This window comes from Monodelphis domestica, chromosome X (genome assembly GCF_027887165.1).
Source record: "Monodelphis domestica isolate mMonDom1 chromosome X, mMonDom1.pri, whole genome shotgun sequence".
Taxonomy (NCBI): domain Eukaryota; kingdom Metazoa; phylum Chordata; class Mammalia; order Didelphimorphia; family Didelphidae; genus Monodelphis; species Monodelphis domestica.
This window is the reverse complement of record NC_077235.1, coordinates 71,687,945-71,759,059: the sequence shown is the minus strand read 5'-3', so window position 1 is coordinate 71,759,059 and position 71,115 is coordinate 71,687,945. Positions and strand designations below refer to the sequence as shown.

Genomic DNA, 71,115 nt, shown 5'->3' with positions numbered 1-71,115 from the left:
GGGGACTGATGAAAAGCAAAACACTGGTGTAGACGGCAATAGTGAAATAAGGAAGGGCAGGACTAGGAGAGGAAATAAAAATTATGGGGAATACACAGGTGTTAATCATAACTCTGAATGTGAATGAGATGAACTCACCCATAAAATGGAAGCAAATAGCAGAGTGGATCAGAAACCAAAATCCTACCATATGTTGTCTATAACAAACACACATGAGGCACGTAGACACACACAGGGTAAAGGTAAGAGGCTGGAACAAAATCTATTAGGTATCAACTGAGAAAAAGAAGGCAGGAGTCACAATTATGATATCTGACAAAGCCAAAGAAAAAATAGATCTAGTCAAAAGAGATAGGGGAGGTAATTACATCCTGATAAAAGGCAGTATAGACAATGAGGAAATATCAGGACTCAACATGTATGCGCCAAATGGCATAGCATCCAAATTTCTAAAGGAGAAACTAGTGGAGCTCAAGTATGCAATAGATAGTAAAACTATACTAGTGGGGGACCTGAACCTTCCTCTATCAGATCTAGATAAATCAAACCAAAAATAAATAAGAAAGAGGTAAGAGATGTGAATGAAATCTTAGACAAATTAGCGTTAATAGATGTATGGAGAAAAATAAACAAGCACAAAAAGGAATACACCTTCTTTTCAGCAGCTCATGGTACATTCACAAAGATAGACCATGAACTAGGGCATAAAATATGGCAAATAAATGCAACCTTTTCAGATCATAATACAATAAAAATTATAATGAGTAAGGGTACATGGAGAGGCAAATAAAAAATCAATTGGAAATTAGATAATACGATTCTCCAAAATTGGTTGAAGAACAAATCGTAGAAAGAATTACTAATTGAATTGATTAGAATGACAATGAGGAGACATCATGTCAAAATCTATGGGATGCAGTCAAAGCAGTACTGAGGGGGAAATTTATATCCCTGAGTGCATATATTAAGAAATCAAGAAGGGAAGAGGTCAATAAATTGGGCATGCAAATTAAAAAAAACTAGAGAGTGAACAAATTTAAAATACCCATATAAAAACTAAATTAGAAACCCTAAAAATTAAAGGCGAAATTAATAAAATTCAAAGTTAAAGAAATATTGAATTAATAAATAAGACTAGAAGCTGGAACTTTGAAAAAACAAATAAAATAGATAAAATACTGGTTAATCTAATAAAAAAGGAAAGAAGAAAACCAAATTAGCAGTACCAAAGATGAAAAGGGCAACCTCACCTCTAATGAAGAGGAAATTATGGTAATCATTATGAACTATTTTGCCCAATTATATGGAAATAAATATGGTAATCTAGGTGATATGGATGATTATTTACAAAAATATAAATTGTATAGATTAACAGAAGAAATAGACTATTTAAATAATCCCTTATCAGAAAAAGAAATTGAACATGCCATCAAAGAACTCCCTAAGAAAAAATTCCCCAGGGCAAGATGGATTAAAAAATGAATTCTATCAAACATTAAAGAACAACTAATACCAATACTATACAAACTATTTGACAAAACAAACAAAGAAGGAATTCTAGGGGGAAGCTGAGTAGCTCTGTGGATTGAGATACAGGCCTTGAGATGGAAGGTCTTAGGTTCAAATCTGGTCTCAGACATTTCCTAGTTATGTGACCCTGGGCAAGTCACTTGATCCCCATTGTCCAGTCCTTACCACTCTTCTGCCTTAGAACCAAGACTGAAGATATGGGTTTTTATTTAAATAAAATGAGTTCTACCAAATTCCTTTTATGCAACAAATATGATATTGATTCCAAAGCCAAACAGATCAAAAACAGAGAAAGAAAACTACAGACCAATCGCCTTAATGAACAAAGATGCAAAAATCTTAAAAAGAATACTAGGAAAAACACTCGAGCAAGTGATCACGAGGATTATTCACTATGATCAGGTGGGAATTATATCAGAAATGCAAACATAGTTTAATATTAGGAAAACTATCCATATGGTATTCCTAATGTGGAATCATCCTTGCATTCCTGGTATGAATCCCACCAGGTCATAGTGAATAACCCTCATGATCACTTGCTGGAGTCTTTTTGCTAGTATCCTATTTAAGATTTTTGCATCTATATTCATTAAAGAGATTGGTCTATAGTTTTCTTTCTTTGTTTTTGACCTGCTTGGCTTTGGAATCAGTACCATATTTGTGTCATGAAAAGCATTTGGTAGAACTCCTTTTATGCTTATTCTGTCAAATAGTTTGTATAATATTGGGATTAGTTATTCTTTGAATGTTTGATAGAATTCATTTGTGAATCCATCTGGACCAGGGGATTTTTTACTAGGGAGTTCTTTGATGGCTTGTTCAATTTCTTTTTCTGATATGGGGTTGTTTAGGTAAGCTATTTCTTCCTCTGTTAGTCTAGGCAATTTATATTTTTGTAAATATTCATCCATATGAACTAGATTGCATATTTATTGCCATATAATGGACATAATAATTTTAATGATTGCCTTAATTTCCTCTTCATTAATGGTGAGGTCTCCCTTTTCATCTTGGATACTGTCAATTTTGTTTTCTTCTTTCCTTGTTTATATTAGATTGACCAGTACTTTGTCTATTCTGTTTGTTTTTTCAAAGTGCCAGCTTCTAGTCTTATTTATTACTTCAATAGTTCTTTGACTTTCAATTTTATTAATTTCCCCTTTGATTTTTAGGATCTCTAATTTAGTCTTCATCTGAGGATTTTTAATTTGTTCTCTTTCAAGTTTTTTGATCTTCATGCCCAATTCATTGACCTCTGCTCTCTCTAATTTATTAAAATAGGAACTTAATGCGATAAATTTCCTCCTGAGTACTACTTTGGCAGTGTCCCATAGATTTTGAAAGGATATCTCATCATTGTCATTTTCTTCAAGGAAATTATTAATTGTTTCTATGATTTGTTCTTGAACTAACCAATTTTGGAGTATCATATTTTTTATTTCCAATTGATTTTTGATTTCCCTCTCCATGTACCCTTACTAATTATTATTTTCATTGCATTGTGATCTGAGAAGGTTGCATTTATTATTTCTGCTCTTTTGCACTCATTTGCAATATTTTTATGCCCTAGTACATGGTAAATCTTTGTGAATGTACCATGTGCTACTGAAAAGAAGGTGTATTCCTTTTTGACCCTATTTATTTTTCTCCACATATTTATTAACTCTCATTTTTCTAAGATTTCATTCACTTCTCTTACCTCTTTATTATTTATTTTTTGGTTTGATTTATTTGGTTCTGATAGAGGAAGGTTCAGGTTCCCCACTAGTATAGTTTTACTATCTATTGCATACTTGAGCTCCACTAGTTTAGAAATTTGGATGCTATTCCATTTGGTGCATACATGTTTAGTACTGATATTTCCTCATTGTCTATAATGCCTTTTATCAGGATGTAATTACCTTCCCTATCTCTTTTGATGAGATCTGTTTTTACTTTGGTTTTATCAGATATCATGATTAGTTTGTGACTGGTAAGGAAGGGTTTTCAGAGGTCTGAACTTTTGCTCTCTCTACAACATGATCTTGACTCTGCCTTTCAAAAGTATGGCCATTTAATAAAATAGAATTCCAAGAATTTGGAAAGATAAGACTGGACCTGAACAGAAATTTGATGCCCAAGAACAGAACTCAAGGGAATCATGAGAAGGTAATTAAAAAAGGGGGGGAACAAAAGAAAATCATAAACAAACTTTTCTTAAGGGTCCCAATAAGTTAAAATTATATGTATCCCTACAAGAAAAGATGATATTGATAACTCTTAAAAATTGTTATCATCACCTGGATAGCTAGAAGAATTATACTTAGAGGGAACAGTGACAAATTGTATAGGTTGAAATGCCAAGACATAAATATGTGTATAGATATATTTATGCATAAACATATATGTGTGTGTGTATATATATATGTATATGCAACTAGAGTTTAAAAAAAGGTTAATACTCTTTAAAGAATACTGGGAAAATAAACAAAATGGGACAAGTTTATATGTCACAAAGAAGCTCATGGTGGGAGGGGAGAGAGCCTCAATATACTGGAAGGGTAAAGAGGTTGGAGATAGGAAATACTCAATTCTTATGTGCATTGAAATTGACTCAAAGAGGGAAGAACAATCAAATACATTGGAGCAGAAAATTGATTTGCACCCTATAGGGAAGAAGAAGGGTAACAAATGGACTCTTGGGGGGAACAATATGAGGGAGGGAGAGGGTGGGGGGTAGTTCTCCTGGTGTAGAAGGAAATAATGAAAGAAGAAAGGTCAGGACTAGGAGTGCAAATCAAAATGCTGGTAAATACACAGCTGGTAATCATAACTCTGAATGTGAATGGAATGAACTCACCCATAAAATGCAAGTGAATAGCAGAGTGGATTAGAAACCAAAACCCTACCATATGCTGTCTACAAGAAACACACAAAAAGAAGGTAGACACACATACGGTAAAAGTAAGAGGATGGAGCCAAACCTATTGGGCATTAATGGATAAAAAGAAGGCAGGAGTCTAATCATGATATCTGATAAAGCCCAAGTAAAAACAGATCTCGTCAAAAGAGACAGGGAAGGTAATTACATCCTGATAAAAGGCAGTATAGACAATGAGGAAATATCAGGACTCAACATGTATGCACCAAATGGAATAGCATCCAAATTTCTAAACTAGTGGAGCTCAAGTATGCAATAGATAGTAAAACTATACTAGTGGGGAACCTGAACCTTCCTCTATCAGAACCAAATAAATCAAACCAAAAAATAAATAATAAAGAGGTAAGAGAAGTGAATGAAATCTTAGAAAAATGAGAGTTAATAAATATGTGGAGAAAAATAAATAGGGTCAAAAAGGAATACACCTTCTTTTCAGTAGCACATGGTACATTCACAAAGATTGACCATGTACTAGGGCATAAAAATATTGCAAATGAGTGCAAAAGAGCAGAAATAATAAATGCAACCTTCTCAGATCACAATGCAATGAAAATAATAATTAGTAAGGGTACATGGAGAGGGAAATCAAAAATCAATTGGAAATTAAACAATATGATACTCCAAAATTGGTTAGTTCAAGAACAAATCATAGAAACAATTAATAATTTCCTTGAGGAAAATGACAATGATGAGACATCCTTTCAAAATCTATGGGATACAGCCAAGCAGTACTTGGGGGGAAATTTATATCCTTGAGTTTATATATTAACAAATCAGGGAGGGTAGAGATCAATGAATTGGGCATGAAGATCAAAAAACTTGAAAGAGAACAAATTAAAAATCCTAAGATGAAAACTAAATTAGAGATCCTAAAAATCAAAGGAGAAATTAATAAAATTGAAAGTGAAAGAACTATTGAATTAATAAATGAGACTAGTCCCAATACTATACAAACTAACAGAATTTGCAAAGAAGGAGTTCTACGAAATTCCTTTCATGACACAAATATGGTACTGATGCAAAAAATTTAAATAGAATATTAACAAAAAGACTCCAGCAAGTGATCACGAGAGTCATTCATTATGATCAGGTGGGATTTATACCAGGAATGCAAAGATGGCTTACTATTACGAAAATCATCAACATAATTGACCATATCAACAAGCAAAATGACAAAAATTACATGATTACCTCAATAGATGCAGAAAAAGCCTGTGACAAAATACAACACTCATTCCTATTGAAAACACTAAGAAGGGCCTTTCCTAAAAATAATAAACAATATATATCTAAAACCATCTGCAAACATCATCTGCAATGGGGATAAACTAGAAGCTTTCCCAATAAGATCAGGAGTGAAGCAAGGATGCCCATTATCACCTCTATTATTTAACATTGTACTAGAAACTCTAGCTGGTGCAATTAGAAAAGAAAAAGAAATTGAAGGTATTAAAATAGGCAATGAGGAGACCAAACTATCACATTACTCTTTGCAGATGATATGGTGGTCTACTTAAAGAATACTAGAGAATCCACCAAAAAGCTAGTGTAAATAATAAAAAAATTTAGCAAAATTGCAGGTTATAAAATAAACTCACATAAGTCATTAGCATTTTTTATATGCACAACGCATCTCAACTGCAAGAGTTAGAAAGAGAAATTCCATTTAAAATCACCCTAGACAATATAAAATACTTAGGAATCTATACCTGCCAAGACAAACACAGGAACTATTTTAACACAACCACAAAACACTTTCCACACAATTAAAACTAGATCTAAATATTTGGAAAAAAACATTAATTGCTCATTGGTAGGATGAGCTAACATAATAAAAATGACAATCTTACCCAAACTAATTTATTTATTTAGTGCCATACCTATTAAACTATCAAGAAACTTTTTTACTGAATTAGAAAAAAAACTATAACAAAGTTCATTTGCAAGAACAAAAGATCAAGGATATCCAGGGAAATAATGAAAAAAAAAATGCAATGGAAGGAGGCCTTGCAGTCCCAGATCTCAAACTATACTATAAAGCAGGGGTCATCAAAACAATTTGGTACTGGTTAAGAGGAAGAATGAGGGATCAGTGGAATAGACTTAGGGTAGGTGACCTCAGCAAGACAGTCTATGACAAGCCCAAAGATCCCAGCTTTTGGGACCAAAACCCTCTGTTTGATAAAATTGCTGGGGAAATTGGAAGACAGTATGGGAGAGATTAGGTTTGGATCAACATCTCACACCCTACACCAAGATAAACTCAGAATGGGTGAGTGACCTGAATATAAAGAAGTAAACTATAAGCAAATTAGGTGAACACAGAATAGTATACTTGTCAGATCTTTGGGAAAGGAAAGACTTTCAAACCAAGCAAGAGCTAGAAAATGTCACAAAATGTAAAATCAATAATTTTATTACATCAAATTAAAAAGTTTTTGTACAAGCAAAACTAATTCATCCAAAATTAGAATGGAAGCAACAAATTGGGAAACAATCTTCATTATAAAAACCTCTGACAAAGGTCTAATTACTCAAATTTATAAAGAGCTAAATCAGTTGTACAAAAAATCAAGCCATTCTCCAACCGATAAATGGGCAAGGGACATGTATAGGCAATTTTCAGTTAAGAAATAAAAACTATTAATAAGCACATGAAAAAGTGTTCTAAATCTCTTATAATCAGAGAAATGCAAATCAAAACAACTCTGAGCTATCACCTCACACCTAGCAGATTGGCTAACATGACAGCAAAGGAAAGTAATAAATGCTTGAGGGGATGTGGCAAAGTCAGGACATTAATGCATTGCCAATGGAGTTGTGAATTGATCCAACCCTTCTGGAGGGCAATTTGGAACTATGCCCAAAGGGCGCTAAAAGACTGTCTGCTATTTGATCCAGCCATAGCACTGCTGGGTTTGTACCCTAAAGAGATAATAAGGAAAAAGATATGTTCAAGAACATTCATAGCTGTGCTCTTTATGGTGGCAAAAACCTAAAGATCCCAGCTTTGGGGGCCAAAATCCTCTATGTGACAAAAACTGCTGGTTAAATCAGAAAATAGTATGAGAGGGATTAGGTTTAGATCAACATCTCACACCCTACACCAAGGTAAACTCAGAATGGGTGAATGACGAATATAAAAATGAAACTGTAAGTAAATTAGGTGAACACAAAATGGTATACTTGTCAGATCTTTGGGAAAGGAAAGATTTTAAGACCAAGCAAGAGTTAGAAATAAATTACAAAGTGTAAATTTTGATTACATTAAATTAAAAATGTTTTGTACGAACAAAACCAATGCAACTAAAATTAGAAGGAAAGCAACAAATTTGGAAAAATATTCATAACAAAAAACTCTCACAAAAGTGTAATTACTCAAATTTATAGAACTAAATTAATTGTTCAAAAATTAAGCCATTCCCCAATTGATAAATGGGCAAGGGTCATGAATAGGCAATTTTTAAAAAAACCCTTACCTTCCATCTTGGAGTCAATACTGTGTATTGGCACCAAGGCAGAAGAGTGGTAAGGGCTAGGCAATGGGGGTCAAGTGACTTGCCCAGGGTCACACAGCTGGGAAGTGTCTGAGGCCAGATTTGAACCTAGGACCTCCTGTCTCTAGGGCTAGCTCTCAATCCACTGAGCTACCCAGCTGCCCCCAGAATAGGCAATTTTAAGTTAAGGAAATCAAAACCATCAATAAATACATGAAAAAATGTTCTAAATCTCTTTTCATCAGAGAAGTAGAAATCAAAACAACTCTGAGATATCACCTCACACCTAGCAGATTGGCTAACATGACAAGAAAGGAAAGTAATGAATGCTGGAGGGGATGTGGTAAAATTGGGACACTAACGCATTGCTGGTGGGGTTATGAATTGATACAACCATTCTGAAGGGCAATGTGGAATTATGCCCAAAGGGCACTAAAAGACTGTCTGCCCTTCAATACAGCCATAGCACCGCTGAGTTTGTACCCCAAAGAGATAATGAGGAAAAATACTTGTACAAGAATATTCATAGCAGCACTCTTTGTGGTGGCAAAAAATTGTAAAGTGAGGGGATGCCCTTCAATTGGGGAATGGCTGAACAAATTGTGGTATCTGTCAGTGATGGAATACTATTGTGCTCAAAGGAACAATGAACTGGAGGGATTCCATGTGTACTGGAATGAACTCCAGGAATTGATGCAGAGTGAAAGGAGCAGAACAAGGAGAACACTGTACACAGAGACCAATATACTGTGGTACAATTGAGTGTAATGGACTTCTCGACTAGCAGCAATGTAATGATCCAGGACAGTTCTGAGGGACTTATGAGAAAGAAGCTATCTACACCCAGAGAAAGAACTGTGGGAGTAGAAATGCAGAGGAAAAACAAGTGCTTGATCACATGGGTTGATGGGGATATGATTGGTGTTATAAAAACTCTAAATGATCACCCTGGTGCAAATATCAATAATATGGAAATAGGTGTTGACCAAAGACACATGTAAAACTCAGTGGAACTATGCATTGGATATGGGAAGGGGTTGGGGGGAGGTGAAGGAAAGAACATGATTTTTGTAATCCTGGAAAAATGCTCTAAATTAATCAATTAAATAAAATTAAAAATTTTTTTTTAAAAAGTAGAAAAAGAGCGAGCATACATAGTTGTGGGCACCAGATGGCAGACTTTCCTAATAGTGGAGAGGACGCTGTCTTGGTTAAGGACCCCTCAGACCCCTGCTGGGGCTGATGTCCCATTAGTGAAGCCCCTCAGAAATGGGTTAAGCTAATGCGAGGCCCTAGGAGAGTAGCCGGAACAATCAGTTATGGTTTTCATCCGGGGTCTACTAGAAGGCTGGAGGTCCCTGGGAAGATGGAGGGAGGCCTAGCAGCGCCTCCCCATGGGTGGGTGGGAGAACTAAAACTCCAGAATAGACCCTGAGGGGAGAGGGAGCACTGGACCAGGAAGAACAGTTGTGTCACCTATTTATAGGCTCAAGTCATCAATTCACCGTTTCGTTCAGTTCCGTGTTGCTCAATGCCCCCTGGCAACTGGCCCCTGGTCCTTCCCACTGGGCTCACTTCCATCACTGGCCAGGCGAGAGCCAATAGCAAGTAGCCAGGAAACCTGGTTAGCCAAGTAAGCTGGGAGCAAAAGTCAGAGTTCCCCAGAGAGGGAAGAAGCAGCCAAACTCCTTAGATGAGAGTGAGATAAGGAAGAACCAAAGAGAAGCTCTTCCTCCCTCTCCAGGGAGACAGGATGGAAAGAGGAACCTGCTGAGGACCTGCTTCCCTACCTTCCTGCCTGCCTGCCACTCCCAACCATGCGGCCTTCTGTATGTGTGGTGATGGCTCTGCGTGTCTAAGTGTGTGCTTAAAGGAGTGCCCACGTAGACATGTCCTTTCTTTCTTTCTTTCTTTCTTTCTTTCTTTCTTTCTTTCTTTCTTTCTTTCTTTCTTTCTTTCTTTCTTTCTTTCTTTCTTTCTTTCTTTCTTTCTTTCTTTCTTTCTTTCTTTCTTTCTTTCTTTCTTTCTTTCTTTCTTTCTTTCTTTCTTTCTTTCTTTCTTTCTTTCTTTCTTTCTTTCTTTCTTTCTTTCTTTCTTTCTTTCTTTCTTTCTTTCTTTCTTTCTTTCTTTCTTTCTTTCTTTCTTTCTTCTTCCTTCCTTCCTTCCTTCCTTCCTTCCTTCCTTCCTTCTTTCTTTCACTGTCTGTCTGTCTGTCTGTCTCTCTGTGTCTCTCTCTCTGGCTCTATCTCTGTCTCTGTCTGTCTGTCTGTCTGTCTCTCTCTCCTTACTTTCTGTCTTAGTAACAACTCTAAAACAGAAGGGCAAGGTCTATGCAATTGGGGTTAAATGACTTGCCCAGGGTCAAACAGCTGGTATCTGAGGCAGGATTTGAATTCAGGTGTTTCTGACTCCAGACATACTGCTCTGTGCACTTCAGCACCCCCTCTCAAGCTAAGGAATCTTGCTTTTCGCTTGGTTCTCAGCTTTCTTTGCCAGCCTCAGCTCTTCCCAAGGATCAGCAGCCTTGTCAACATTCTTGAATCTGTGTGACCTAGTGTGGGGAAAGGAGAAAAAAAATCACTGGGCTTGGAGTCAGAGGAGACAGACTTGGGTTTGAATCCCCCCAATCATCTATAAAATAGGCATTATAAAGCCGGTAGTAGCTGCCTCATAATGTTTTTGGTGACATTCAAATGAAGCAATGTATGTCAAACCCTTCATCAATGTCAAAGAGCTATAGAAATAGAAGTTTTATAGCTTTCTAGAATATCAAACAGCTTTTCATAATATATACTATATTTTATGACATATTTTAATAATACAACTTTAATAATTATTACATTATAAAATATATAATTAATAATATAATTATGATAATGATTTAATAATATGATAAATAGGATATATGTATAACATTTTATAATATATACAGTACATTATAGAATAATGTCAAAAACAGCTAATATATTTTAATAATATATAATAATATAAACATACAACATGTCAATATACATCAAAGAGCTTTTAATAATATATTATATATAGTATTTTGATAACATAACATTGTATTTTTATAACAGATTATATTATACTATATTCTGTACTTATATGAATTATTATATTATAGCACCATTATACAGTTATTATATTTTATAATATTATATATCTTACATAATATATAATAAATAAACAACTATGATACTATTGATAAGTGATATTTAGATGTATATTTATAATATATGACATATGTTTTATGTCAAAGAATTTTATACCTTTTTACAATGTAGAAGAGCTATAAAAATGGTGGCTCAGTTCCCTGGTGTCTGCCTTTTCTACATGCATTCTAATCCATGAGTGACAACCTGGGATCATGGGAGAAGCCCTAGCTCTGGAGTCAAGAGTTTTGATCTATGGGGCTTTCACTACCTGTGTCAATTGCCCCAAATACTTCCCCTTCCCAGGCCTCTGTTTCTTCATCTGTAAAATGGGTGAATTGGACTAGTGGGCACCTGAAATTCCTTTAGCTCCCAAGCTATGGTCCTTTAAAAACCACCTCAGTTGGTAGCTGAGCTTCCTGTTTGTCCATAAGAATCAGCAAACATTTCCTAAATGTTCATTGTATTTCAGGCACTCAGCTAAGTTTTGAGGCTACAAAAAGAAAATCAAATACAATCCCTGCCTTTAAAGAGTTGATCTTCCAAAAGGGGTCTGCATTCTAAATATACAAAAGTATATAAAAGGTTCCCTCATGCAGTAGGTAGAAAGTCACCTCAGGAGAGAAAACTAGCACCTGGGCTAGAGGGATAGAGTGTGGTGGGGTGGCCAAGAGGCAGAGACAAGCAGACAGAGCATTCCAGGCACTGAGACACAGCCAATGCAAAGGTGCAGAGGTGGGAGATGTAGAGTCATATATAAGCAAAAGCAAGTAGCCCAAGATAAGTTAGATCATAGAGTATATAGAAAGGAGTAACAGGTAAGCCTACTGGAAAGACAGAAGATGACCAGGCTGGTAAGAGCTCTTTTAAAAAATGTTTAGTATTTTAAAGAGTTTTTAAATTCTGAATAGAAAAGGTACTTGCATATTTCATAGTAGAACAGAAAGAGGACTGGGCAGGTAGGTAAGTCTCTTGCTGCTCTTTCAAAAGCTTTATATGACAGAGGGCTTTCTATCAGTCCCTGGTGTTTGCTAAGTAAAAGGAGAATATAGAATCATATTTAATATAATATATATTGTATACAAGAATATGCATATCATTATATATCATGTGTGATAATATGCAATAATATATACTATACGGAGATAATCAGAGGTAATGGGGAATGCTGATTGTTGAGTAATGGGATAAAATATAGTAATAGCTAATGTATATTGTATGAATGACAATTAATGTATAACATTATAGATATAGGGAGATAAGAAGTGAAAGCAATGGTATTTGTGGAGGAAGGGGAGAATATATAATAATATGTTATAGAATATATCCTCTATATCTCTAATAGGAGGGGTTAATAAGACCTAAGCTGAAGGAAAATCCGTTTGTGAGCTGTGCGGACTGTGCAATAGATGAGTGTGGGCAAGGAATTTAGTGAGGAGCCTTAAGCGAGAGCCAGAGGTGCCCTGGAAGGAACTTCTGGAGTACCCTAGAGCCAATTGTGATATTTTCGGGGTGATCCTCTGAATTTGCCAAACCTGGAGAATTAATTTCTTGTTTTGTTGATTCCTGACACTGAACAAAATGATGGGGAAAATGTTAATAGTGAAGATTAAATGTAAAAGTATACAGTGAGGAGCAGTTGGGTAGCGCAGTGGATGCCCCATGAGTCAGGAGGGCCTGGTTCCAGTGGGACCTCAGACCCTGCCTAGCCATGTGAGCCTGGGCAAGTCACTGAAGCCCAGCTGCCTTACCACTCTCCTGCCTTAGCAGTGAGAGTGAGGGGAGAGAAGACGCAAGGGAAGGGCATCCTGGGAGTACCTGTGTTGCCCAGAGAGCCGGTCGTTAAACATTTCCCAGCATCCCAGGGCTCAGACAGGGGATGGAGGGCTTGACCTGGGGCGGTAGCTAGGAGAGCTGGAGGACGTGGCGGGAAGGTAGAAAGGGCAGGAGGTGCCCGTGGCCCGTGGGGAGAGAGATGGAGGAGGCTAGGCTACTGCTGAGCTCGGGGGAGGCCACGGGGGCTGCCTTCCCCAGAAATGAGGAAGGGGAGGCTGAGAGGGGGCAGGATGACGACGAGCTCGGGCAGTGAGTCGGTCAACGGGCATTTAGGAACAAGCAGCACTTCTCTGGTCCTTTGAGCTTTGCCAAGTACTTGACACAGGCCTGTTGGTATGTAGAGAGCAGACCTGTCTGTACTTTGCACTTGAACAAATCTGTGTTATGGGAAACTGGGAGGGATGGTCAGGGAGGGCCAGGAAGCTCCCAGAATCCAAGGGGAGCTTTGGGGCTGCCTGGGAGTCTGAAGACACTGAGGTGTTCATAGCGAGCATCCTTACAGATTTCCTCTTTGACTCCATGAAAATCAGCCTTGTCTCCCTCCCAGGCCTGGCCACACGCCTGGAGAAAGAAGGAAAGCCACACAGAATGCCTGTCGTGGCCGGGTACAGCAGAACAGAAGCGACGGCCCCGCCCCAGCCAGGTGCAGAAAGAAGAATGACAATAATAGTCCCTCCGGGCCTGAGTGAGGGGACTCCTGGGTCCCGGGCACTGGTGACATCTATCGGAATTCCCATCGGTTGAAGCTACGACTCTGTGACGTGCGGTCCCTGCCTCCAACCCCATGGAGATGTGCGCCAGGAATGCGAATCCCGCCACACGTTGTGGGGGTCGTTGCCTGCACCCACAGGGACCCAGCTTCCTCCTCAGCTGGCCCCCCGAGTCTCTCTCCTCTCTGTCAGGAAGGGGGCAAAAACATCTCATTTCGTTTCATTCAGTTCCATGGACTGGCGTCTGGTCGTCGGATGGAGCGGCGCCCCTAACCTTCCAAAGGTAATTGCTGGCTTCCCGCTATTGCCGTCACTGTGCCCACTGTGTCCCCCAGTTCTGCGCCCTTCACTTTGCATCAGACCATCCCCGTCTCCCCAAGGTTCCCTGGAACCGCGCGTGCCTTCTTCGCCCCTTCGTCTCGCCCTCATTCCACACACAGCCCAGTAGCATCCCATCACATGCGTGTCCCTTGCCCGGGTGGGCCGCCCATTCCCCAGTAGATGTGGGGATCCAGAAAGAGCCTCTAGAAATGCTTTGGTAGATCCAGTCCCGTTCTCCTTTGACTGCCTGGGGGTCTGGCTGGGCCCCAAGGTCGGTCCTGGGCCCAAGGATACGCACAGTGGGATGGCGTTTGGGGCCGAGATCCAAAGTGTTTTCCGGAAGGGCTGGCCCACTTCACAGCTCCACCAGAGAGGGGGAACAAGGAGGCCAGTGTCACTGGGTCAGCCAGTGCCTGGAGGAGACGTGGAAGAAGACTGGAAAGGTAGGAGGGCTCTGGGACGGGAAGGGCTCCGCTACGCCAAACAAGACGTTACTCTGGATGCTGGAGGTGCCGGGAAACACTAGAATTTACCAAAGGGGGTGGGGCGGGGTCTGTGCGTCCATGTCAGGGCCGACACGTGCGTGTGGGTGCCTGGTCAGAGCCGGGCCTTAGGAAGAGCATTCCACGTTAGTGGAGGGTGGACTGGAGTGGAGAGAGATTTGGAACAAGGAGACACCAACAAGGCGAAGAAGAAGAACAAGGCCAAGACTGGGGGCAGCTGGGTGGCCCAGTGGAGAGAGCCAGGCCCAGAGTCAAGAGGACCTGGGTTCAAATCTGGCCTCAGTCATGTGGTGGACAATTGTTAGCTAGGATACCACAAAATAAAGCAAAGTCTCCGAGCTCAAAAGAAATAGGTTTCTTGAGAGAGGGCCGGTCTCATAATAAAGCCAGACTCTGGTCAAGACCAAGAGACCCTGAGTCTTGTGAGTGGCCTCCTTATGTACCCAAAAACTTATACTAAAGGTACGATAACTTTTCTGACAGGATTATAGCTCCCCAAGAATACAGATAGTCCTATAGTTCCTCAGGAATGCAGTAAAACCAGATAACATGGATGTGTTTGAACCACAACTTTATATAATAGAGCAGAGGGAGATGTGACAGAAAACTCTATGCCTGCTGTGTGATTTTCCCCAAATGATTCTGTCAGAATTATGCTTACAAAAATGCCTACGTGTTTAAGATACAGAAAATACTTCAGATGGAATTACACCTTGGTTATTTTTACAAAAGTTCAAGATTTATGATCACAAAATAAATTAGGAAAATTTGCTGATACTGATATAATCATGAGGATGGGAGGGGATCTCACATTCCCTGTCACTTCCTAGCTGCGTGACCCTGGGCAAGTCCCTTAACCCCGACTGGCTAGATCTTGCCCTCTTGTCCTAGAGATGTTACCAGAACAGAAAATGAAGAGTTAAAAAAAGGAAAGGAAGGAAGATGAAGATTGGGGAATGGCATATAATTGGAATTTCACTATAATCAATGAGGAGGAATAGGACCCATGCAGAGAAACTTGGGAAGATTTGCAGTAACTGATGCAGTGAGATCAGCAGAACATGGAGAATCATCTATTCTGAGCACAACAAAGCAGAGGCAACCTTGGGAGAGTGCAGAGCTCTGAGCAGGGCATGCCCACAGTGAATGATGCCTGAAGCTGGCTAATGAAGCACATCTCTCCTGGCCCAAGGGAAGTGGAATGGTCTAGTCATGCAGAAAGAAATGTTAGACTTCTGGGAGAGTCAGGAGTTACTAAAATGAAACCTGAGAGGAGATCAAAACAAATGACATCTGAATCTCCTAGAGTAATTGTTAGTACTAGAAGGGACCTTGACAACCACTTGCCCATTCTGTCATTTTACATAGGAGGAAACTGAGGCTCAGAGTTAATGTTAGAGCACAGATGACTCTCTTGCCAGTTCCTTTCTACTTCAGTTGTTAAATCTGATCTCCCTTAGTAGTACTAAACTGTCCAGGAATGCAGCTCCTGATCTTGAGACTCAGGGAAGCAGGTGAGCATCAATGGAGCCCCATGTACTCTACAGAAGGCCCCTGACCCTAACTTCATTATCCCACTACTGGGGGTGGGGGGTATAAAGCTCTGAAGAAAAGAAGAAGGGGGAAATTGAGGTATTCCCAGGAACCTCTCAACCTGTGTGTACTATTTCATCCAAAGTCAATTACTGTATATTGGTTCTAAGGCAGAAGAGCAATAAAGGGCTGGGCAATGGGAGTTAAATGACTTGTCCAGGGTCACATGACTAGGACGTATCTAGGGCCAGATTTGAACCCAAGATCTCATGTTTTCAGGCCTCGATCTCTAGCCATCTTGCTGCCCCGTAAGCACTCTTTAAATCACCAGAACACAGACTAATCCACATAAGGACAATTTCCCTAAGGAGAGAATGCATTAGGGCACAGAAGGGAGAAAAGTGCCTGCCTGGTGAGATGGGCTGGGGTTTTGCTGATCAGAGTTCACTAGAGCAAGGGGCTGACTTAAAAGAGGGGAACCAGGGCCACACCCATTTGGCAGGTAGCCCCAAATGCTGAGTGTATGTGCCTGAAAGCCTGCTAAGGGCCCCAGGGCCTTGACAGAAAAGGAAGAAAGGCAAAGACTGAATAGAGTTGGTGGCTTTTGGAAGCACAGATTTCTGGCCTTGGTAGAAGGAATTAGTGTTCTGGGCAGGCAGTACTTTGACTCTTAGGGGGAGGTCAAGATAAGAAGAAATCTCTTCAGAGGGTTCCCTGTAGGGCCTTATGTCCTGAGATAATTGATATCTACCATGAAAGTCAATGATGTCAAGCATGGAAGACTGTAGCAGAGACCCATGGGATTGAGGCCAAGAAAGCCCCATGGGACTGGTGGCAACAAGGTGGCGGCGAGGTGAGTGGGAGGCTTGGGAATGGCCATTCCCATACATTCTGTACCCAAGTCTTCTCTCTCCCCCATAGATCCAGCCCCTTTCTCGTGGGCCTCTGAACAAAGGCAGGCAGATTCCTCTGAATCTCCTTCAATGGACATGATAGACTGGGACAATGTCTTAAGAGAGACAAAGGCAAAGTCTTCATACTTAAGGGGGAGAGGAGAAGGAGGAGGAGGAGGGAGCCAGAGGAACTCCAGAGTGTCTCTTGCGGGGGCGGCTTTAATCTTGACCAATGTGAGTCAGGAACATGCTGAAATGTCCTCTCTGGGGATGGGAGCTGTCTATAACCTTGGAGGCAGGAAGTCCATTTCTGGGCTCAGAGAAGACTTTCCATCAATACTTTGTCCTTCTAATCGCTCCCCAGCTGAACTGGGAGTGTGGAGGGTAATCACTTTCCCAAACCCTTACCCATCTTCCCCTTTGTGAAAGATCTAGAGCTGGAGCCCACATGATCTGACAATGAAGACCCAGGCCCTCCGGATCGCTGTGGGCTGATGATGGGCAAGATCCTTAAAATCTCAGGGCTAAGAATGGCTTCTCCCCATGTTGTGAGGATGCTGGGAAGGTCCTTTACTGCTCTAAACTGCAGTGCCAGATGGCTGAACTGTTGCCCTTAGGCTTTCCATAGACTCACAAGAGCCAGGGGAGGGGTCTTACCGGAGAGTTAAAGCTCCGAAGGTCTGTCCAAAATGGCCTTCTTCAAGTCTTTCTCTGGGGGAAAGGGAGCTGGCTCAGGAAGGGACTCAGGCATGTTCCAAGGCAGGATGGGGTCCTCAGGCAGAGCCATGGGAGCCTTTGGCTTCCAGGATGGCCTGCAGCTGTCCCCTTCTTCTTGGGGTCCAGGCAAAGGTCTCTGACTCCTCTGCATGGGCCCTGGGAGGGAAAATCCAGGGATAGTGGAGCTGCAGGGGTCTGGGCACAGGCAGGAAGTACAGAGAGCAGAAGCCTTGGGCACCAGTCCTCTGATCCCAACTGCTGCATCACCTTGGCCAAGTCCTTTTCCCCTCTCTGGGTGGGGAGGGTCTGGGGTACTTGCGACTGGGATTTCTAATGTCAAACTGAAGCAGTTAAACCCAGAAGAGATTTGGGTCTCCATGATGCCCGGTCTTTTCCCTCTCAAATATGGAAGTGCTGGCATGATCTGGTTGGGTCAAATGTGGAATGCCAAGTTATATCCCGAAAAAGTGGGGGAGGAGGAGGGAAAGGAGATGGAGGGGCCCAGCTGTCCACCTGCCTTAAGGCTCCTTCTGGCTGAGAGTCCCAGGGTGCTGGCAGGAAGCTCTGCCCCTCTCTCCATGGGCCCAGCTGGCAGTCCCTCTCTGGACTAGGCCCTAAGGAGACTCTGCCCTCTCCCTCCTGCCCCCAGACTCCCCAGATGGCACAGACAGTCTGACGAGCCAGCAGCAGGATGGCCTAGCTTGGGCCTGAGAGCACAAGGGGCCAGACTTTGGCTCCCAGGGGAGCTGCCTTGGCTCTTGCAGGCAGGGGGAGGATTCCACCCAAAGGCTCTGAGCTTTTGCCCTGGGCCTGGAGAGAAACCCACCATGGAAAGCCTGCCATTAGGGGAGTTACAGTCTGTTAGGAGGGACACATGTAAGATAGTGAAGAAGATCCCAGAGGGTTCTGGGAGAGATCCACTCCAAGGCTTCTGGGACATCTTGGAGAGGTAGGGCTAGACTGCTCCACTGGCAGGGAGGAAATCAGGGCAAGCTACAGGGAGGAGGTGGCACCTGAGCTGAGCTTTCCAACAGCTGCTGTGCTCCTCTCTCAGAAGCCAGTGGCAGTGTGGCAGGACCAGCTCGCCCTACCTACCCCATGGCAGTGGAGACTCCCTCCCTCCTTCCCTCCCTCCTTTCCCCCAAGCAGAGCAGAGAGAGCTGACAGGGGTTGTCCTGGCTCTGGAATAGTCCTTCCAGCACATGACCCCCCTGCATGGAGCCTCTGGGCTGCCCAGGCCTGGCTCTACCTGGAGACCCTTGCAGGCATTTCTCCTCCTGGGCCCTGGGACTGCCTTTGGTCTGCCCTCTGGGCTGCAGCTCCCAGTGGGCTCTGGGGCTTTGGGGCCCCCCACGTGCCTGCGGAGAGCAGAGTGCCTCTGGGCAGGGGGCTTGTAGCCTGACTCCATCCAAGCAGTCACTGAGCAATGTCTCTCCTGCCACCAGCCCAGGCCTCTAGGCCAGGGACTGGCCCAGGGGGTGGCCATTGGCTGAGGGAGGCCTCCAGAGAGAGGAAAGGAGGGGAGAGCCTGGGCCCCTGGCTAGGAGGGGGCAGGGAGGCCAGCCTCCAGGCTGCTGCTCCAGTGGGCGGGCCAGGCGGCCTTCAGGGAGAGGATCCAGCTTGGTCCTCCAGCTGCACCACATCTGGCTTTTTCTCAGCTCCAGCCTGTCCAGGCCCTAGTGGGGCTCCAGAGAGCTGGGCCTGGCCCTGGCCAGCTTCCAGATGCAATCAGAGCTCTGGTTGCTGGGTTCTCTGGGGCCGCCACCTGAGGATGCTCCTCCTCCCAGGATGGAGGGACCAAAAGGCCCCTTCCAGCCTCTTTTGGCCCCCTCATCCCATGGCCTGCCTGGCCTTTGGAGGAATGAGTTCAAGGGTCTGCCAGGGCCACCCTAGCAACCCCCAGAGGCCTAGCTGCTGCTCCCCCCCTCCCCGTGCCTCAGGGACCTCGATGGCAGCAGCTTTCTCACTTGCCCTTCTCTGGAGGCCTGTAAGGCCTGGGAGTCTGCTTCCTGCCCAAAGGCACCCAAGGGGGCTGGGCCTTGCAGCTCTGGCTCCAATCAGGCCCCTGCTGGGCTCCAGGGACAGGCTGCTGCCTTCTGGCATCCACATCCCTCACTGCCTGATATGGGAAAGCAAGGGAAGGGAGGGGTGGGGAGAGTAAGGGAGGGGAGGGCCGGACAGGGGAGGGTAGGAAAGGGGGGGAAGGGAGGGAGGGGAGGGAAGGGCAAGAGGGAGGGAGGGGAAGGTAGGGGGAGGGGAGAGTAAAGTAGGGGAGGGAAAGGGAGGGGAGGGGAGATGAAAGGAGGGTAAGAGACAGGAGGGGAAAGCAAGGAAGGGGAGGGGAGGAGAGGGAAAGGGAGGGTAAGGGAAGGGAAGAGTAGAGGGGGAGGGGAGGGAGGGGAGGAGAAGGGAAGGGAGGGAAGGGATGGTATGGGAAGGGCAGAGAAGGGAGGGGAGGGGAAGGGAAGAGAGGAGAGGGGAAGAGAAGGATGGAGGGGAACAGAAGGGAGGGGAGTGAGGATAGAAGAAGGGAAGGGAGGGGAAGGGAGGAGATGGGAGGGGAGGGGAGGGAGGGGAGGGGAAGGAGGGAGGGAGGGGAGGGGAAGGGGAGGGGAAGGGAGGGAAGAGGAGGGGAAGGTAAGAGAGGAGAGGGGAAGAGAAGGGAAGGGAGGGGAAGAGAGGGGAGAGGAGGGGAGGATAGAAGAAGGGAGGGGAGGAGAAGGGAAGGGAGGGGAGGAGAGGGGAGGAGAGAGGAAGGGAGGGGAGAGGAGGGGAAGGGAAGGGGAGGGGGAAAAGGGAAGGGAGGGGAGGACAGAAGAAGGGAGGAGAGGAGAAGGGAGGGGAGGGGAAGGAGGGGGAAGGGAAGAAAAGGGAGAGGAGGGGAAGGGAGGGAAGGGGAGGGGAAGGGAAGAGAGAAGAGGGTAAGAGAAGGGAGGGGAGGGTAAGAGAGGGGAGGGGAGGGTAAGAGAGGGGAGGTGAGGATAGAAGAAGGGAGGGGAGGGGAAGGGAGGGGAAGGGAAGGGGAGGGGGAAAAGGGAAGGGGAGGGGAGGACAGAAGAAGGGAGGAGAGGAGAAGGGAGGGGAGGGAAGGGAGGGGGAAGGGAAGAAAAGGGAGAGGAGGGGAAGGGAGGGAAGGGGAGGGGAAGGGAAGAGAGAAGAGGTAAGAGAAGGGAGGGGAGGGTAAGAGAGGGAGGGGAGGGTAAGAGAGGGGAGGTGAGGATAGAAGAAGGGAGGGGAGGGGAAGGGAGGGGAAGGGAAGGGAAGGGAAGAGAAGGGAGGGAGGGAGGGAGGGAGGGGAGGGAAGGCAAGAGAGGGGAGGGGAAGGTAAGGTAAGGAAGGAGAGGAGAAGGGAGCAGAGGGGAGGGAAGGGGAAGGGAGGGGAAGGGAAGGGAAGACAAGGGGAGAGGGTAAGGGAAGGGGGAGGGGAGAGAAGGGTAGGGGAGGATAGAAGAAAGGAGGGGAGGAGAAGGAAAGGGAAGGGAAGTGAAGGGAGGGGAGGGGAAGGGAGAGGGGGAGAGAAGGGGAGAGGAGGCAGGGGAGACATCTCCACAACATGTGCTCAGCAGAGGCCACTCTGATCCCGTGTCAGAGGGGCAGCCATTCTACCCCTGAGGTCTGACCAGCCAGGAAACACAGAGGCCTCCCCCTCATCAGGGCCGGCCCCTCGGCCCCTCTCTGAACAGCCAGGGTTAATTAGCTTTGGGGGGCTGCCCCACAGGGAGCTTGTGGTCCACTGAGCCCCCCAGAACCTTTCTGAATAGCCTCAGTCTGTCCCTGCCTCCTGGCAGCTTGTCCTGGTGAAGTGGACTTTAAAACTGGGGGCTCAGGCTTTGGGCTTTAGAAACTCCATTTGAAGGGATTTTCTTTTTGTTCGCCTGAGCCCCTCGGCCTGGCCTGGCTTGGCCAGAGCTTTGGGGCCTGACTCCCATCCTGTGCAGCAGCTCACCCTCCCTGCTCAGTTGATGACTCCCTCCAGTCAGGAAGAAAGATGTCCGAAGGGCCGGATCCCTGTGGCCCTCCACTAGAGACCTCCTGCCCAGGGGACCCGGCCCCAGTGAGGGCCCCTCTCAGAGGCTACCTACCCATCCAGGTGCTTAATGTCAAAGCATCCACCCGAGGGGCTCCTCTCAGAAGCCATGGAAGATGGCAGCAGCAGCAGGCCGGGCTGGAGCTCTAAAGGGGCCACCTGCCCACCTACCCATTTGCCTGCCAACCCACTTGCCCGTTTACCTGCCCACCTGCCCGGGCAGTCTGTGGCTTGGGAGGTTGCCCTGGGCTGCTCTGCTCTCCTGCTGGGCCAGCTCTGTCCAGGGCTTCTCTCTGTGGTTTTCACAGTAGGCAGTAGCACTCCCCACCTGCCTCCCAAAAGGTCTGTCCTCAAGTAGCCCCCATCAGTGGGCCTTTCCTCTGGCTTCCTGCCCTGGCCTCTCTGAGCGTAGCACTTCCTCTCCCCCCCAGTTCTAACGGTCAGAAATGCTTCCATGGCCCCAGGCCTCCTGAGGTATCTCTGGAGTCCCAGGAGCCTCTCTGAAGCCCAGGTGGGAGATGAGTTAAAGGTGTGACATTTGACTGGGATGATTCAAGTTACTCAAGCCTGTTTCCTATTATTTCTCAGGACATGGTAGGGAAGTCTAGTCCTACTCAGGCAACCAGTGGAGGAAGAAGGAAAATCTACTCCCTGTTCCCCTTCCTGCCAGAAGCTTCCTCCTAGTTCAGTCTTGTTTCAGTGATAGCCAAAGGGACCTTGGGAGGTCATCTTCTTCACCTCCCTGCCTCTGGGCCAGTGATGGCAAACCTTTTAGACCAAGTACCCAAACTGCAACCCTCATGTCGCATGTGAGCCCTCAGCCTTACCTCAGACAGGGGAGGAAGGAAGCTGTCCCATTAGGCTGCTGGGCAGAGTTGGGGGTTGATGTGAGAAATGCCCTCAGTCATGCATGGAGAGGAAGAAGGGAGCAGCCCCTCTAGCATGCTCCATCACATGTGCCATAGGTTCACCAACATGACTTTTTGCAATGTTTGTCCAGGCTAAGAGAACTTGAGACATGGATTTGTCCTCTGATGGGCATTTGAGGTTGGGTCAGGCCTACTGACCTGTTACTCAATCAACCATTCACCAGGTACTAACTGTGAACCAGTGCCCATGTGCCAGGCCCTGTTCTAAGGGCTGGGCATATGCAGAAAGGTAAAAGCATGGAGCTTGCAATCTAATGGGGGAAACCACAGACCCATAACTAGGCACAAAGCAAATGTGTCCAGGGTATATGGGAAGTCATCTGAAATGAGAAGGCCTTAGCAACTGGGGAGGGCAGGGCAAGGCATGTGGAACTGGGAGCAGCTAGGTGGTTCAGTGGATAGAGAGCCAGGCCTAGAAATGGAAGGTCCTGGGTTCAAATCTGACCGTCCTAGCTGGGTAACCCTGGGAAAGTCATTTAGCCCCATTGCCTAGCCCTTATTCATCTTCTGCCTGTGTGTGGGTTCTTAGACAGAAAGAAAGATTTTAAAGAGAGAGAGAGAGAGAGAGAGAGAGAGAGAGAGAGAGAGAGAGAGAGAGAGAGAGAGAGAGAGAGAGAGAGAGAGAGAGAGAGAAGCTAGAATTGGAGTTGAATCTTGAAGGAAACTAGGGAAACTCCCAGACTGGGATGGATCCCAAGATGGATCCCAAATCTGGCCACCAACCTCAGTCGATTCCCCTTGTGTGGCATAAGAGAGATGGGTGAGGGTGGACACCTGGGTCGGACTCCTCCCTGTTGCTGGGAGCTGAAATTGGACTAAGGTCTGGGGTCTGGGAACCTTCAGCTGAGAATGCCAGTACCTCTTGCTTGGCTTCTTAGTCAGTGGCTAACTCTGGCCCATTTCCTGCATGTTAGGGATGTCTCCTGGCTCAGGGCATTCAGTGCTGTGGTCAAGCATCCTTGGACTGTTTCCAGTGTAGAATATGGATGTGGATTGACAGGTTGCCCCTGTTCTGCCCAGTTTCTCTCTGGGCTTGGGCTCCATTCTATGGAGATGCAGAGACTCAGGGCAAGAACCCTGTGGAAGAGCAGGAAGGGGAGTTCTTGAATCCTTCTCTTGACCTTGTCCTTACTGCCCTGCTCAAAGGGAGGAGGGTAAGGACCACAGTTCGAGCCACCCTAGAAGCTGGAGGCAGGAAACAGGATGGAGAAGGGCAATTGCTTTCCCTGGCCTGATTGGGAACCCCTTCTCCATCTCAATAGGTTGCCCTTCTCTGGACACACTCCATATCATCTCTTCAGGGCACCACTGTTTCCTTGGTACCCAGAACTGAACACAGCTCTCCATAGGAAGTGGCCCAGCTGAGATCAGAGTACAGAGGGACCATTCTGGAAGGGGTGCCCATCCTCCATTAGCATGGCACACTGATGATTCACATTCACCTTGTGATCCATAGACCTCCCAGATCTTTTCCAGAACACCTGTCTCCCACCCGTTTTTCTCATGTTCCCAACTTGGGAAGTTAACTCAATGCACCCAAGTGCAAGAAGTTAGAGCTATCTTTTGTCTTCTTAGGTTTAGCCTAATGCTTTTGGATCTTGACTCGACAGTCCAGTTGTTAGCTAGCTCTCTCACCCAGCTTGGTGTTATCTGTAGAATTAAAAAAACCCTCATCTTCTATCTTAGTATCAATTCTAAAACAGAAGGGTAAGGGCTAGGCAATGGGGGATAAGTGACTTGCCCAGGGTCACACAGCTAGGAAGTTTCTGAGGCCAGATTTGAATCCAGGTCCTCCTGATTCCAAGCCTGCTACTCTATCTGCCCCTCTCTCCTTCATTCTTTTTTAAACTCCTATCTTTTATTTTAGTTTCAATTCTAAGACAGAAGGGCAAGGCCTAGGCAATAGAGGTTAAGTGACTTGCCCAGGGTCACACAGCTAAAGACATGTCTGAAGGCACACTTGAACCCAGGACTTTCTGTCTCTGAGCCACCTAGCTGTGCTCACTCTATAAATCTGATAAGCTTGTCATCCAAGCCTTGATCCAAATCACATTCAAAAACAAGCAAACAAACAAAATAAAGGTGAGATGGAACAAGTCCCTGCAGCACTCCTGCTATACTGACATTAAGCCATTAAAATCTGCTCTTTGAGCCTGGCCATCCACATGTAGAGTTTGGAAGCTCTGAGTTCAAATGTGCCCTCAAAGAATTCCTGGCTCTGTGCCTCTATTTCCCTCTCTGTAAAATGGTAATTATAACAGCAGCCATCTCCGGGGGTTGTGCAGATTGTAAAGCGCCTGGCAAGGACTGCCTAAGCCGTTGTAGTAGTGGTTGTGGGGCCGGAGCCCACCCGCCCCGGCTCCTGTACCGGAGTAGATGTAGTTGGAACAAGGGTGCCTAGGTGGAGAAGGCGGCTGGGGTTAAGAACAGAACTGCAGGACTGCCCGGTGGCCCCCTGGATTTCTTTGCGGGATGCCCCTCCCCCAGCCCCCGATCATGGGGGAGGGCCTTTTTCATCCGGGCTGCTAGGACGCTCTTGACCTCTAGGGGGCGATAGTGGGAACGGGGTGTGGAAAAAGACGAAGAGCATCCCAGTGAAGTAGCCCTGGGTCTCGGTGGTGAGGTGGGAGTAGACCACGTGCCTTCCTCCCTACCCGCCCGCCTGTCCGCCCAGCCCAATACTGCGGACAGCCACCACTTCTGCCCTCCTGTGGTCCGTGGTCCTGCTTGTGGTCCTGGTGGTCCAAGAGAGCAACGGTTACCAGTAAGTGCACGGAGTCTGGCTTCTCCCTGCCTTCCAGGGAGAGCCTAGAGGTATTGCCATGGGTCTGCGCTCCAGACCCGGAGGCGGAGAGAGAGTCAATAGCCAAAGGTGGACTGGGACCACTCTCCCCAGTATGAAAGGGAAGACTCTCGAACTCCTGGACCCTGGTCCCTTCCCCCTCTCCTCCTTCTCCCCCGCCCCCCCAGCTTCCTTCTCATCTTCTTCCCCTTTCTCCCTCCCCTTCGTAGTCCTCCTTTCCCCCCCTTCCCCCCCATCGTCCTCCTCCTCCTCCTCGTTCTCCCCCTCCCCCCTCCTTGTAGTCCCACTCCTCCTCGCCCTCCCCCCTCCTCGTGGTTCTTCTCCCCTCCTCATTTTCCTCCTTAAAGTCCTCCTCCCCCCTTCTCCTCCCCGTCGTCCTCCTTCCTCCCCTTCTGGTCCTAGTCCTCCTATTCCTCTTCCTCCTCTCCTTCCTCCTAATAGTCCTCCCCCTCTTCTTCCTCCTTCCTCTCTCCCCCTCCTTCTCCTAATCCTCTTCCTCCCCCCTCCTCTTCCTCTTCCTCTTCCTCCTCTTAGTCCTCGTCCTCCTCCTCCCTCCCTCCCTCTCCTGATCCTCCTAAAATCCTCTTCCTTCTACTCCCTCTTAAAACTCGTGTTTTCCCCCAATTACATGTGAGAAGTTCCCAGCATTTTTCAAAGGCTACTGAGTCTCTGCTTCTTTATCTGCACCCTCCCTCCCAGCATCGACCCCCTTGAGATGGTAAGCAATGTCATGTAGATTTTACATGCACACTCATGTAAAACATTTTCCCATGTTAATCTTTTTGGGCAAGGAAACTCAAATAGAACAAACGTTAAAGTGAAAAAAGTTTGCTTTGGTCTGGACTCCCTCAGTCCTTTTGCTCTGGAAGTAGCTGACCCCTTCTTCTTATCGTGCGCCTTTGGGATCATTTGGGATCACTGTATTGCTGAGAAGAGCTGTTATTCCAGCCGGTCATTGTAAAGGTTTCCCGACACTGCGTGCAATGTTCTGGTTCTGCTAAGTTCACTCTGCTTCAGTTCGTGGAAGTCATTCCAGGTTTTGAAAAGAGCTACTTTCAATATTTGTGCACATATAGGTCCTCCCCGCCTTTTTAAACCTTTGGGATGGATACAAGCCTAGCAATGGTATTACCGGCCAAAGACTAGGTGACTCTTATAGCTCTTTGGGCATAGGTCCAAATGACTCGCCTCAGTGGTTGAACCAGCTCACAACTCCCCCAACAATGCATTTGTGTCCCCGCTTTCCTATATCTCCTCTGCATTTTGTCATTTTCCTTTTCTCCCCGAATAGCCAATTGGATCTATGCGGAGGGGGTACCGCAGAGTTGTTTTAAATTTGCATTTCTCTTATTAATAGTAATTTAGAGCATTTTTGCCTGACTGTAGAGAACGTTGATTACTTTGCCTAAGAACTGTCTGTTCATATCCTTTGATCACTTATTAATTGGGGAATGACTTGTATTCTTATATATTCAATTCCTTTTTCTATGTATTTGAGAAATGAAGCCTTTATAGAGAGACTTGTGAAAACATTTTGCACCATTCTGGTATCCTATTTCCCCATTTAGGTTCTGACCACCACCTCCCCCAATTTTTCCTCTTTTCTATCAGCCCCAACCCCCTTCTTTTACTCCCTTCCCCTCCTATTTTCCTGTTGGTTAGTTTTCTATACCCAAAGGATTGTGTGTTTTTCCCTCATTGAGCTGTTTGTGATGAGAATAAGGTTCACATGTTCTCTTCCCCACCTCCTTCATCTCCCCCCCCCCACTGTAAAAGCTCTTTCATGCCTCTTTTATGAGAAATAATTTGCCCCATTCTATTTTTCCCTTCCTCCTTCCAAATGCACTCTTCTTTCTCCCACTTTAATTTAATTTTTTTTAAAGCCTTACCTTCCGTCTTGGAGTCAATACTGTGTATTGCCTCCAAGGCAGAAGAGTGGTAAGGGCTAGGCAATGGGGTTTAAGGGACTTGCCCAGGGCCACACAGCTGGGAAGTGTCTGAGGCCAGATTTGAACCTAGGACCTCCCATTTCTAGGCCTGGCTCTCTATCCACTGAGCGACCCAGCTGCCCCTTTAATTTAATTTTTTTACATCGTCCCAGTATATTCAACTCACACCCTTGCTCCCTGTCTCGGTACACTCCTTCTAATGGCCCTAATAATGACAAAGTTCTTTGGTGTTACAAGAATCATCTTGCCATGTAGGTATATACACATTTAACCTTATTGAACATCTTTTGGTTTCTCTTTCCTGTTTATTATTCTCTTGTTATGAGTGAAATTTTCCTTTCAGTTCTGGTCACCAGGAATGTTTGAAACCCTATTTCATTGCATATCCATTATTTCCCCTGAAGCATTCCCCAAATGCTCACATTTGGTGGGTAAGTGATTATTGGTTGAAGTCCTAGCTCCTTTGGCCTCTGGAATATCATTTTCCAGGCCCTCAGATACTTTAATGTACAAGTTGCTAAGTCTTGTGTTGTCTGCTTGCAGTCAGTTTTTTCTCCTTGATCTGGGAGTTTTGGAATTTGGCTATAATATTTCTGGAGGTTATCCTTTTGAGATCTCTTTCAGGAGGTGATTGGTGGATTCTTACAATTTCTGTTTTACTCTCTGGTTCTAGAATGTCAGGGAAGTTTTCTTTGATGATTCTTGAAAATTCATGTCTAAGTTCTTTTTTCTGATCATGGTTTTCAGGTAGTCTAATAATTCTTTTTTTTAAACCCTTACCTTTCACCTTAGAATCAATATTATATGTTGCTTCTAAGGCAGAAGTGTGGTAAGGGCTGGGCAATGGGGGTTAAATTACTTTCCCAGGGTCACGCAGCTAGGAAGTTTTTGAGGTCATATTTGAACCCAAGACTCCCTGCCTAGCTCTCCATCCACTGAGCTACTCAGCTGTCCCCAGTCCAATAATTCTTAAATTGTGTCTCCTGGATTTATTTTCCAGGTCAACTGTTTCCCCCATGTGATAGTTCACATATTCTTCTAATTTTCATTCTTTTGACTTTGTTTGATTGTTCTTGATTTCCCATGGAAAATTGGTCATTTGACCAATTCTAATTTTTAAGGTATGATTTTCTTGAGTGAGCATTTGTACATATTCCATTTGATCAATTCTACTTTGTAAAGAGTTCTTTTTTTCAGTGAATGTTTGTCCATCTTTTTCCAAAGGGCCAATTCTGTCTTTCAAGAAGTTTTTCTCTTCAGTGCATGTTTTGTATATCTTTTCCCTTTTGCCCAATTCTGCTTTTTAAGGGGTCCTTTCCTTCTTTGGGTTTTTATCCCTCTTTTAGCCTATTCTGTTTTTTTAAAGTATTCGTTTCTTCAGGATGTTTTTGTGACTCCTTTACCAAGCTGTTCACTCTTCTGTCATGATGTTCTCATTTCACCCTCATTTCTTTTCCTAATGTTTCTTCTACCTCTCTTACTTGATTTTTTAAATTCGTTTTGAGCTCCTCCAGTACTTCTTTTTGGGCTTGAGTGCAGCAGTACTGACTTTGTCTGTCTGTCTGTCGTCTTCTGAGTTTGAGCCTACCCTGTCACCAAAATAACTTTCTCTGTTGGGTTTCTTTTTTGTTGTTTGCTCATTTGCCTGCCTTTTTACGTTTAGTTTTAAAAAACTGTCCAGGTTGGGCTCTGTAACTGGGGTGAAGGGAGTGCTTTCCAAGCCTCAGATTCTTTGTGCAGCTGCCTTTAGAGCTGGCCCTTTCTGTTTTCAGTCCCCCCCCCACCCTGGGGTGGTATGATGTAAGGAGAGGGATATTTAATAGTCTCTCCTGGCCTCACTTCTATCTAGTCTGGGAGGGACCCCAAGTGCTCTTTTACCCCTTGGAACTGTGATCAGGGTCCCCTGCTCCCCTGTGGCTACAAGTGCTGGTATATATATATCTATATGTATGTATGTATGTATGTATGTATGCATCTATATCTATATACATGCTGGTTCTCCTCCTCTCTCTGTGACTGCTGCAGGATTGAGACCTGGTTCTGCATCCAGGCAGTGAGACAAAAGTCTTGCACTCAGAGCCCCCAAAGAGACTCCTGTAGTCTCCTTCTGAGCAGTTGTCCAGCTTTCCCTTACCGTCCGTGGCCCAGAGCTCTGGAAGCCTTGGCTGCTGCTTCAGCTGCCTTGGTGGGATCTGCCGTGGAGTATTGCACCCCCACCCACCCACCCAGTGTACTAGATCCCTGGTGTGGGCCTTCTGAGTTGTTTTGGACTGAAAAATTACTTCACGTTGTCCTTTTGTGGGATATGCTGGCTGCTCCAGAATTTGTTTTGAGGCCTCCCATCATTGATTTTAGGAGACTAATTTGGTAGAAATCAGAGGGATCCCCGTACCTTCTCTGCTCTCTTAGCTCCGCCACTCCTGCACTCCACACCTCCTTTTTTTAAAGTTGGCAAAACACTTATTAAAGATGAAACAGGGGTAGCTCAGTGGATTGAGAGCCAAGTCTAGAGACAGGAAGGCCTGGGTTCCAAAGCAGCTTCAGATACTTGCTAGCTGTGTGACCCTGGCCAAGTCACTTGCCCCTCATTACCTAGCCCTTACCTCTCCTCTGCCTTAGAACCAATACACAGTTTGATTCTAAGCCAGAAGGTGAGGATTAAAAAAAGATGGAATGGGATTTTTGAGCCAACGAGTGTTCAGAGAAGACAGGCTTTGGAAAAAATAGAACCTGGCTTGGCTAGCCCCGTGCCAGTACCAGGTCCAGGGAAAGATGCGATTGAGAATCACCTCTGTCTTCGGGGGGGGTGAGATGGAGACCGTGGAATGAGTTACTTTGTCAAAAGTTGTGCCCGGGCCAATAACACCTGGAGAATTCAAGCTTGTGGTTCTGAATGGCTGTATGGAGATGGGATGGGAGAAGGGGCTGCTCTCGTTCTTCTCTCCCTTTTTGCAGGAGGGGTTATATTTCATTAATGGAAATAAAAAGGTTTCCTATCCTTCCAGCCTAGACATATTTCCTCCTCGTTCAGCTCAAGGCTGTCTCCTGACGGGGCACCAGGGTCTTGTAGACTCTCCCATCTTTGCTTGGATGTTGATGATAGAAGATGGACCTGTTAAAGGCTGGATAAAGGTAGATAGATGGCTTGAGAGAACGGCCCGAGACTGGGGTGCTCATGGAGCTGGTTTGGCCCCAACACTTGCTTTCACAGGCCTGATCTCATTACCTAGTGAGCCCAGGGGTTGCCCTCCAGCTTGGGGGATGGCAGATGGTTTTGAAGGGCAACAGACACTGGAAGGTTTGATGACTGGGTAGCAGGAACTTGGCATCCAGCTGTGCTGGGCCTCCATGGCCCTTTCCGAGGTGGAGCAGATTCTGGAGGCAGGCTGCCTTTCCCAGACAGGGGACTCCTGCTGGGGAGCAGTGTCTGGCTGTCAGGTTTGGGAATGCCAATAGGTATGGGCAGCCAACTAGGCCTGATAGCTAGGGCTGATGCTGAAAGGTACTTGGGGTAAGTTGTAGGGCAAGAAGATGGCTTCCTCCTCTTTCTGTCCTTCTCCTCTCCTCCTCCTCCTTTCCTCCTCCTCCTCTTCTCCTCCTCCTCCTCCTCTCAAAGACAGATCTTGGCCATGACCTTGATGATTATCCACAGACTGAGCTACAAAGAAACATTTCCTTCCTCCATGTCCTGTTTGTGAAGGCCTTAGCCCCGTGCCTGGCACATTGTAGGCCCCTAAGAAGTTATTATTCCCTTCCATGAGCTCTGTGTGTGGGTGGAGTCTGATCTCAAAGATCATCCTCTCCAGGCTCGCCAGAGTTTCCTAGAGATTTCTCCTCCCATTATCTGAGCTTGGTTGACCATTTTCTCCAGGCAGTAAGGGGTAAGAGACGTCTCTTCCTAAAATGAAATTGTATTTTTGAAGAGCTTCGCACTGTACCTGGTACATAGTAGGCCTAGAATGAACATCACTCCTTTCCCATGTGGGCTCCTCTCAGAGATTGACTTTGCTCGTTCTCCCCAGGACTTCTCTCAGACTGACTCTGGCCATCTTCTCTTGTGCGTCTAAAACTCTACCAAGACTCTCCATGCCAGAGGCTCTCCAGTCCTACCTTCTCTGACTGTTTCCTTGAGAGACCCACATTTGGGTGGTCATCTGTGAGTATCTGACTTTCTTTGCCTCCCATTTGCCACTGGGCCAGTATCTCAAAGGCTTATCCTCTCAGACTAACGTCCTTCCCGGGCCTGAGCTCTCTGGAAGCAGCTCTTCCAAGAGATAGACCCACCTGTTCTCTCCAAATCCGAGGCCTCAAGGGGGAATCTTCTCCCAGAGAATTGGGCTTTCTAGGCCAGAACCCCCGAGAGGCAGCTCCTCCTGTTCCGATGACAATTTAATATTTGTGAAGCACTTAGTCCAGTATGTGTTATATCGTAGACCCATAATAAATGATTATTACCTTCCCAGAACTATTCACAAGGACTCCTCTCAGAGACTGGCCTTGATTGTTTTTTCTGGGACTGAATTCCCGAATGGTGTCTCCTACCAGACTGGTCTTGATCATTTGCCCTCAGCCATTTAGAACTGTGTACTCAGAGAGTCTCCCAGTCTGAGGCCCTCCAGCCACATTTTCTACCTTGACTGTTTCCTTCCCAGTCCCACTTTTGAGTTCTTGCCTGTGACTATATCTGGATCCGATCTCTTATTCTCCTCTGGATCATTATCTCAAAGCGCCTTCCTCCCAGATGATATTAGACCCTTGTCCCTACATCTGAGCTCTCCAGAATTTCCTCCTCCCAGAGCTCAATCTTGACATTTGCACCAGTCCCATGCTCCCTAGGGGCATCTCCTCTTAGACCGAGTCTGAACATGTCCCCAGGGACCATATTCTCCTCCTAGACTGAGCTTCATTGGCCCCAATGTTCCTAGATCCCAATCTGAGGCTCTTGTTATGCTCCAGCTTTTTCCTCATACCAGGTCCTGAAAGGTCAGAGTCTCTCGGGTCTCTAGACATTGCTTCTCCTTGATCTTTTCCCCCAGGACTGTGTTACCTGGAGAATTCTCCCATCAGGTTAACATTGGCCCCAAGTCGAGGCCTCCCTTCTCACCTGACTTCTTGAGGCATCTACATTTGAGCTGTTTCCTGTGAGTATTATTTTCCCCCTTGTCTCCTCTTCTCCACTTCACCGCTATCTCAAATGTTTTTCCTTCCAGTCTAACCTTGACCATTTTTTCTAGGCCTGAGCTGCCAAGAGGAGGCTCTTCCACAGAACCACTCCATAGTAAGAGCACTGGCTAGTTAAGACTGCTCACGAGACTCTCAGAGGGTTGGTAGTGAGCATTTCTCCATCTGGCTGGATTCACCCAGTACCAGCAGCCAGTTTTGAGCCTGAACTGACTTTCTCAAGAGTCCGTGTGTCGACTGACCCACGGTGAGATCCCGGCAGAGCAGCAGAATCGCCACCTTGGACATCACGATGAGCTGGAGCCTGGCGCTGCCGCCCACTGCTCCGGTGCCCTCTGCCAGCAAATACGGAGACCGCTACATTCCCTCTCGGGTGGCCGCCAACTGGGAAGTGCACTTCCACAGCAAAGATGAGTCTGAGTTATCTTCTGGGCCAAAGCAGAAAACAGAAGACTCCAACTCTGGCAAGAACAGAAGTAGTCTCGTCTACTCCACCGCGTTGAAGAACGAGCTGCTGGGAGCTCGGATACAGAAGGCCCCAAGCCTGGAGTCAGAGGAGAACCAAAGCCCACAGCCTTGTGGACCAACCAAAAGGAATCTTTTCACCTACTCTCCTAACACCTTCCGCTGGAGACCCGAGATAGGCAGTGAGATGTCAGCCTATGCTATGTCACCCATCAGCAAGAGCAGTCAGACCTTACTAACCACTGTGCAGAGAGAGGCCAGAATCATTCCCAAAAGCCCCTTCAGAATCCTCGAGGCTCCTGAACTCAGTGACGACTTCTACTTGAACCTGCTGGATTGGTCTCGCCACAACATTGTTGCCGTGGGCCTGGGCAGTACTGTTTTCCTGTGGAGTGCCACTACCAGCCAGGTCACGGAACTGTGTGACCTCGCTCAGGAAGATGATGCTGTGACCTCTGTGAGTTGGACTGAACGTGGGACCTTGTTAGCTGTTGGCACACAGAAAGGTGTTGTGCAGATCTGGGATGCAGATGCGGAGAAGAGAGTGGCCACAATGGAGGGCCACTCGGGCAGGGTCAGCTCATTGGCCTGGAATGGGAGCCAGATTTCTTCTGGGAGCAGAGACCGAAGGATCAACCAGAGAGATATCCGGGCTTACCCCCTGCAGTCTCAGCGCTGGCTGCAAGGCCACAAGCAGGAGGTGTGTGGGCTGAAGTGGTCCACAGATCACCGGCTGCTGGCCTCAGGTGGCAACGACAACAGGCTGCTGCTCTGGAATTGCTACAGTTTAAAGCCCGTCCAGAAGTACACTGCTCACAAGGCAGCTGTGAAGGCCATCGCCTGGTCTCCCCATCAGCACCGCCTCTTAGCATCCGGTGGTGGTTCAGCCGACCGCTGCATTCGATTCTGGAACACGCTGACGGGGCAGCCCCTCCAGCATGTCGATACTGGCTCCCAAGTGTGCAACCTGGCCTGGTCCAAGCAGGACAATGAGCTAGTCAGCACCCATGGTTACTCAGAAAACCAGATCGTCATCTGGAAATACCCATCTATGACCCAAGTGGCCAAACTCACGGGACATTTATACCGAGTCCTGTACCTGGCCGTGTCTCCTGATGGACAGACCATAGTGACCGGGGCCGGAGACAAGAGCCTGAGGTTCTGGAATGTTTTCCGGAAAGCCTGTGCCCAGAAGGAGTCTGCATCTGTCCTCAGTCTCTTCACTAGAATCCGGTAACCTCCCAGCCTCCACTCCAGGACCACTGCATCCTTCGGCTCAAGGAAGGAAAAGGACCGTCTTGAATTAGGATGCTGGGAATCCCAAAGAAGGGCCGAAAGGAAAGGGATGGGGCAGCAGCTGGACCTGGAGAAACTTTTCAGTTTATTGGGAAGGTTTTGGAATTAGATTGGGGTGCTGAGGAGTTAAGCATCTCCTTCACTGTGGGCAGACTGAAGTGGGTCAAAATGGGTGGGGGATCAAGGATGGGGGTTTGGGGGGGGGACATCTCCATTTCACCCACAGACAGAAGCACTGTGTCCGGGACCAGAGAAACTCCCCAACGGGCTTTCCCCTTCTGCTCCCTGATCTCTGGGGAGATGCCAAAAACCTTTTTTGTTTGTCCTCCTGTCCTCAAGGGGGGAAGGGGAGAGAGGGGTCCGGGGGCTGCAGGCTGTGTGTTCCCTCCTCCCCAGCCTAGCCCCCCTTCCCCCTTCATTCCTGGAAGCTGAAGCCCCCCCTCCCTGGGCAGCCCTATCCCAGGAGGGAGAAGAGGGGCTTAGAGGACTGTGGCCCAAGGCTTGCAGTGGGGACTTGGCCTTTCCAGCCTAGCAGGTGACAGACCAAGTGGGCCAGGTCCCAGGGGAGCAAACTGCCTTGTGGGTGTCCTCCCATGCGGGCCAGGCACTGGTGACCATAAACCCCAAAGGCCAGAGAGCAGGGTTCTGCCTCGGTGGGGCTGATGTGCAGAGGCCAGGGCTCTTGGCTAAACAAGATGGGGATGCTCAGGATGGCGGGGTGGGGGACGGGTTGTTTCCAGCCTGAGGATTTCACTGGAGTTCCAGTCAAGTGTGTGAGTTTGGATGGAAACACTGAGAATGGGACCCCCCTCCAGGCACCTTTGTCCCTTCTAGGGATGTTTTGGTTCTAAGAGAAGAATCCTGGCTCCACCCTGGCTCAAGAGAAGCCTGGCACTGCTGAGAGGTGGATGGGGGTGGGGGACGATAGAAGGGGGGAGGACTGGGCTTTTGGGGGGGGCTTTTGTTTCATTTTTTTTCAGAGATGAGGAAGTAATAAATGGTTTTTTTTCCAAAACCAAAGCCAAGAAGTTATTTCATATTTTCATGCGGTAGAGCAAGAGAAAGGGTAACAAACTGGGCATCAGGATTCTAGCTGCCTAACGAAGGTCTTAAACAGATCAAAGACTCTGGGGGAAACATTTTTATTTTATAGGATGAAATCTTAAACCTCTTCTGTTATACTGGGCAAGTGGTTTAATAAAGGACACAGCATTGGGGACCCTTGGAGACGGGACGTCGTGGGGGGGCTCCCATGGGCATGCTTTGGCTGATTTTTTGTTTCCTGTGTTGAAAATCAACCCATAATTTCAAACATTCACCTCAGAAAAGTGTGAGGAGGATTTGAGTGACGAAATAACTAGCCCCATCTCCAGGAGAATGCTGGCAAATGGCCAAGGAACAGGTTATTTTATTTTGTGACTTTAAAATCTCTTTACCAGAAAAAAAAATTAAAAAATAAACAAAATAAAGTTTAAAATACTTCTTGATCAGAAAAAATAAAAATAAGAAACTTTACCAAAAAATTAAAATTAAAAAATATTTTACCAAAAATATTAAAATGAAAAATATATCTTTACCAGAAAAAATAAAATTAAAAAATAGACAAAATATTTTACTAAAAAGATATTTACCAGAAACTTTTAAAATAAAAAAGAAAATTTTTTACGGAAGAGATTAAAATTAAAAGTCTATTTTTACCAGAAAAAAATTTTAAATGGAAAAAAAAATTGATATCCTTACCAAAAAAATTAAAATGAAAAAAAAATGATTATTTAAAAAACCAAATGTGGTGAACTGGCTGCTGAGAAATTGATTCCTGTGGGATGGTGGCCTCCTTTTCCTCCAGTTAGGTGTGGGAGGAAATTCTGTTTCTCACTCATCCTTACTCTCACTTGTCTAGTCCTTCCCCAGCCTTGGGAGGGGTTGGTGAAGCTTGCTAGGGGAAGTTCATCTGAATACCCTGGCTCTGTAGGGGGAGGGAGAAAGGATGTGTGCAAATGCATACATACTTTTGTGTTGAGGAGTTTTTTCTACCTTAAAACCAATTCTTGCCTTTCCCTGGGCCCTGACTCTGTTTAGCTAAAGGAAATGGACAAATTCAGAGAAAAATCCGTAAAACGGGACTCTGGTATTGTGTCGGGGTTTTTTGCTTTTGTGGTGTGTGTGCAAAGCTTGTGTGCATGCCCAGATCTTTGAGGATGGGAGCTAGGAGATGCCTGTGTGCCTAGGTCTTGTTTCACTGATTGTACAAAGCAATTGAATGTCCAAAGTCAATGAAATTCAACTCGCAAAAGAAAGCAAAAGCAGTGGAAGCTTCCATTTTCCTTGTGTACTTTTGATGTTACTCTGTTACACTGTTTGAAAGTGGTTTGGGAAAGACTAGTGCATTTCTTCCCCCAGAGGGGAAGCTTATTTCACCTGTTCTATTGTAAGGTGGAGAGTAGAAGTGGATGGAAGAGAAAGTTGTTCATGTAAAGTGATGGAACTATTATTAAAGCGGCTTACATTCTGAAAGTTGAGTTTGTGTGATTATCTTTACTTTTTCATTTTAAAACATCTGAACTTAAATACTCAAAAAATAACATTTCCAAGCACACAGCAGAACACAAAAGGATTTTCTGTGAAATCATGAATCTCCGTTTCAACTGCTTCCTTTGGTAAAGTATAGTATATCGTGTATGTATAAAATATTTGTATAGAGTATATATTTACAAATATATCATTCTACACTGCGCGTTCAAAACTTCTGGGCTGCCTTCTGGTCTTTTCTGCACACACTTAAAGATGTTTTTAGTGGCCCTCTTGTTTTTTTGGTGTCATTACTGCCCACCTCCACTCATTCCTCCCCCCACCCCCCAGGACCACCCTGCTCTCCACATCTAGTGAAAGAAAAAACAGCACATGAATTCACATAGTTGCCTCCTCCAAAAATGTGTGGTTTTGCCCCTTGTGTCCTTTTGGGATACATCATAGGTCATTGAAAAACGTCATGGGTCACTGCATTGATCAGAGTTCCTAAGGCATCGTTGTCCCTGAATTAATTGTTCCCCTGGTCCTGTTCTCTTCAATCTGTGCCACTTCCTATGTAATAATCTCTTTGGTCATTACTTACAGCACAATAATATTCTATTGTACCACAATTTGTTCAGCCATTCCCCAGTTATCTAAGAGGAAATCTAAGGTATCTCCTTAGATTCTAGTTTGTTCTTTTCTCTTTTTCCCTTTAATCATACCTTTCTGGATCAAAAAATGTATTTTCTTTGTGACTCTTCTTTCCCCAGAATTATACTTCATATCAGGCCTCACTTCCTATCCCCACCTTGTTTCCCTATTGCTTTTGATATAGTGTTATGACAGATCCCTGTGTGTCTGTTCCACTCTCTTGTCTGTTTTCAGATCAAAAGTGATGTTTATCTGATGCCCATTCTTCTGACTCCTTCTGTGTTGGTTTATTTTTCTCATTTACTTCAATTATGAGAAATAGCAAATTCCATCCCTTCTTCCTCCTCTCTACATTTGTAGCTTCCTCCTCTTTCCCCTCTTTAAAACCCCTCAGCACAGAACCAATCCACATCCCCAGAGTCCTCTGTTATACTCTCATAACTCCCTCAGTGCCTTTGAAGGCATTAAGGCTCTGGTTTTATTTTCATCCTGTTGGAATGTCATCATTCAGCTCCTTCCAATTGCTCCAATAAATTTCCCTTTCTAGTTTCCCTGGACTCTTGTGTTTGCATTTCAGAATTCCCACTAAGCTTTAGTCTTTTCATCAGGAGTGTTTGACAATCCTTTATTCCATTAAAGATCCTGTGTATTATACTCAGCATCACAGGGAGGGTTATCCTTGGTGGTCAGCCTAGATATTTTTCCTTTGGGAATATTGTATTCCATGTTTCCTCTCATTTTTGGTAAAAGCTGCTATCTCTTGCATGATGCTCACTGTAGCACCTGGCTCCTTGAGTTGCATCTTTCTTCATCCTTAAAATATTTTTGTTGACATAAGAGCACTGGATTTTGGTTTTGCTATTTCTAGGACTTTTTCTTTTAGGAAGTAAAGGATGGATTCTTTCAATATTTATTTTGCACCCTGGTTCTAACAGACGTAGATTGTCTTCATTTGTGATTTCTTGAAATATGGTGTTAGCTTGAAAAAAATCATTGTTTTTCAGAGTTGAGTGGTTTTTAAATGTTCTCTTCTTGGTTTGTTTCCCAGGCCATTTAAAAAATCATCTCTTACATTTTCTTATGTTATTTTTTAAACATTTTACTTTCTTCTAATATTTCTTGTTGCCTCGTGGAGTGATTCTTTTTAGTTTTGTTCGATTTGTGTTTGCGGGAGTCCATTTTTCAGTATTGCAAGATACAGCACAGAACCAGTGAGGTACTTGAAGGATGTCATCAAGGAAGTGGGTGATAGGAAGAACAGATAGTCTGGCCACAGAGCGAGGGTGAGGAATAGCAGGCAGACAGACTCAGTGCTTCTCTGGTGCCCCTTTCATGTCAGGAGAAAGTGAGGAAGGTCTGCCTATTTACCCACTATTTGTCTATTCTACCTACCTGTCTATTCTAGCATTTTCTGTCTATTCTATCCTATTTCTCTCTACCTATTTATCTTATCTATCACTGTCGGTCAGTTCTATCTATTCTATGTTTGTCTGTCCATCTACCTGTATCTGTTTATCTGTCTATTCTATCTATGCTATCTCTCTTTGTATATCTTTCTGTATCATTGCTTCTCTCTTCCATCTATCTTATCTATTGTTATCTATATATCCAATCCATCTATCTATCTTGTCTCTCCTATCATTCTCTGTCTCTTCTATATATCTGTCCATCCATTTATCTATCTATTAATCTATGTATGTGTTTATGTATCCGTATATTTATCCTATTGGCTATCCACCTGCTTGTCATCTGTCTCTGTTCAGGTCTCTCTCTCTGTACCTCTCTGTCAGGCTGTCTCTATCCTATTTCTCTCTGGCACTCTACTTTGGTTGTTTGTCTCTCTTCTATCTATCTATCTATCTATCTATCTATCTATCTATCTATCTATCTATCTATCTATCTATCCGTCTATCTGTCTGTGTATCTCTGTCTATATCTGTCTGTCTCTAATTTTTCTTGTCCTGTGGAAACAGATGCAGTTGTTCCATCTCTGTACATAATTCCATTTTTAGCCATTCTTTGAGAGTTAGTAGGCACTGGAAAAAGGGCCCAAGCCCAAGTCTTGGGAATCATTTGACTATCCTACAGCTTGTGAATCATGTGATCAGACTAGTGTACCTTTTTGCTAAGCATTTGGGGAGTTTTTTTCTTTGTTTTCTTCTCTTTTCTCCTGTAATTTCATTCTTTAGTTCATCTATTATTCAACCTTGAGGTGATGTGGAAATGCTAGTTCTCCTAGAGCTGTACTGTATGCCCATGCCCCTGAATTTGTCAGTGCCCATCTTGTCTTCACAATTAATTGCTCTGACTTTTTTGAGATTATTGGTTCTTTTAATGTTGCCTTTTGCTTTTCTTCTGCCAGAGGTTCCTCCACTTCACTATTTTATATGTGTTATATACATCTGCCAGATCTATTATGAAACCCCCCCCAATAAAACTCACTAGCCAGATTTTTTAAATGGAGTACATGTTGAAGAGTTTCTCTAAATCCACAAAGGAGAGATTATTTCTGTTTTGGGAGCTTTAAATCCAGACCTACATTCATTCCAAAGTGTTCTATTGAGTTCTCACTTCACCTTTGAACCAGGCTGCTATTCCTAGTAGTTTCCATTCTCTTGGAAGTTCACAGATTTCTGTATTTCCTCAGTCACTGGTTCATTTTCCTTGTTCTTACAGTATTAATTTTTTTTTTAAACCTGGTTCTAAGGCAGAAGAGCAGTAAGGGCTAGGCAACGGGGGTCAGATAATTTGCCCAGGGTCACACAGCTGGGAAGTGACTGAGGTCACATTTGAACCCAGGATCTTCTGTCTCTAGGCCTGGCTCTCAATCCACTGAGCCACCCTGCTGTGCCCCTTACAGTAATTTTTAATAACTTTTTGTAATCTTTTTGGAGACTGAGTGCACTCAGCAATACACAAGGACTAGTTAAATTAAAATGCTAGATCCACCCCCAGAGAAAGAACTGGTGGAATCAGATGCAGATCAAAGCAGATCATTTTCCACAAGAATTTATTTATGGTTTTATTTGGGGGTATTCTCTTACAACAATGACAAATATGGACATATGTTTTGCACACTACTACATGTATAATCCAGATCAAATTACTTTGCATCTTTGAGGAGGGGAGGGAAGGGAGGGAGACAATTTGGATTTTATAATTTTGGAAAGTGTATTTTGAAAATTGTTATTACATATAACTGGGAAAAATAAAATATCTTTGAATAAATAAAGGAAATAAAAAAGATTAAATACACACCTCTTCTACCTAGCTAAAGGATTCTCTGCTTTTACTCTATACAAGAAATTTCCTCTTATAATGATAAATTCACTAGTTTTTTCACCTTATAGTGAATCCCCCATCATTCACCTTCTGACTTCTCTTCCTTTGCTGATCTCACAAGGCTGGGCTCTAAGAGCTACTTCAGCCTCCTGATGCATTGGGGGATTTAGGGTACATCAATCTGGGTTCCTGAACTTAGTGGCTTGTAAGGTGAACAGGACAGGTGGAAACTTTTTTTTTTGCTTTAGTCCAACCTCAGCCACATGTATTAGTCCTCTGCCTCATTTCAGCCCTTAGCTTTCATTTCCTTCTTTATCTGGGCTGAATCAGTACTTTCCTTCCTTCCTTCCTTCCTTCCTTCCTTCCTTCCTTCCTTCCTTCCTTCCTTCCTTCCTTCCTTCCTTCCTTCCTTCCTTCCTTCCTTCCTTCCTTCCTTCCTTCCTTCCTTCCTTCCTTCCTTCCTTCCTTCCCAATTTTTTATTTTATTTTAATTAATTTTATTTAAAATTTTTTATTTAGAATATTTTTTCTATGGTTACATGATTTATGATTCACCCTCCCCACTTTCTCTTCCCCCCTCCCAAAGCCAACAGGCAGTTCCACTGGGTTATACCTGTATCGTTGTTCAAAACCTATTATTTGCAGTAGAGTGTGAATCAGTACTTTTCTCAGCATGAGAGGGTAGAGGATGTACCAGAAAGAATCTGTGCAGCCTATTGGGACCTAGCCAAAGGCTTGTCCCAGGTAGAAGGTAGTCTCCCCTCCTTCTTTCTTGTGACTTGATGGTCAGTATCTGATGCTTATGGTCGAGTGGAAGAAGGGTAGGGCTTATAGTATGCCAGCAAAGTCTCTATAGCAGAAGAGGTTTCCAAATTGTGCCTTAGGCACAATCCCAGAGGTCAATTTGTTCATCTTTTCTTAGAACATACAATCATTCAACTCAGGGCAGATAATGAATAATCATTCAAGTCTCAATGTTTCTACTCAGAATTAGTTTTATCTCTTTGTTCTTTCTTCAATGAAAACTGGAAACATTTTGCACCAAATCCACGGATTTTAGAAACTTAGTTTGCCAACTCCCAGGGAAAATTGTTTCAAGAGAGAGGAGCTTCTGCTTATCCTGTTTTACATAGAAGTCTTTGTGTTTATTATTCATTTCATTTGTTCACTATCTAATCCTTTTGGCATTTATTTAAATTAAGTTAAATAACTATACTTGCTTATGGTAAAGGAGATTTCTCTAGTTCATCAAAAATGATATCTAATGAATTGGACTGCAGTCCTGACTTAATTAATGAATGAAAAAGCATTACAAATTCATTGATGAAAAATGAACTCCCCCATTAGTTCATGATAAAGCTTGGGTTTATTAAATTAAGTATAGAACAGTGCCCCAAGTGGTAAGCTGAGCTTGGGTGAACAACCAGGGAGTATGGTCAGATCCCAGGACCCATTACTTGTTACAATATGTTTCTACCAATCTTCTTTGGGTGCACTCTGTTCTTGGTTATTACTCATAAGGTCATGCTCCAGAAATCAAAATCCTGTTCTCAGGATTGGAGCCTGTCCACATCCTTTTGGATCCCGACCTTGTCATTCCACAGGTTAGTTTTGTCTCCTTGCTTGGGGTCATCTCTATGGGACCATGGGGTTAGGAATGGGAAGAGACCATCGGTGGTTGAAAACAGGTTTGACTGGTGGGGCCGTGGCCCTTCAATGGCGGCAGGGAAATCTCTTATTAGTGTCTAACGAGATTCTAATGTCTTTGTCTAAAACTCTATCTAAGTTGGAGACTTGAGGGAGTTTCTTTGGGTTTTGCGCTGGGGTGTTCATTCTGTTACGTGCCGGAGTCACCAGCCTCCCTTGGAGCTGGGAGCTGTGGGGGATGCCCACCGACATACACTGTTCTGTCTTCCCCCTTAGTATCTGATCTCTTTCTGTGCCTGCTGTCCCCGTGAGTCAGGGTCACTCCTCAGGGAAGACTCCTTCCCTTCTGCCCTGCAGTGTTGGACACAAGGCTTCATCTAATGCCAGCTGCTTGTGGAGAGGGGCTTCCTGCAGTTAAACAACTGGGACAAAGTGGTCTTCAGATGGACTGAAATCTTTTGGGGTTCAGTCGAATGCTCTAGCCAGCCATGTCAAACTCAAATAGATTCCTGAGGGCCACCTGTTAACTTTGACAACCATAAATGAACATTATTTGTGCTGTAATGAATTCTTATTTTTTATTTAAATATTTCTTATCACATTTTATGCTGCTGGAGGGACACCTTTACTCTGTCCTACCAATGAAAGGTCCTGACAGTGTCAAAGGGGTCCCAGAATCATGGTTTATGAGATGAACATTTCCTTAGAGATCAGCTGTTTCCCTTGTTTTACAAAGAATATAACTGAGGCCCAGAGGGGGAAAGGGACTTACTTAAGGACACAGGCATAGAAGGTGTCATGGCATAGACTTGAATTCTGACCCTTTGGCTCCAAACCACCCTTTATTACTCCTCTTGGACTCCTCTTACCTCTCTTCATGTGTGGGAGATTCTGATACTTGAATCTCAGTGCCTGACTAGGAAATGCTCGTTGGATTAGTGGTCTCTCCCCTTTCCTTTTAAATTGTGGATTTTTAGGAATTTTCTACTCCACTCCCCCCTCCAAGGGCCAACAGTCTTGGTCCAAGGAGTCATGGATTAAGAGTAAAAAGGGACCCTGGAAATGATCTAATCTAAGGTGCTCCAAATGGATTTTTTTAGCTTTACAGAATTACAATATTTGAGCCTTCCCCAAAGGGTGAAGCAGTTTTCATCTTTAACACCTTAAATTATTCAACTACAGTGAGAACACCTATTACAATTTGAAATCTCTAAAGCCAAGATCTGTGCTTATAATAATTTTTACAGAATTTACAGAAGAAAACTTTGTTTTCTTCCAAATTTTACAAAACCAAATCAGACAAGCATTTCCATATTCAAAGAAAAAGAAGACTGCCTGGAACTGAAATCACAAACATCTTCTATGTTTTGCTTACTTTTCTTCATATAAATAATAATAATAATTCATAAGAAATCCCATCCACAAGCTTCTTAGCCCTTCCCCAGCCTCCCCACACCACAGAAGGAAGGTATCTGTACATATAATTTAAGTCTTTCCTCTTTTCACCTTTCAGCTCACTCTGGAGGTGGCAATCAAAGTTTATTCTTCCAGCATTCGTTCTGTAGCTGAGTATAATGTTCTCTTGGTTCTGCTCCTTTCACTGTTCATTGTCTTGCGACTGGAGTTCTTTTCAAGTTGTTTTTTAATTATCCTGTTCATTATTTCTTACAGCACAGTGGTATTCCATCACAATTACATACCACAATTTATTTAGCCATTTCCTAATTGATGGGCATCCTCTCAGTTTCCAAATATTTGCCACCCCAAAGAGAGCTGCTAAAAATATTTTGGAGCATATGGGCTCATTGCCTTTTCCCCTGATCTCTTTGGGAAACAGACCCAGCAATGGTATTGGTAATTGGTAATGATATAATACCATTTTAAGGGTATAGACAGAATTCCAATTTGCTCTCCAAATTGTTGAATTAGTTCCCACTCCACCAACAATGCATTTGTGTCCCCACTTTTCCACATCCCCTCCAACATTTGTCATTTTGCCCTTTTATAATTTTATCTGGTCTGATGGGGGTGAGAGGATATTTCAGAATAATTTTGGTTGGTATTTCCTACCAGAGTAGTGATTTACAGCATTTTTGTCCACCTACATATTACTTTGATTTCTTCATCTGAAATTATCTTTTGCCCATTTATCAAATTAAAATTATCAATTTAAAATCAAATACTGACTGAAAAAATATTTACCCCGAGAGTACTGTGGTCATTCAAAAATCCTCCCTAGACCTTTTCAGATAGAAATTACCATTGAATTTCTGCTACACAGCAGGGGGGAAATGGGAACAGAACCTTTCCTAGAACATTTAAAATGAGGGAATGGAAAGGCCATTTTTACTGTGGAGGCACCATTCTGGAGCATTACACTTTCTATCACTGTGGAGCCTTTCTCCCCATTTGCCAGATAGAATGGAGGTGCTCCATAATGATTTCAGGACACAAGCAAGATAGGGCAGACCCAAAGCAGTCCATAAACACAGAACCTTTGTGAAAAATCAGCCCCAACTCCCCGAATATGATTTCAACACAATTTCTCCATAATCTGTGTTCATTTTATTTCTCAAAATAAATAGTGGGAACCCTGGGACAGGCCAATAAAGGCCATAGGACACACCAAAAGGCAATTTTATCATTTTTTTTAAATGGGGGGAGCTGAAAGAATGCCCTGAACTGGTCTCCTGTGAACACTCAATGGAAAATGTCTTTTAAAAGTGCCTTTTTGAAGGGGTGGCTGGGTGGCTCAGTGGATTGAGAGCCAGGTCTAGAGATGGGAGGTCCTGGGTTCAAATATGGCCTCAGACACTTCCCAGCTGGGTGACCCTGGGCAAGTCACTTAACCCTCATTGCCTAGCCCTTACCACTCTTCAGCCTTAGAACCAATATACAGTATTGATTCAAAGATGGGAGATGAGGGTTTTCTAAAAAAAAAATTAAGCCTTTTCACAAGTGATGAACAAGGGGCGCTACATCCCGGACTAAGGGGATCTACTGTTTTAGGGGATCCCGGAGCCCTCTCTTCCCACCCTATCTGTCCCTCACCCGCCAGACGAGCTCATGTCTGGTCACACTTGCTGACTGGCGTCAATTTGGACCTGGGATGCCCATCTGAGTTCTTCCAAGTCCTCCTAACCCTGAGCATAGTTGGAGCCCACCTGCGTTTGAAAGTTCTACCCTTGTGACCTTTAAACTAGATCTCTCCATTTTGCAAAGAGGGAAACTGAGGCTCAGGGAGGGGCTAAGGTTACTCGGGAAGGCACCACAGGAAGTAATGGGGTTGACCTGCACTCAGACTTGGGTCTTTCCTCTCAGCTCATTGGAAGTTGAGACTGTTACTCAGCCCTCTCCACCCCTCCCCCCTCCCCCAGCCCACTGTTGTCGCGGTCGCGCCTCTTCCGTTGGGCGGGTCCCTATAAAAGGAGGATCTCCATCCGCCTACCGAGGCACACCCTGAGGGAGAGTGACGCAGTCAGAAGCTTCGTGGCCTCCTCAGTCCAGAGGACAGGCCCAACCGCCGGGGCTACTGCCTCGACGACCCTAGAGGTCAGGCCAGAGACAGGAGGAGGTGAGAGTCGGCCCTCGGCCGTCTAGCTAGCCAGGCTGGCCATCCGGACCACTGATTTCTCTCTGTCTCCTCAGGTGAGAGCCGGCGGTCCAGCCAACGGATCCAGTCAGCCGATCCAGCCAACTGATCCTGTCAGCCGGTCCAACCGTCTGTCCAACCAGCCGGTCCAGCCGTCTGTCCAGTCGGCCGGCCCAGCCTCCTGTCCGCCAGCCGGTCGGTCGGGGAAACCGAAGCCGCCAGCCCTTGCAGCCCAAGGCGGTGACAGCGGGGGGTACCGTCCAGGGGAGCAGGCGCGCAGCGTGAAGGGAGGTGCCTTAGGCCCGAGTCAGTGCTTCAATGGCTGACTCCCGTTTCGAGGGTGACAGGGAGGAGGAGTTCAGGGGATTGCCCACTATCCAAGAGGGGGAGCCCGTGCTGACCTTCAGGGGCCCCAAAATGCGCCGGGGTGAGTGTGTCCTAGTGGACAGTGAGGATAGGAAAGTCCGTTACCTGATCCGCTACCAGAGGGCAGGCCTGGGCCCCATGGGGGAGGAGAGGGTGGCTTTCGGGGAAGTGCCGGAGCCCGCGGAAGAAGGGGCCCAAGAGATGGAGATCGAGTCTGAGGGGGAGACAGGGCCCGGGCTTGAGGGGGGGCCCGAGAAAGAGGGCGGGGCGGGGGCTAAGGAGAGGGAGGATGAGCCCCCACCCGAAGCCGAGGAAGAGGCTGAAGTGGAGCCCATGATCGAGGCGGTTCCCAGTAACCTGGAGGCGGGAGCCAGCCGCAGCCCCAGCCCAAAGCGCCGCCGTCGCAGCAGCCCCAGCCCCAGCCAGCGCCGCAGCCCCAGCCGGAGCCGCAGCAGCACCAGTAGCACCCTCAGCCTCCTGGAGGACGACGACGACGACGACGACGACGACGACGACGACAACGGCGAAGAGGGCGAGGACTTTGAGGAGCCCATGATGCCCAGCGAGGAGGAGTTCTCCACCGAGTCCTCCAACCTGGGAGCGGGCTATGGCGGGGCTTCGGGCCCCGTCACCAGCCGCCAGTCAGGCACCCCTAGGTTCCAGCTCTCCCGTGAGCAGCTCTGCTCCATTGTGGTCATCGGGGGGTGGGAATATGAGTGGGTCCCCGAGAATCGCCTGTTGCGCTATTCTGCTGTCCAAGTGCAGCTGGACAGCGATGCCGCCCTCCAGATGGCTGCCAAGAGAGAGCAGCAAGAAGACTGCCCCGTCAGCTCCACAGGGGGCAGCACCTCCCTCGCCGCCACTGTCACCGGACCCCCAGCTTTTGGGCCTCCGCCTAGTAAGAGGGGCCGTCGGGGGAGGGGTTGGGGCAGGGGGAGATTGCGCAGCCTCAGGCGTCGGTCCCAGGGAGGGAGAGGGGCTGGAGGTGATTCTCGGCGGGTGGTTCACGTCAACCTGCCCAAGGCCCTGAAGCCCCTGCTGGTGCAGGACTGGGAGCTGGTAATCTTTGGGAAAAAGCTTTTCACCCTGCCTGCTCGGAAGACGGTAGATGCCATCCTGACCGAGTATGCCTCCTTCCAAGAAAGCCTGGCCACCCCGGCCAGGAAGAATGCGGTCAATGAGCTGATGGCTATGATCAAAGAATACTTTGATATGGTGCTGGGGACCCAGCTCCTCTACAATTTCGAAAGGCCTCAGTACACTGAGATCCTGGTTAGCCAGCCCACTGCCCAAATGTCCCAGATCTATGGGGGGGCCCACCTGCTGCGCCTCTTCCCGCAGATGGCCTCTCTGCTGTCCCTCTCCCTTCTGGGGGAGAACAGCCTCGGGGTGCTGCTGACCCATCTCCAGGATTTCCTAGAATATCTGGCCACCAACCCCTCCCTGTTGTTCATTGATCCCACCGATTACCAGGTGGCCACTGAAGAGTACCAGCAATTAGCTGGGTAAGGGCTTGGGGGAGGCCTCGGCTCCTGGCCACATGCTTGTGGCAACCTACAGGAGCATGTCTAGTGGGTAGATCGGTCCCTGCCTAGCCCAAAGCATCCGTTGGTTTGTTGTTCTTGCATTATTTTCTGGTTGATGTTGATTCTCTGAAATGTCTGAGGAAGCATCTTCTCTCCTTACCGAGCAGGAACTAATGTTCCCAGTGACGGACATAGAGACTGACCCACCATGTAGAACTGGTCCCTGGTTCCCTGTCCAGATGATCTTCACTTGTGTCTGATGAATTTTGCTTTCTGATGGTTCCCTGCCTTTAAGCTCAGCCCTTATTGCAGATTGTTAATGGGAAGGTGTCCTGTCTTTAGCTGAGTGGGGTGGCGGTGGGGCTTATCTGGTACAGGGGCTGCCCCTCTGCTCCTTCTTGGGACGGGACCACGTAGGTTATCTTCTCTCCATGTCATCTCTATGCCCTGATTACTGACCTGCTCTGCTATTTGCCAGTCAATCCAACATGTCCACCTGCAAATGACAAAAACCACACTTGTCTGTAGTGAGAGATTCTAAGAAAGCTCCTTGTTCAGAACTGTTTAACTTGTTGAAAATATATTGATCTCGCATGCAAAAACCAGTGTGTGTGTCTGTGTTTTTGATCATTCTCGGAATTCCAGGAGATGCTGGCGTTCTACCCAGCTTCCAGTCACTTTACACACGAATGGGCTTTGCTTTTGCCCTAGAAGAGGGAAGGGTTCGGAAATGGGGAGGGGATTGGGGGGCACCCTCATTCCTTCAGGGTTACAGCCACAGCCCCTCAACTGATGCCAGCCATCAAGAAATCGAGGTAAACTGGGGATTTCCTTCTGGCTGGGAAGGAGGAGGGCCCCTGGGATCTGGCAGGACTACTCAGCCTTGCTTCTGCCTCAGGGCTGCCAGAGATCCCAGCAGGGGGGCCAACATCAGCCCTCCAGTTAGTCACCTCCTGTTCTCACCCCTAGTGGAAAGGGGCTCCCTTTGGGGACCCCATGAGTTGGGAGGAATCAGGGATGAACTGCCCATAATTTGAGTAGGGCCCAGGAATAACGATGTCTTCACTGCCAGTGGCCAGCCTTTAAAACAAGACAAGCTATTGCAGAATACAAAACAAACCCACAGAAATCATCAGCATGTCTCTATAGTTCCCATCAAACCCAGCAGCACAAGTTAGGAGAAGAAACTGCATTTAAACTCACTCTGGACAATAGAAAAGATTTGGGATGACAACACATGTATTGCTTGTCAGCTCCAGGAGAGGGGAGGGAGAGAAAATGAATTGTGGAACCATAGAAAAACATTTGAAAATAAAAAAATACTTGGGGATCCATCTGCCAAGAAAAAAGAGAAGCGGGATATTTAGGAGGTGAAGGCTGTAGCAATTTGTAGATATTTCTTTATTCTGTGCTTTCTCATCACTACCTGAATAGATACATGTTTTGTCCTCCCTAAATTCTCCTCATTTGCACTCTCCGAAAAACCAAAGAATATTTTACAAAAGTATTCTTTGAGGGCAGGAATTTGAGTCCTGCCGTAGCCCCAGGACCTAGTCCAGTGTCTGGTGTAAAAGAAGCGGCTGATGATGTCTGAAGACTTGAATCTAACTGGATTTAGAACAAGGTACAGGTGTAAGCAGAGCCCTAATGATATACCTTAACAACTACTCCAAAGTAGCCTTCTGGTCCGACAAAATGGAAACGAAAAAAAGCTTCAAACAGGCACATTTTCATAGGGAAAATGACGAGGTTAGCTATCCCCCCCGGGATTCAAAGGAGTCACCACAGTGTGTTCAAGACCACCATTTCATCACTTGCTCTTATTGTGGGTCCATCACATACATGTAGGCCCCCTTTGTGCACCCCCCATATCCTAGTACCAGCTCATGCAAGTGACCCTGACACCTGGAGGGGTCTCAGGCACCCACCAGTACCAGTGCCCATTGAGAAATCAGCCCCTGACTCATAGAACCTTGATTTACCCCAACACTTAGCAAAATGCTTGGAATGTAGAGGAAGCTTGTGGACTCATCGCTTAGTTTAGTGCCTGTCACATAGTACTGCCCCATGGTAGGCACTTAATAAAGATTTCTTTTCTTTCTTACCGAATGAATGCCTACCATTGAAGACCTGAGTTCAAGTCCTACTGCTGATTCATCTTAGCGGTATGGCCTCAGGTAAGTCACTCCAGCTTTCAGTGCCCCAACTCCCTCTCCCTATAAACTACAAACAAAGGTGGCTGTACCTTGTTAGAGGGTGTATTTTCCTTTGAATTCATATATTGATAAAAATAGTTAGGCCAGCTTAAAAAGCTACCATCTAGGCTCTCTTCCAGAGAGCTATCCGATATAGTAAAGCTTATTTGCAAGAAAGAAAAAAAAAGAATAGAGAAAGAAAGGAAAAGGAGAGGAAATTCTGTAAAATAAATGCATTAAAAAGTCTGAGAATATATCCAATGTAGCCCATGTGTGGACCTCTCCTGCTCCCTCCATTGAGGACTAGACAAGCTATCTTCTCATGTCCATTCTTTGAGATACGTTTGCTCTTTGAAATTGGGTAAAATTCACTTTTGATTATTTTTGGGGTGTGTTTTCCTTTTTTTGGGTAACCGTGTGTGTTGTTTTCTGGGTTCTGCCTTCTTCATTCTGCATTATGGAAGTCTTTCCATATTTCTCTCTATTGATCATATTCATAATTTCTTACAACACAATATTTCATAACACTTTTTACACCAGTATCTTCCCATTGGGTTTCTGAATTTGTTCTAGTTTTTTGCTACCACAAAGAGTACCATATTTAAGACAATCTTTTAATTTTACTTTTTAAAATTGCAATCTGTAGAATACAATTTTCAAAAGTAAAATAAACATTTTATTATATAATATATTGCCTATAGAGAGAGAAATGTTAGTTGTTTGATATTATGATTTCCCCCTAATTTGATAATTTTTCTTCTTAGATAGATGCTTTAATTTTGCTTATGCAGAAGGTTTTCAATATTGAGTAATTAAAGTTATTTTATCTTTTGCAAGTTTTTTCTATTCCTTATTTGGTTAAGAATACATGTAACAAAGAATACATTTCCTATTGCTAGATGCAAAAGGTGAATCATCTTGTTCTCTTTTATATTTAAAATATAATTTTGAATATTAAAATCACATATCTATTTGAAATGTATTGTATAATATGGCATTTGTCTAATTTTTGCCAGCCTGCTTTCCAGTTTTCCCAGCAGTTTTTATCACACAAGAATTTCTTTCCTAGGTAATTGATGATATAAATTTATTATGCTATATTCTTTTTTTTTTGAGATTTTATTTAATTAGTTTAGAATATTTTTCCATGGTTACAAGATTCATGTTTTTTCCCTACCCTCCCCCAACCCCCCTCCCATAGCCAACTATTATGCTATATGCTTAATTTATGTCACTGAGTTCTACTATTTTTGATTCTCTCTTCCATTGATTTACCTATTTGGGTTATTGTTGTTGTTGTTGATTTGTTCGTTTTTTATAAAAATCCTTACTACTATGTCTTACAATCAATACTAAATATTTGTTCTAAGGGTGAAGCCCAGGGTCACCCAGCTGGGTACTTCTCTGTTTTTTAATCGATACCAGATGGTTTTGTGGACTGCTGTTTTATTATACTATTTGAGGTCTGGAAAAGCTATCCCTTCCTTTTTCTTACCGTTTTTCACTATTTGTTTGACATTCTGGATCTTTTGTTTTTCCAAAGGAATCTTCTTTTTTTAAAGTATTTTTTATTATGTTCTCTTCTCTCTTTTTTTGAAATCAGAGTCTACCATTGATATGGTGATTGGTATGTCATCCAATGTGTAATTTTACTTCAGTAGTACTGTCAGTTTTTATTACAGTGGCATAGCCCTGCCATGAGCAGTGAAGAGTGTTTCAGCCAATTAACTTTTTGTTAGAATTTACTTTGTGCAACTCTGCCTTGCTTAAATGCAATTCAAGTACCAGTCAAGACATCACCCCTTGATGTCACTGGTCCCCTTTATGAAAACAAAGGGAAATAATATTGGAATTTATATAAATTTAATATATTTATTAACTATTAATGTTCAATAAATTAAAACATGGTTTAAATAAATTTAATAAATCAATATTAATAACCATTTCAATATAAATCTTTTGGGTGCCTCTTTCATCTTTAAGGAACACTTTATAATGGAATCCACAGAAATCTTCTGTGGGCTTTGGTAGATTGATCCCCCAATATTTTATTCGTTTTGTTGTTACTAGAATGGGATTTTCCTTTCTATTATTGCATCTTAGATTTTGTTGTTGTTAAATGGAAAAGCTACTGATATTTGTGGTTGCATTTCCTAGCTCACAGCTTTACTGAAGCCACTGAGTATCTCATCATATTTGCTGATTCCCTAGAACTTCTAAGTAAACTATCATGTCATCAGCAAATTGGGCTAGGTCTATGCTTTCTTTGCCCCTTTTTGTCTTTACTTTTTTCTCCTTATTTATTGCTATTGATAGCATTTCCATTATATTAAATTGTGACTTCTTGCATGAATTGCTGCAACATCTTTGACATAATTTAAAAAACTGAAATAATATTCATTAATGATGTGGGTGCCCAGTTCTGTTTTTTTTAAACACTCACCTTCTGTCTGTGTATTGGTTCCAAGGCAGAGGAGTGGTAAGAGCTAGGCAATGGGGTGAAGTGACTTGCCCAGGGTCACACAGTGAGGAAGTGTCTGAGGCCACATTTGAACACAGGACCTCCTGTCTCTAGGCCTGGCTCTTAATACACTGAGCCACCCAGCTGTCCCCCCAGTTCTGTTTTATTGTTCCCTGGTTTAGGTTTTAGGACCCTATTTGCCTTACAAAATGAATGTGATAAAAGTGCTTTCATTCTCAGTTTCAGAGAATCATTTGTATAGTCCAGATACTAAAACTTTGATAGAAATTCTTCTGTGAATCTACCAGAATCAGGAGGCTTTTCATATTGGATAAAGGTTTGTCATTTTTGTTCATCTCTCCAAAGAATAAGCTTTCACTTTTGTTTAGCATTTCTATATTTGTGAATGTTGCTGGCACGTGTTCTATTCCTTGACCAAGGCACTATCTCTCAAGTGGGTGTTTTTTCACTGACTGTCTATCCCTTCTGCCTACAATATTGTCCCTTCCTGTCCCTAACCATCTTTGCCTAATGGATTCCTTGACTGCTTTGGCACCGCAGTTCAAATCTTACCTTCTAAAATGGCTAATCTTTCCTTCTGAGCTTACCTCCCATTATCACTGGTGTTAGATTGTTTGTAAAGATTTAGATCTATGCATGTTATCCCCCCCATTCCAAAATGAATTATTTGAAGGCAGGATTTTTAGGGGGGGTTCTTTGTATCCCCAACTGTTAGCATAATGCCTGGCTTATAGAAGAAGCAAAAATTCTTTTTTTTTCATTCATTAATTGGTGGCCATCAGATTTTCTGGTTTTGATTTTAACATAAGGTGCTTAAAGAAAAATATTATTTATTTATTTTCTTTCTTCTGTCCTCCTCCCAGAGAATAATCAAGAAAGAAGGAAAGAAAGAACGAAGGAAAAAATGAATGAAAGACAGACAAGAGGAAGGGAGGAAGAGAGAGAGAGAAGGTGGAAGAAGAGAACAAATCCACAAAACCATCATTAAATCACTACATGAAGAAAGTCTGAAAAAATATATGCAGCGTATGTCACCGGTTGACCTATTTCTGCAGAGGTATGGACTAGATGTCTTCTTATATCCCTTTTTTGGGAGGTTATGCTTTTCTCTCTGATCTGGCAACATTTGTTTCTGGGTGTTTGGTGATGGTTCTTTCCTTTTTCATTTCTTGTAGTCATCGTGTGAGCTGTTTTTTGGGTTCTGCTTTCTTTATTCTGCATCAGTTCTGGTAGGTTGTTCCCTATTTCTCTACATATTTTACATGTAAGTAAAACATTTTGCATTTCATTTAATAGAGTTCAGTCATGTTCCATGATATTCTTGTATCATAATTTGTTTAACTAGTTCTCAATTCATAGACAACTGCTTTTGTTCCTGTCCTTTGTTGCCACAAAGGGTGCTTTGTTTGTAGTATTAATTTATATTTTTGATGCTGTGTTTAAATTTGTATTCAATTTTGAGATTTCATATATCTGTATATTTGTGTATGTACATACACCATATTGTGGTGTATAAGGGGGCTTTCTTCTCAGTGACTTCCTTGGGAGAGAAACCTAGCATTGGATTCTCTGGAACAAATGGTATAGGTATTTTAATAATTTTATTTGCAAATTCCAAATTGCTTAAAACATTTTTTACTGATTTCATCATTCCACCAACAATGCATCAGTGTGTTTCTCTTCTCACAATCCCCTCCAACTTTTGGCTGTTCCTTTAATTTGTTATCTTTGAGAATTTGGAAGGTAGATTTAGTTTGCATTTCTCTTATTGCTAGGGATTTGGGGCATACTCTCCTATGGTTGTTACTAGTGTACAATTCTTTTGAAAGCTGTTGGTATTCTTTGACCACTTATGTTTAAAGGAATCCCTTTTGGTCATAGAGGAGAGCAGCAGATCTATATATCATACATATGTGGGCATATACATAAATCTACATGGTCTTCTGTTAGTATTTTACATTGTTAAAGGAATTGCACTTTTTTTTTGGTATTCTCAGGTTTGATGGTAGACAACTGGTTGTAGTATGTTCTGGTTAGTAACTCTTCAGTCAGTTTGATTTTCTGCCCTTTTCTTTTTCTTCTGGTTACCCTAAGATCTGTCAATTATGTGCATTATTGGGAAGAACCAGTGTTTACTTTTGTTTATACACATATACATAGTAGTACTTGTATATGTGAGTTGTATATTTATCTTGATCTCAAACCATCTTATCAGGAAAATTTGATAAAAAATATTTTCCCTTTAATCAAATTGCTTTTCTTCTTATATTAGAGAGATGTTTTCATTTGGTTTATTAAAGAGACCCAGTTTCATTTACTCAAAGCTATCTACCTTTTATAATTGCTTCTATCCCTGCTTTGGTGAAGAATATATACTCCACTTCTTGATCTTCACTTCTATTTTTTTTATCAAATATTAGGATATGATGTTTAATTTTAACATTACATAGTCTTTATTCATCCCTGGGTTAATTATTAGTTCTACATTTGTCTTCTAAAATGGCATTTTTAGGATGCTGATGTTTCCAATTTTAGACAATAGTTTTTGTAATTATGGGTAATACTTCTTTATGAGTTCTATAGACCATTGTGAATCAATTAGAAGGGTTTTTTTTCCTGCTGGGAGACTTGGAATATGATATTCCAAAAGACAAGGGAACTGGGTATCCAACCAAGAATCACCTACCCATCAAAATTGACGATATTCTTGCAGGGGAAAGTATGGGCATTTAATAAAATAGAAGATCTCCAAGCATTCCGGCAGAAAGTTTTTCCTTTTTCCCCCTTTGGTAACTCATTCTTTTTTAAAACCTTACCATCTGTCTAAGAATAAATCCTAAGGATAGCTTTCAAGGAAGAGAAGGGCAGGGTAATTGGGGTTAAGTGACTTGTATAGGGTCATGCAGCTAGGAAGTATCTGAGGCCAGAGTTGAAACCAAATCCTCCAGATTCCAGACCTGTTAAGTTATCCACTGAGTAGCCTAGCTGCCTCCCTCTTTTAAACTTCTACCTTTTGTCTTAGTATTAATTATTAGAATTTTCAATTTTTTCCTAAATATCCTTACTTTATGTCGTAGGAAGAAGTGTAATACAGAAGGGCACGGGCTAGTCAAATGGGGTTAAGTGACTTGTCCAGTGTCTCAGTGTCTGAGGTTAGATTTGAAGCCAAGAACTCTAGGTTCTAGACTTGTAGAGCTTTTTCCACTGAGGAACCTGGCTGTCTGCACTCTTGCTTAACCCCTTACGCTCTGACTTCGTATCTATTATTAGAATTAAAAATGGAAAAAATACCCTTTCTCATGTCTTAGTTATAACTGTAATACAAAAATGAACAAATGGAAATACGTTTGGCATGATAATACATGTATAGCCCAGATCAAACTGCTTGTCTGCTCTGGGGAGGGGGAGGGAGGGAGATACTTTGGAAAATTTATGTGGAAATTTGTTATTACGTGAATTGTTGGAATTGTACAAATTAGCCGTTACTTTATTTTTTAATAATAACTGTAATATAACAGGGCAAGGACTGGTCATTTGGAGTTAAATATGTAACTTACCCCTGTTTGCCTAGATCTTGTCCTTCTATCTTACAGAGTTGTTATTAAGACATAAAGTAAGGATTAAAATTTTTTTAATTCTAAGTACTGATATGAAGGCAGAAGTTAGGGTTTAAAAGGATGTGCGGTTGGGGCAGCTGGGTTGCTCAATGAATATCACACCAGGTCTTGAAGAAGGAGGAATTCAAATTTGACTTCAGACACTGGATAAGTCACTTCACCCCCATTGTCTAGCCCTTCCTTCTGCCTTGGAACCAATACACAGTACTTATTCAAAGATGGAAGGTCGGGGCTTCAAAAAAGAAGCTAGGAGGAGAGGGGCAGCTGTGTGACCCTGGACAAGTCACTTAACCCCCACTGCCTAACTCTTACTGTTCTTCTATCTTAAAATTGATACTAAGACAGAAGTTAAGGGTTTAAAAAAAAGAAGAAACTTTTGTTGATCTCTTGTTTTCACATCATAAGATTTTCTCCTGGTGTCCTTACCTCCTAGAGAACAATCACATAAAACAACAAAAATTTTAAAGAAGAAAAAGGAAGAATAGAATAGCCCCAAAGATACCATTCCATCCCAAGGCTCCAAAACCATATATCGTGTTCCTCCCCTGTATACCTCCCACCTCCACAGAGGAGTGGGATCGATTTGTCTTCTCATATCTCTTCTTGGGGGAGCCTTTTGGCAAAATTCCCTTTGAATTGCTTTGTGGTTCACATGTTTCCTGGTCCTTGTATGTACTGGCTTTTGGGCGCTGCCTTCTTCACTCAGCATCCATTCATAGAGCTCTTTCCCTCTTCTTCTGTGCTCATTATAGGCATCAGTTCAGATCTACCCAGGCAGATTCCATGACACACCTCTACCACAATTTGATGTTAACAGCCTCTCGTCAGTGGGCCTCCAGTTTTCTCCTGTGGTTTTTTTTTTACTATCACAAAGAGTATTTGCATTTAGAATAATCTTCTTTATTATTATTTTGCTTTTTTAACTTCTATTCTAATTTCATATTTCATATTCACACTATTCTGACATATATGTGGACTTTCTTTTGCTTTAATTTAAAAAATATTCTTCATTTCTTTTTATTTTTCTGTTTTTTAAACCCTCACTTTCCTTCTTGGAATCAATGCTATGGATTGGTTCTAAGGCAGAAGAGCAGTTAGGGCTAGGCAATGGGGGTGAAGTGACTTTCCCAGGGTCACACAGCTAGGAAGTGTCTGAGGCCAGATTTGAACAGAGGACCTCCTGTCTAGAGGTTTTGGCTCTCAATCCACTGAGCTACCCAGCTGGCCCCTCTTTTTATTCTTTTATTTAAATTTTTATTCTTTAATTCTTTTCAATTTTTTATTCTTTATTTCCTTTTATTCTTTTTAAATCTTATTCTTTATTTCTACTAATTTTCTATTTCTTTTTATTCTTTTAATTTTCTATTTCTTTTTATTCTTTTAATTTTCTATTTCTTTTTATTCTTTTCAATTTTTTAGTCTTTCTTTTTATTCTTTTTAATTTTAAATTTCTTTTTATTCTTTTAAATTTTTCATTCTTTATTTTTATTCATTTTATTTTTATTCTTTTAATTTTAAATTTCTTTTTATTCTTTAAAAATGTTCATTCTTTATTTTCATTCATTTCATTTTTATTATTTTTATTTTTAAATTTATTTTTATTCTTTTTAATTTTTCATTCTTTATTTTTATTCATTTTATTTTTATTCTTTTTAATTTTAAATTTCTTTTTATTCTTTTTAATTTTAAATTTCTTTTTATTCTTTTTAATTTTTCATTCTTTATTTTTATTCATTTTATTTTTATTCTTTTTAATTTTAAATTTCTTTTTATTCTTTTTAATTTTCATTCTTTATTTTTATTCATTTTATTTTTATTCTTTTTAATTTTAAATTTCTTTTTATTCTTTTTAATTTTCATTCTTTATTTTTATTCATTTTATTTTTATTCTTTTTAATTTTAAATTTCTTTTTATTCTTTTTAATTTTTTAGTCTTTATTCCTTTTTATTCTTTACATTGGTCCCCTTTGTAAATAAAAGACAATAATAAAACACAATAACAATAATCATGCATCATGGCCAGCCCTATTTCATTTCCTGAAATTGAATTTCTTTAGGTCTCTTTTTGGTCTTCCATTAGTTTGGGTGTTTTATATTTTTGAAGGAATTCCACTATTGTATTCTCCATTTTGTTGACATATAACTCTGTGAAGGAGAGTCTGATGATTATTTTCATCTGATTTTGTATTTGTAAATTTGCAAGTTTCCCTTCTTTGGCTGCTAGTTGGTAGTTTGGATTTTCTGCCCACTTCCTTTTCATCTGATTGTATACAAGTTTGCCAGTTTTGTTCATCTTTTTTTTCTTGTCTAACCTTTCACCTTCTCTCTTAGAATCAATGCTGTGCATTGACTCCAAGGCAGAAGAGTAGTAAGGACTAGACAATGGGAGTTAAGTGACTTGCCCAGGGTCACCCAGCTAGGAGGTGTCTGAGATCACATTTGAACCCAGGACCTTTCCTTTCCAGGCCTGGCTCTCAATCCACTGAGTCACCTAATTGTCCTTATTCACCTTTCCAAAGAACCAGCTTTTCCTTTTTTCCTGGCCTCCTTTCTCTTCCTTGAACAGCTAGATGCTTTTCCTCTGGCTGGCTGCCCCTCTGCCTAGAATGACTCTCATGTCTCCTAGACTTTTTGATTTCCTTCCAAGTCCTGCCTTGTATCTCATTTTCTGCAAAAGGCTAATGCCTTTGGGGAATATGGAAATATGTATTGGATGAAAGCACTTTCGTAATCTACATCAGACTATTTGTTACCTTGGAGAAGAGGGAGGAGGGAGGGGGAGAGTCTAAGTCACAAAATGTCAGAAAACAATTGTCAAAAATTGTTTCTACATGTGATTGAAAAAAAATTTTGAGTTAAAAAAAAGACTAATGCTTTACAAACAAAAATTTTGGAGTAGCTGGGTGGCTCAGTGGGTAGAAAGCCAGGTCTGGAGACAGAAGGTTCTGGGTTCAAATGTGACCCCAGACACTTCCTAGCTGTGCAACCCTAGGCAAGTTGCTTAAACTTCAAATGCCTAGCCCTTACCTGTCTTCTGCCCTGGAACCCATACTTGTATTGATTCTTAAATAGAAAGTAAAGCTTAAAAAAACAAGGCTTACCTCCCATTAACATTGGTCATCATTTGTATTGACATAGTCCTTGCTACATGTTGTATCGGTGGCTCTTAGCCCAGCTCCTGGGTGCTTAATAAATGTTTCTTGACTTGACTAAGGCCAACTTGTCAGTTCTACTACTATCTCTTAACATGATTAAATAAAGGATTTTAGGAGTAAGCACTGAATTTAACTTTCATTCAATGATAGCCATGAAATACTCTCATTCTGATATTTTTATTGTCTTTTAGAAATACATTTTTATTCATATCTTGTCTTTACATCACCCTATTTTCTCTCAGTATGAGATTTCCCCCCAAATGTTAACCTTTTTAAATAGCAAACCCATGTAATGAAAGAAAGCTTTTGAACAAAAAAAGAAAAACATCCACAAATAGATCAATACATCTACAAATCTGGCAATATACGCATTGCACTCCACCTGTGAACCCACCACCTCTGCATAGGAGTGGGATCAGGATGGAGTCTCATACCCCATCTTTGGGTTTATTTGATCAAATCTACTTTTGATTCTTTTCTGTTTTTTTCCATGAGCATTTTTGGTATTCATTATGTATGCTATTTTCTGGTCTCAGTCGTCTTCACTCTGCCTCAGTTCTTTCTTAGTAATTTGCCTCTTGGTTCAAATGGTATAGATATTTTAGTCATTTTATTCTGAATTGCTTTCCAAAATGTTTGGACCGATGCATTATAACACCAACAGTGCATCAGTGTGCCGCTTTGCCACAATCCCTCCCGTGTTGACTATTCCCATCATTTGTCGTCCTTGAGAACTTGCAGGATATGAGGTGAAATCTCCGGATTGAGTTGCATTTTTGTTATTACTTATGGTTTAGAGCATGATTTCAGTATCATGTGATTCTTCTTTTTTTCCTTCTCTCAAATTCTCACTTTCAGTCTCAGTAACAACTCTTAAGACAACAGAGAGACAAAAGCTAGACAAATGAAATTGAGTGACTTGCCCAAGGTCACACAGCTAGGAACTAGGCCAGATTTAAACCTGGGTCCTCCAAACTGTAGGCCTAGAACTTTATCCACTGTGCTACCTAGCTGCCCCTGTGATTCTTCTTTTGTGAACTGGGCATAAGTTTTGACCACTTATCTCTTGGGGAATCTCTTTTTTTGTCACAGGTAGAAAGATGGATAAATTGATGGGTAGATATCTACCTAAATGTATATGTGTGTATATACATACATCTGCATGTTTATGTAAATACATATTAATGCTTGAATATGTAAGTTATCTGAATATATTTATACCAAACCTTTATAAGAAGGAGAATTGGATTCAAAGGTATTTTTCTAGTTTATCATTTCCCTTTTGTTAGAGAGATGCTTTCACTTGGTTTATTTAGTCACTTTGCAGTTTTATATAATCAAAGTTATTTAGTTTTATATTTTCTAATTGCATCTATCCATTTTTTAAACCCTTTCCTTCCATCTTAGAATCAATACTGTGTACAGGTTGCAAGGCAGAAGAGCAGTAAAGGCTGGGCAATGTGGGCTCAGTGACTTACCCAGGGTCACCCAGCTAGGGAGCCTCTGAGGCCACATTTGAACGGAGGACCTCTTGTCTCTAGACTTGACTCTCAATCCACTGAGCCACCTCGCTGCCCCCTATCCCCTTTTTTAGAGATGAGCTTCTATTCTAAATTTCTTTGGTATGATCTTTAATATTAAAGTCACATATTCATGTAGAATTGATTTTAGAGTGTGGAATAAGCCATTGATATAATAATAGAAATGTAAAGTAATTTATGTTTTTTGCTTTATTTAACACCGGCTTGTTGAATTCCATTGTTTCTGATTCTGTCATTTAAAGTATAAATTTACTTTGTTAGTATTGCCATTAAAAAAAGTACATTGGCACAGCCCAGCCATGAGCAGTAAATTATCTTCCAGTTATTTATGCTACTCTTTTGTGTGTAGGGAGAAGTTTTTTTTATGAAATTTTAAGAAATCTGAAATCTATAATCTATGTAATAAAACTAAAAGTGAAAGTCCACAGACTTGCAAACTATATTAGCACACACATCCTTTGTGTTCTTTGGTAGATTGCTCCCCTAATATTTTATGCATTCCGAAGGTATTTGGAATGGGATTTCCTTTTCTATCACTGCCTGATGGATTTTGTTGTTATATGAAACTTTTGCTAATTTTTGCAAGTTTATTTCATAACCTGCAACTTTACTGAAGATTTTAATTTCTCAGTTAGTATCTTTGCTTATTCCTGAGAATTTATAAAGAAACCATCATGTTGTCAGCAGGGGGATACCTTTGACTTGCTTTCTGCCTTTAATTTTTGAGATAACATTATTTATATTTGTTATAGTTTAAACTAGTTAGTCTAACTAAATAAAACTTAAATTAGTGGCTCTCATCTTGCATTTACTGTACATAAAGGACCCTTTCTTATTTGTAATCTGGTAAAACATTAATCTAACATTAAAGTCTTTAATTTCTTTCCTTTCCTTTTTTGCTATGGATAATGTTTTCAGAATTGATTAAAATCATGATCTCTTGGATGAATAACTACAGCCTATTTGATGACATTTTATTTAAAATGTTTGAATTCAATTTAATTCAATCAATGAATTAATGATTTGAGGGTCTAGTTTTCCTTGGCTTTATTCTTCCTTGTTCTAGTTGTCAGAATTCCTCCTTCCTTCCTTTCTTTCTTTCTTTCTTTCTTTCTTTCTTTCTTTCTTTCTTTCTTTCTTTCTTCCTTCCTTCCTTCCTTCCTTCCTTTCTTTCTTTCTTTCTTTCTTTCTTTCTTTCTTTCTTTCTTTCTTTCTTTCTTTCTTTCTTTCTTTCTTTCTTTCTTTCTTTCTTTCTTTCTTTCTTTCTTTCTTTCTTTCTTTCTTTCTTTCTTTCTTTCTTTCTCTCTTTCTTTCTTTCTTTCTCTATTTCTCTCTTTCTCTCTTTCTCTCTCTCTTTCTCTCTTTCTCTCTCTCTTTCTCTCTTTCTCTCTTTCTTTCTCTCTTTCTCTCTTTCTCTCTTTCTCCCTTCCCCCCCTCTCTCTCCCTCCCTCCCTCCTTTCCTTCTCTCCTTCCCATTTTTTAAAAGAGGGATGATGAGCTGGGTAGGAACAGGGGAACAGGAAGTTTCTATTCATAGCTCATTAGCAGGAGAACCAGACCTGGAGTCTCAAGGTCCTGAGTTCAAATGTGACCTCAGATACTTCCAAGCTGTGTGACCCTGGGCAAGCCATTTAACCCCCATTACCCAGCCCTTACTGCTCTTCTGCTCTGAAAGGTAAGGGTTTAAAAAATGGTGTGATTAATGTTGCTGCTTTTGTGCACTTATTTGTGAGATTTTTATTCCTGAAAATGTGGTCAGTTTTTGTAAAGATACCACAAAACAACTGAGGAATTGGCATGCATCTTTCCTATTTCCATCAGTAATTGCTGGAGATGCATCTGTTGTATTCAACACTTTAAGTCCTTGTACATCTTTTCTTGAGATTTCTCCAGGTCTGAAAGAGACGCAGGGAGGTCTTTGACTATTATACTTTCTCTTTGTTTTTCTCTGTGTAATTCAGTTAAATTTTTCTTTAAACATTTATATTCTATGCAGGCCACTTCCATACTTCAAAATAGAGGCTAAAGGACTTATTTCCCTTTCATTGACATTCCTGGACTTGATTTCCATAGCACACATTTCTCTCTTTCTCCTTACTTTAGCCCTTTTTTTATGCATGCTTCCATTCTTCATTGTAGTACAACAACAAAACCTTGGTTGATCTGTAGGTGGTGTGATATTTCTTCATTTGCTATTCATTCTACCCCCTTTTGATTATCTCATTGACAATTTTGTTCTCACTTTTTGCAAAAATCAGACCAGCTCACTGTTTTCTACTTAATGGCTTTTTCGAAAAACAAGTTTCAATTTTTCTCCATTTAATTGTTTTTCAATAAAGCAGCCATATATATACAACTAGAGCTAAAAAAAAGAGGTTAATACTAAAAGAAATGTGAAAAGAAACAAAAGGGGGTAAATTTATATGTCACAAAGAAGCTCATGGCGGGAGGGGGGAGAATATCAATACACTCGAAGGGTAAAGAGGTTGGAGATAGGAAATACTCAACTCTTATGTGCATTGAAATTGACCCAAAGAGGGAAGAACAATCTAATCCATTGGAGCAGAGAATAGATTTGCCCCCTATAGGGAAGTAGAAGGGTAACAAATGGATTGGTGGGGAGGGAAGCAGTACAGGGGAGGGAGAGGGTGGGTAGTTTTAAAAAGACTGCAAAGAAAATTAGGGGGGATAAGAAGGGAGGGGGGTGGAAAGGGAAGTAAAATAAGGGTGGGAACTAGGGGGACTGATTTTAAACAAACATTGGTGCAAAAGGAACTAGCAAAAGAAGAAAAGGCAGGACTAGGAGTAGAAATCAAAATGCTGGGAAATACATAGCTGGTAAATGCATAGCTGGTAATGATAACTTTGAATGTGAATGGAATGAACTTACCCATACAATGCAAGCAAATAGCAGAGTGGATTAGAATCCAAAACCCTACCATATGCTGTCTACAAGAAACACACATGAGGAAGGTAGATAAGCATAGGGTGAAAGTAAGAGGATGGAGCCAAATCTATTGGGCATCAACTGATAAAAAGAAGACAGGAGTCTCAATCATGATATCTTACAAAGCCAAAGTAAAAATAAATCTAGTTAAAAGAGATAGAGAAGGTAATTACATCCTGATAAAAGGCAGTATAGACAATGAGGAAATATCAGCTTAGTATCCAAATTTCTAAAGGAGAAACTAGTGGAGTTGAAGGATGAAATAAATAGAAAAACTATACTAGTGGGAGACCTGAACCTTCCTCTATCCAAACTAGACAAATCAAACCACAAAATAAATAAGAAAGAGGTAAAAGAAGTGAATGAAATCTTAGAAAAATTAGAGTTAGTTGATATGTGGAGAAAAATAAATAGGGACAAAAAGGAATACACCTTTTTAGCAGCACATGGTACATTCACAAAAATTGACCATGTATTAAAAAAGAGCAGAAATAATGAATGCGACCTTCTCAGATCACAATGCAATGAAAATAATAATTAGTAAGGGTACATGGAGAGGGAAATAAAAAATTAATTGGAAATTAAAAAATATGATTCCCCAAAATCAGTTAGTTAAAGAACAAATCATAGAAACAATTAATAACTTAATTGAAGAAAATGACAATGATTAGACATCCTTTCAAAACCTATGGGATGCAGCCAAAGCAGTACTCAGGGGCAAATTTATATCCTTGAGTTCATATATTAACAAACCTGAGAGGGCAGAGGTCAATGAACTGGGCATGAAATTAAAAAAAAAAAACTAGAACATGAACAAATTAAAAATCCTCAGATGAAGACTAAATTAGAGATCCTAAAAATCAAAGGAGAAATTGATAAAATTGAAAGTCAAAGAACTATTGATTTAATAAATAAGACTAGAAGCTGGTTCTTTGAAAAAACAAAATAGACAAAGTACTGGTCAATCTAATTTAAAAAAGGAAAGGAGAAAACAAAATTGACAGTATCCAAGATGAGAAGGGAGACCTCACCTCTAATGAAGAGGAAATTAAAGCAATCATTAAAAATGATCATGCCCAATTATATGGCAACAAATATGGCAATCTAGGTGATATGGATGAATATTTACAAAAATATAAATTGCGTAGACTAACTGAGGAAGAAATAGCTTATTTAAACAACCCCATATCAGAAAAAGAAATTGAACAAGCCATCAAAGAATTCCCTAAGAAAAAATCCTCAGGTCCAGATGGATTCACAAATGAATTATATCAAACATTCAGAGAACAACTAATCCCAATATTATATAAACTATTTGACAGAATAAGCAAAGAAGGAGTTCTACCAAATTCATTTTATGACACAAATATGGTACTGATTCCAAAGCCAGGAAGGTCAAAAACAGAGAATGAAAACTATAGATCAATCTCCTTAATGAATATAGATGCAAAAATCTTAAATAGGATAGTGGCAAAAAGACTGCAGCACATCATCACAAGGGTTATCCACTATGACCAGGTAGGATTCATACCAGGAATGGAAGGATGGTTCAATATTAGGAAAACCATCCATATAATTGACCATATTAACAAGCAAATCAACAAAAATCACATGATGATCTCAATAGATGCAGAAAAAGCCTTTGACAAAATACAACACCCATTCCTATTGAAAACACTAGGAAGTATAGGAATAGAAGGGCCTTTCCTAAAAATAATAAAGAGTATCTATCTAAAACCATCAGCAAACATCATCTGCAATGGGGATAAACTAGAAGCCTTCCCAATAAGATCAGCAGTGAAACAAGGATGCCCATTATCACCACTATTATTCAACATTGTACTAGAAACACTAGCTGTAGCGATTAGAGAAGAAAAAGAAATTGAAGGTATTAAAATAGGCAAATGAGGAGACCAAGCTGTCACTCTTTGCAAATGATATGATGGTCTATGTAAAGAATCCTAGAGAATCAACTAAAAAGCTAGTAGAAATAATCAACAACTTTAGCAAAGTTGCAGGATACAAAATAAACCCACATAAGTCATCAGCATTTCTATATATCTCCAACACATCTCAGAAGCAAGAATTAGAAAGAGAAATTCCATTTAAAATCACCCTAGACAATATGAAATACTTAGGAATCTATCTGCCGAGACAAACACAAGAACTATATGAACACAACTACAAAACACTCTCCACACAATTAAAACTATATCTAAACAATCAGAAAAACATCGATTGCACATGGGTAGGATGAGCTAACATAATAAAAATGACAATCCTACCCAAATTAATTAATTTATTTAGTGCCATACCCATTGAACTACCAAAAAGCTCCTTACCACTCTTCTGGCTTGGAGCCAATTGGCTCCAAGATGGAAGGTAAGGGTTTTTTTTTTAATTACCTTTTAGCAAAAATACCATTTCCTTTATTATCTCTTTCAATGAGGTCTGGTTTTGATTTTTGCTTCCCCCCCCCAAATCCTTTTATTGTGAAGTTAGCCAGCACAAACATTTTCATACACACAAAATAAGAAAAACAAATCATACAAGAAACTGAACCCCTTTTCTGTACCTTTATTAAATTGAACATGGAAGCAAAGAAAATCCTTCTCTTTCTTTGACTTTCTGAACTGTTTTCTTCAGTGCAATTTCTATTTTTTATAATACTGTGTTTTTGCCTCAGATTTTTAATAACTTATTTTTTGTTAGTCTGACCTTGACACACGCCAACAAGCAAGCATTTCCATACACACAGAACAGATAAGGAGAATTGCATAGGAACCCAGGAATCTCTACTATTTGCAATTTGATTCTCTCTCTCAAAGTTTATAAGAAATTAAGCAATTAGTTTCAGAGTTGCCCTGCTTGGCTTTATCTCCTTCTGAACTTCCTTCCTTTCTCTTCTGTGTACTTTTTAGAATGTCCTATGGATGTTGCATCCCACTCCCCTTTTTAACAAATGAACATAGTTGAGGAAAAGAAATACAATAGACAAATCTGAAAATGGGTCCTCTTTGCATTTTAAGAAATGTTATCTTGTTCCTTTTTTCTTCATATTCATCACTGTCCAGTAGTTCACTCCTTCCTCTTTAAATATAATCCCTCCCTTCTAATATCTTTCACAGTGTTACCAAAGTTTACTTCCTTTTCCAATGGTCTGAGCATCTTACTCCTCCACTCAAAACCCTCTTGCCAAATCTTCCTTCAGACACTTCCCAGCTGTATGCTCTTGGGCAAGTCATTTCACCCCCATTGCCTAGCCCTTACTCTTCTGTCTTAGTACCAATAGGTACTATTGATTCTAAGCCACAAGGGAAGGATTTAAAAAATAACTCTAATGCTAATTTGGCTTCAGACCCTTCCTAGCTGTGTGACCCTGGGCAAGTCACTTAACCCCCATTGCCCAGCCCTTATCACTCTTCTGCCTTGGAACCAATAACAGTTTTGATTCCAAGACAGAAGGTAAGAGTTTTCAAAAGAAATGAGGAGACTCCCGATGTCTGTTGTATGACTTGAGAACCCCAGAAAGGCCCCTCTTCTCTGCCCTCAGATCTGATTGCTATGACCCTGATATGATTCTGGAAGCCTTCTCATCTAGCTCAGGTTCTAGAGTTCATGATTTGGACAGCAGTTGGCTGTAAGGAGGAAGATTTGCTAGATATTGTGCCCCTCAGCAGAGAAGAGGGTCATCCTGTAGCAGAACCAAAGAAAATTGTGCCCTGCTTGGTCAGGAGAACCAGGCCTTGCACTTTTTTTCAGAAAAGCGCAGGTCTGACACAAATGTGGAATACTGTTCGTGGATCCAATAAAATTGCCTCTATTTTCCAGGGAAAGCAGAGTGTATTTATGGACAGCTCGATGCTACAGTTTTTGGAGCCAGGAAGATCTGAGCTCCAATCCTACCTCCGTTCCCTAACTGCATGACCTTGGGTAAATCATTTCACTTGGTTTGCTTCAGTTTCCTCCTCTGTAAAATGAGCTGGAGAAGGAAATGGCCAATCACTCTAGGATCCTTGACAAGAAAATTCCCAATGGGCTCACCCACATGGCAGAATGACAACCAAGAGTGAATATAATGCCTCTCTGGAACATGTGCCTGTTGCTCCCCCATTGCTCTGGGTTCCCTGAGTCTCCTTTTCTCTACGACTACTTTAGATGCTTTACAGAAGCTCTCGTGTCCCCCCTGAGCTTTCTCTTTTCTGAGACAAATGGCATTCTCCCTCTGTTCCTCCCACAGAATGGGCTCAAGTCTCTCCCTCGTTTTGGTTGCCTTCCCAGGTCAGGGACACAGATCCCATGATGCAATGTGGTCAGAAGGGAGGATGGAGGAAGAGCATCCCAGCTTGAGGGAGAGCCAGGACACCACAGAGAGAAGCCCTGGACAGAGCAGCTGGCCCAGCAGGAGAGCAGAGCAGCCCAGGGCAACCTCCCAAGCCACAGACTGCCCGGGCAGGCGGGCAGGTAAACGGGCAAGTGGGTTGGCAGGCAAATGGGTAGGTGGGCAGGTGGCCCCTTTAGAGCTCCAGCCCGGCCTGCTGCTGCTGCCATCTTCCATGGCTTCTGAGAGGAGCCCCTCGGGTGGATGCTTTGACATTAAGCACCTGGATGGGTAGGTAGCCTCTGAGAGGGGCCCTCACTGGGGCCGGGTCCCCTGGGCAGGAGGTCTCTAGTGGAGGGCCACAGGGATCCGGGCCTTCGGACATCTTTCTTCCTGACTGGAGGGAGTCATCAACTGAGCAGGGAGGGTGAGCTGCTGCACAGGATGGGAGTCAGGCCCCAAAGCTCTGGCCAAGCCAGGCCAGGCCGAGGGGCTCAGGCGAACAAAAAGAAAATCCCTTCAAATGGAGTTTCTAAAGCCCAAAGCCTGAGCCCCCAGTTTTAAAGTCCACTTCACCAGGACAAGCTGCCAGGAGGCAGGGACAGACTGAGGCTATTCAGAAAAGGTTCTGGGGGGCTCAGTGGACCACAAGCTCCCTGTGGGGCAGCCCCCCAAAGCTAATTAACCCTGGGTTGTTCAGAGAGGGGCCGAGGGGCCGGCCCTGATGAGGGGGAGGCCTCTGTGTTTCCTGGCTGGTCAGACCTCAGGGGTAGAATGGCTGCCCCTCTGACACGGGACTCAGAGTGGCCTCTGCTGAGCACATGTTGTGGAGATGTCTCCCCTGCCCTCCTCTCCCCTTCTCTCCCCTCTCCCTTCCCCTCCCCTCCCTTCACTTCCCTTCCCTTTCCTTCTCCTCCCCTCCTTTCTTCTATCCTCCCCTACCCTTCTCTCCCCTCCCCCTTCCCTTACCCTCTCCCCTTGTCTTCCCTTCCCTTCCCCTCCCTTCCCCTTCCCTCCCCTCTGCTCCCTTCTCCTCTCCTTCCTTACCTTACCTTCCCCTCCCCTCTCTTGCCCTTCCCTCCCCTCCCTCCCTCCCTCCCTCCCTTCTCTTCCCTTCCCTTCCCTTCCCCTCCCTTCCCCTCCCCTCCCTTCTTCTATCCTCACCTCCCCTCTCTTACCCTCCCCTCCCCTCTCTTACCCTCCCCTCCCTTCTCTTACCCTCTTCTCTCTTCCCTTCCCCTCCCCTTCCCTCCCTTCCCCTCCTCTCCCTTTTCTTCCCTTCCCCCTCCCTTCCCCTCCCCTCCCTTCTCCTCTCCTCCCTTCTTCTGTCCTCCCCTCCCCTTCCCTTTTTCCCCTCCCCTTCCCTTCCCCTCCTCTCCCCTCCCTTCCTCTCTCCTCCCCTCTCCTCCCCTCCCTTCCCTTCTCCTCCCCTCCCTTCTTCTATCCTCCCCTCCTCTCCCCTCTCTTCCCCTCCCTTCCCTTCTCTTCCCCTCTCCTCTCTTACTTTCCCCTCCTCTTCCCTCCCTTCCCCTCCCCTTCCCCTCCCCTCCCTCCCTCCTTCCCCTCCCCTCCCTCCCCTCCCCTCCCCTCTCCTCCCTTCCCCTCCCTTCCCTTCTTCTATCCTCCACTCCCCTCCCTTCTGTTCCCCTCCCCTCCCTTCTCTTCCCCTCTCCTCTCTTCCCTTCCCCTCCCCTCCCTTCTCTGCCCTTCCCATACCATCCCTTCCCCTCCCTTCCCTTCTCCTCCCCTCCCTCCCCTCCCCTCTACTCCCTTCCCTTCCCTTACCCTCCCTTTCCCTCTCCTCCCCTCCCCTTCCTTGCTTTCCCCTCCTGTCTCTTACCCTCCTTTCATCTCCCCTCCCCTCCCTTTCCCTCCCCTACTTTACTCTCCCCTCCCCTACCTTCCCCTCCCTCCCTCTTGCCCTTCCCTCCCCTCCCTCCCTTCCCCTTTCCCCCCTTTCCTATCCTCCCCTGTCCTGCCCTCCCCTCCCTTACTCTCCCCACCCCTCCCTTCCCTTGCTTTCCCATATCAGGCAGTGAGGGATGTGGATGCCAGAAGGCAGCAGCCTGTCCTGGAGCCAGCAGGGGCCTGATTGGAGCCAGAGCTGCAAGGCCCAGCCCCCTTGGGTGCCTTTGGGCAGGAAGCAGACCCCAGGCCTTACAGGCCTCCAGAGAAGGGCAAGTGAGAAAGCTGCTGCCATCGAGGTCCCTGAGGCACGGGGAGGGGGGAGCAGCAGCTAGGCCTCTGGGGGTTGCCAGGGTGGCCCTGGCAGACCCTTGAACTCATTCCTCCAAAGGCCAGGCAGGCCATGGGATGAGGGGCCAGAAGAGGCTGGAAGGGGCCTTTTGGTCCCTCCATCCTGGAGGAGGAGCATCCTCAGGTGGCGGCCCCAGAGAACCCAGCAACCAGAGCTCTGATTGCATCTGGAAGCTGGCCAGGGCAGGCCCAGCTCTCTGGAGCCCACCTAGGGCCTGGACAGGCTGGAGCTGAGAAAAGCCAGATGTGTGCAGCTGGAGGACCAAGCTGGATCCTCTCCCTGAAGGCCGCCTGGCCGCCCACTGGAGCAGCAGCCTGGAGGCTGGCCTCCCTGCCCCCTCCTAGCCAGGGGCCCAGGCTCTCCCCTCCTTTCCTCTCTCTGGAGGCCTCCCTCAGCCAATGGCCACCCCTGGGCCAGTCCCTGGCCTAGAGGCCTGGGCTGGTGGCAGGAGAGACATTGCTCAGTGACTGCTTGGATGGAGTCAGGCTACAAGCCCCCTGCCCAGAGGCACTCTACTCTCCGCAGGCACGTGGGGGGCCCCAAAGCCCCAGAGCCCACTGGGAGCTGCAGCCCAGAGGGCAGACCAAAGGCAGTCCCAGGGCCCAGGAGGAGAAATGCCTGCAAGGGTCTCCAGGTAGAGCCAGGCCTGGGCAGCCCAGAGGCTCCATGCAGGGGGTCATGTGCTGGAAGGACTATTCCAGAGCCAGGACAACCCCTGTCAGCTCTCTCTGCTCTGCTTGGGGGAAAGGAGGGAGGGGAG

The 71,115-nt window shown here is 43.6% G+C and overlaps 2 protein-coding genes across 5 annotated transcripts; both read left to right on the top strand.

The window, feature by feature from the left end:
- The first annotated feature begins 25,150 nt into the window (after window positions 1–25,150).
- LOC100017278 (fizzy-related protein homolog) lies at window positions 25,151–36,779 on the top strand. Of its 3 annotated transcripts, none has more exons than XM_056809809.1 (4): window positions 25,151–25,335; window positions 31,346–31,479; window positions 32,360–32,464; window positions 32,558–36,779. In XM_056809809.1, exon 4 carries the CDS (start codon window positions 32,797–32,799, stop codon window positions 34,204–34,206), a length of 1,410 nt encoding a protein of 469 aa, XP_056665787.1. In that variant the 5' UTR covers window positions 25,151–25,335; window positions 31,346–31,479; window positions 32,360–32,464; window positions 32,558–32,796; the 3' UTR covers window positions 34,207–36,779. The 3 variants fall into 3 exon arrangements, with proteins under 3 accessions (XP_056665787.1, XP_056665789.1, XP_056665788.1); XM_056809810.1 differs by lacking the exon at window positions 25,151–25,335 and adding an exon at window positions 30,926–31,204; XM_056809811.1 differs by lacking the exon at window positions 31,346–31,479.
- A 6,197-nt stretch (window positions 36,780–42,976) lies between these two features.
- LOC130453545 (RNA polymerase-associated protein CTR9 homolog) lies at window positions 42,977–48,442 on the top strand. Of its 2 annotated transcripts, none has more exons than XM_056809813.1 (3): window positions 42,977–45,908; window positions 46,005–47,212; window positions 48,008–48,442. In XM_056809813.1, exons 2-3 carry the CDS (start codon window positions 46,267–46,269, stop codon window positions 48,040–48,042), a joined length of 981 nt encoding a protein of 326 aa, XP_056665791.1. In that variant the 5' UTR covers window positions 42,977–45,908; window positions 46,005–46,266; the 3' UTR covers window positions 48,043–48,442. The 2 variants fall into 2 exon arrangements, with proteins under 2 accessions (XP_056665791.1, XP_056665790.1); XM_056809812.1 differs by having other exon boundaries at window positions 42,977–45,930.
- The last annotated feature ends 22,673 nt before the right edge of the window (window positions 48,443–71,115 follow it).

Bases quoted from the DNA above. Each gene is read 5' to 3' on its own strand.
- LOC100017278 (XM_056809811.1), top strand. From the start codon at position 32,797: ATGAGCTGGAGCCTGGCGCTGCCGCCCACTGCTCCGGTGCCCTCTGCC.
- LOC130453545 (XM_056809813.1), top strand. From the start codon at position 46,267: ATGGCTGACTCCCGTTTCGAGGGTGACAGGGAGGAGGAGTTCAGGGGA. The intron at 47,213-48,007 runs GTAAGAGGGGCC...CTTACCGAGCAG, and splicing joins AGCTTTTGGGCCTCCGCCTA to GAACTAATGTTCCCAGTGAC.